The sequence below is a fragment of the Triturus cristatus genome, chromosome 10, assembly GCF_964204655.1.
Source record: "Triturus cristatus chromosome 10, aTriCri1.1, whole genome shotgun sequence".
In the NCBI taxonomy this organism is placed as follows: Eukaryota; Metazoa; Chordata; class Amphibia; order Caudata; family Salamandridae; genus Triturus; species Triturus cristatus.
The window spans coordinates 1,222,241,152-1,222,313,240 of record NC_140593.1 but is presented as its reverse complement, the minus strand read 5'-3'; positions in this window follow the sequence as shown (position 1 = coordinate 1,222,313,240).

Sequence of the window (72,089 nt, the reverse complement as noted above, 5' to 3'; positions counted from 1 at the left end):
CAAAGGCATCAATAGATATGGAAAACTATTGCCCACACCCAGGGCCGGCTTTAGTGCTGGTGGTGCCCGGTGCGACAATCATTTTTGATGCCCACCACGCCCAATGACCTCCTCCTCAGATTCTCTCACTACCACCAGGCAAAAGTGTCCCTCATCTCAATTATTGTTACATTCATTTTTAAATTCAAAATAGGATATCTAAATAGTTTATAATTAACTAATACATATGTACTATTTTTATATATGTTTTACATAAAAATATATGTATTTATTTATATTTTAAACCAATGAAATTTAACATTCCTTACAATATCGTTTGATTTTAATTCACAAGCTCCATTATTTTTCCGGGGGAGTCTGTTGCAATACCGGTGTCTATGTGTTGTCGTGCTGGACTTACTACTGTTATTTTTGTAGCAATTTACAATCAGATTTTCTGAATAAACCAAAAGTAGTAAGATTGCTCAAAGGTGTAAATTAATTAAAAGTGTAAATTCCTTTGGGAATTTGGCCCTAAGATTCTAGATAAGGATCTGACAACCAACTGTATTGAGCCATGGAGGGCATTGATACATCCACACCAATCCGGATTTATGCAAGCTCTAGACATCTTAATCTCTGAAATCTTTACTGCTCTCTAGAATATACTAGAAATGTAGATAAACAGGTGAAGGTATTGTCACTGGATAACGAGAAAGCATTTGATCCAGTGTAGTGGCCATTCCCGTTCACTGTGTTCAAGATGGCTCTGGGTCCTGCGATCAGACGGTCAGACGGGACGCCCGGATATCAGGTTTGATGGGGCCCTGCCGGGGTAGACAATCTTACTTTATGGGGATGACCTGCTTCAGTGCTTTGCATCCTGAATCCTCCATCTCTAAGATTCTTCATATTTCCAGAGTATGGGGTAGGTAGTCTGGGTGTCAGATCAGTGGGTCCAAGGCCATCCCGCTCCCCTTCATGGATTGATCCCATCCTCATGCATTTGCCGACCCTTTCCAGATCACTAAACAAGAATTGAAATACAGGGGGTCATGCATATCCAGAGGCCAGGAGGCTGTTCTGAGTAAAAATCTGAGCCTGATTATATTCAAAGGGGGGCGGGGGGGCACTGGAGGAGGTTCCATCTCTCCTTGCATGGATGCAAACCTTCATTTAAGATGATGTCATCCTAAAGGTAGTTGTCTTGGTGCACACTTCATTATGCCGTGTGCTGCACCCAGAATAAATAGTCCTTGTACACTGTATGCTAGTGCCCACGATGGAGTATTGTCCTCAGATTTTTAGAAGTTCTACTCAACTTCCCATTCAACGCTGGCTAATGAGTGGCAGTTTGCCCCCTAGAGGAACCATCCCTAATGGTAAATTGCTGTACTTTGGGTGGTCATGGCTATGTAGCGGTTCTGCAGGCGCAGGGCGTGAACGAGTCCTTGCTTGGACCTACGAGTGCTGTTGGTCAGGTCTGGAGAACTGCTGTGCAAGGATTGGCTAGGATTGACCAGCTTGTTACTTTTACCTAGGAGGCCCACCGTAGGATTGGCTACTTCTGCCAGATGGAAGGGTCCATCGGTGAGTTTGGCAAAGGAATACATTTGGTATCTCAAGATTATGGGAAGATTATGGGATGTCTTGATCCTGTGGGGCATGAGGCCTTCACTGAATACATAGATTTGGAGTGATTTATAGGAGCAGCATATAGACAATAATTTAAATCACCTAAACAAATAGCACGTGATGAAGGGATAGCAAGATCCGATAGAACTGAGCAATAAATGTACTGATGAACAATGAATATGTTAAACATTCAACAAAAGACAATATGTATTTTATAAGATCAATCATAGACATCAATTGAATTTAGTAATATTTCCTAAATTATACGGTGGCTGCTCCAATGGGAGAAGGTTTAAAAAATGATGCATTAGTTAATTATAAAATATTTAGATACCCTATTTTGAATTGAAAAATGAATGTAACAATAATTTTTATTTAAATATAACTTAATTATAGATAATTCTATACATCAATTTGAATAATTATTAATGAATCATATTTTTTACTTCAGATGGGAATTTACTATTTAATTTAAACTTCGGAAAAATTATTTTATGTTAATTAATTATAGTTACATTAAATAAACATTTCTTTCAAAATTAATCTACTAGTGCTCTGGCATTTTTTTGTTGTGTTCCACTTGGAAAATAAATATATAAAATGAATTTATTAGAAATATTCAGCTGTTCCGTCACTGGTTGGATAAATAAAAAGAAATGATGGAAAGCGTTTGAAAGTGAGTGAGTGAGGTCAACACATTGATGACCATGCCTGAAAACACCCCTGGTGGACAGAAGATGCAGGCCACATTTAGAGGCAGGCAGAAACAGAATATTCCCAGAAAATTGGGAGCTGTTCCATCTACCATCCTTTGAGTTGCCCTACTTAGTTTTGAGGTCTGGCGGGTGCAGTTTTCCACTCCCAACATTAGAACCCCCACTTCCTGTGCCAGACTCAGCACCACGGGGAAGGGTGTCTTACGGGTCAGACCTGGCTACAGCCACCCCTCCGGCGCCATTGCTTCTGGGATCTGTCCTGCTGGGGTCAGACATATAAAGCATGACAGTCTCGAACACAAAAAAAACCAGAGAGGTCTGCCACACTCTGGAGGTCTGCCACACTCTGGAGGTCTGCCACACTCTGGAGGTCTGCCACACTCTGGAGGTCTGCCACACTCTGGAGGTCTGCCACACTCTGGAGGTCTGCCTCACTCTGGAGGTCTGCCTCACTCTGGAGGTCTGCCACACTCTGGAGGTCTGCCTCACTCTGGAGGTCTGCCTCACTCTGGAGGTCTGCCTCCCTCTGGAGGTCTGCCTCACTCTGGAGGTCTGCCACACTCTGGAGGTCTGCCACACTCTGGAGGTCTGCCTCACTCTGGAGGTCTGCCACACTCTGGAGGTCTGCTCATGAAGGGCATAGATTCAGACTGGCTAAGCTCATGTGTCGCCGGTGCTTCACGCAAGGCGATGCAAGGTAAGCCAAAGGTTTAGGTCAGATTGTCAAAACAACACAGTGGAGGTTTTGCATCACTTTTCTTGTCATGTGTGACAGAAGACTTGTGTTGCATCACCTTTGGTTAAACATATTTTATTGTTTACATGGTGAATGCCCCCAGGCAAAGTCTATTTCAAGGGTAATGCAGTGGTATTTACAAATGGATGTTGCATCACATACTGTTATGGGGTGTAGCACAATGCCCCAGAGTTCTATGCATGGTCCTTGCAGGCTCAGAAAGTCATGCAGTGCCATCACTATTAAAAGGTATTGGACCTTATATCTTGCCCAAACTTCTCCAACCACGCAGGTCCCTTTTCTGCCAGTGAGTAAATGCCCGCGTCAACACCAGCTACAGAGGAGGAAACAGAGGAGTTCTGGTCACAGTAGCGGTCCTGTTGCTGTAAGGGAAGTGGCGATCCAGCTCTACACATTGAAGAAGGAGACAATTTTGGCCTTATTGTAGGAGATTGGAATCCAGACCTGGTTGTTCACATGCTATGAAAAGTGTGGCAGTGAGGAAACTCGTAATATGCTTGGTGGGGGCCACAGCGGCCCAGCCAAGCAGATTGCAGCCTCAAGACCGCCACGCCACTGCTAGGGATCTCTGATCCCTGGCGGTTGCGGTGGTCCCAGAGTGGCCCGACCGCCCTGGTCATAATAGGGTGGTCAGAAGACCGCCACTTCTGCGCCCCCGCGAGTTTGGCAATCTATGAACTGCCAGACTCAAAATAAGTCCCTTAGCTTTTAGACATATAATTAAATGTCATCTCTATATTTCAATAATAGTTTCCTCTTATTTGTTTAAATGTACATGTATAATATTTTGTAACAAATATCTTTTTTTAAATATTAGCTAATAAGTTTGACTTATGGTATCATTTCTCAAGAAATTAGTGATAATTTCTATTTAATATAATTCATCCAGAAATAATGTAACAATTATGTTTTTTTGCACAAGTTTTATGCCTTTAACGTAAATGTTTGCTTTCAGGGCATTAATATGTACATTGTTGTGCATTTATTGTATGTGTCCATCATTGTTTTAGGTAATCAAGGATAAGGCCTAGTTGATTCTCTTTTTTCTAATCCCAGAGTGATGGGGAGAAAAAAGTTAATCATTGAAGAAAAGCCATAATATTATGGAGAGGACATTTAGTATATTAATGTCATGCATCATATGTTTGTATCAATCACGAGGGAGAGCCCTTTGCAGTCCACCTATGCTGTGCAAGATGGTTGTGGCGTGTGCTATGCTGCAAAACATGTGCATGCAATCAAACATAAGATGGCACATGGAATTGAGGTGCTAGGAAGTGAAATATTAGATGTTGTTGAATCAGAAGAACTTACGGATTCTACAGAAGGACGTAGACGGAACGAGTAGCATAGGTTTTAAGTTAGTAATATTTTTATGCTGTTTCGGCTTTTAACTTGTTTCGGATTCTATAGATTTAAAATGTGTATATAGGCGCAACAATTTAACAAAATTAATTGTTTTTTAAAGTAAATATTTTGTTATGAGTTGATCTGATTGAAGTTCACAAATTGCTTATTTTATAAATTTAAAAGACTGTCTGTGAATTGTTATGATGCACTGCATTTACCAGGATGCATTGGGGCAAACTGAGTGCTGGGATGGGAGGCAGTGTACTCCCACCCTCTTTTTATTTGGAAAGGCTCCCTTGAGCTAATGAGTGGACGAGTTCTGTCTGATGCACCTGCACTCAGTGAGTGGTGCAGAGACCTGAGAAGACTTTTGGCGGCATTTCAAGCACTCTCAAAATTATGTGTTTCTCTCTACTGAAGAAGGACAGCTATCCTGAAGCACGTCTTTAGAGATGCACAGCACTGGCTGCACCAACAAGGGTGAAAACTAAAGTGTCACTGATTGAAGGGTTATAAATTATGCACTGCATTTACCATGATGCATTGGAGCAAACTGAGTGCTGAGATGCCAGACAGTGTGCTCCCACCCTCTTTTTATATTCAGAATGTCATTAATGTTTTGAAAGTGCATGCAATGGTAACATATGCATGTCTACATGTATAATATCTTACCAAATGTACATTGTTTTTGGGTCCATTCACTGTTGTTCAACTATCTTCAAATCCCTTTGTTTCAACTGATACCATTACACTAATGATCACAAAAGTGTTTTCTTTGTAAGATCTTTATAATAATGTCCACAATTCATACAAATAGTGTTAACAAATTACCTTTGTATGACTTTCTACTTCTCTCAGAAAGTTTAGGCTTATTGTAATACTATATCTGAAGAAAAATGCAGGTCAACATTATCTTAACAAATAGGACAATACATTGTTATATCAATATAATAAATCCAGGACAATAACAAATTGAATTAAAAAAAAGTATTAACAATAAATATACTGAATCTAAAATCTATACACTTAATCGTACAGTAAATCCTATTCTAAACCATTAATAACTATGCCTATGCTACAAAACTACTCATAATAAACCCCCTAAAAACCCACCTCTATGCCTTAATATCTACTAAGATTGTTTCCAAAACACATAAAACTACCTACACATTAAAAAACGAACTAAAATGTTACTACAACATTGGTATCGATAACGCATATAAGCACAATATGCCCGCTCCCTCTAGTACACATAGAAATTGTAAAAATATCTATAACCATATAAAATCTAAATCTATACTAACCGTGGGACTCCACTTGGTAGCCGGCTGAACTCTGACCCACAACTACTCCCACCTTTCACATAAAGAATCATATGATCATTAGAAATAACATACTATGACCGCCCAAGTCAACGCTGTTCCAGCAATCAGGTTTCAACATCCTGAAGATGACATCATCAAATGTTTCCAGACCTCACAAACCACATGTCCTCACACGAGCAAGCTGGACTATGAGAACACTCTATAAGTTGGGATCAGCTAACAACTCACCAGTTATCTGACAAAATACAGAAATCCGCAGCCAAAATCACATTTAAACTTCCAACCCCACACATCACACTGCGTTGCAAGGATCTCTGCTGGCTCCCTATACATAAGCAACCACAGTTCGGAATCCTCACTCTCACCTTCAAAGCACTACACAACATTGAGTCAGCATAGCTCAATAGCCACCTCTCCTTTCCCAAACCATCCAGACACCTCTACTCAGCTGGACTCCTACTTGCACGGGAAACAACCTTTACAACGCAACTATTACATCGCACTACACTTACAACGCAGGCATTACAACGGAACATCCTTTACAACGCATGACACTACAACACATACCATTACAACGCATACCATTACAATGCAGACACTACATCGCATGTCACTACAATGCAGGCATTACAACACATACCATTACAATGCATACCATTGGAGTTAGAATAGTAATTTTTACCCCTATACTATCCAACACTTACCCTACTGTTGCACCCCCTGGAGTTAGAATAGTAATTTTTACCCCTATACTATCCAACACTTACCCTACTGTTGCACCCCCTGGAGTTAGAATAGTAATTTTTACCCCTATACCATCCAACACTTACCCTACTGTTGCACCCCCTGGAGTTAGAATAGTAATTTTTACCCCTATACTATCCAACACTTACCCTACTGATGCACCCCCTGGAGTTAGAATAGTAATTTTTACCCCTATACTATCCAACACTTACCCTACTGTTGCACCCCCTGGAGTTAGAATAGTAATTTTTACCCCTATACTATCCAACACTTACCCTACTGTTGCATCCCCTGGAGTTAGAATAGTAATTTTTACCCCTATTCTATCCAATACTTACCTTAAATGCAATGTAACAGTATGCGATGTAATGGAATGCGTTGTAAAGGTAGTTCTTTAAAATGCGTTGTAGTGTCATGCGATGTAATGGAATGCGTTGTAGTGGATTTTGCGATGTAAAAATTGCGTTGTAAGTGCATGCGTTGTAAATGTATGCGTTGTAACGTCATACATCCACTTGCACACACCACATGCATAAGCCGAACCAGATCCAGAGGTCGGTCCTTCTCCTGCATAGCTCACAATGCACGGAATGACCCGCCAATACACAACAGAGCCTCCTCCCAAATTACTGATTTATGCAAGATGCTGAGGCATGGCTCTTTCGATATTCCTTCCTGCCCGCCCTATGCAAGTCTAGACCCACAGCCTCTCAGAGCCAGGATACCTCCCCGGGTGATAGTTGGCTTTAACATTTCTTATAACCTCACATAACATAAACTAATCTTGGAATTCCTGATTGTTTATTCCTCTTTTGATGTGTACAACATTATTTAGCAGACATACAAAGAACCATAATACACAATGTATTTGTTTGTGCAGGAAGGAGCTGCTTTCAGCACAAACAGTAGCCTTACCATTACCCAGACAAACATGCACTATGGCTCAAGGGTGGCAGTTTTGGGACTACCCATCACAGAGTCCAGGGGTGCATCTAGATAGGCTACCTGAGACATGCTTTAGAAATGTTTCAACCATACACCCATGCGTCGGCGCGGCACTGCTGGTAAATCAGTTTGGAAGCGGCAGTGCCGCAGCGCATATGAGCAATCCTTGTACTGAAGTCTATCTCACAGTCATTTATTTTGCCTGAAAATCAATATGCCACAAATCAATGCTGACGCATCATGCAGTGTTTTTAGAATGTGTGCATGATTGCACAAATCGATACACAAGTGTATGCTCACCTAAATTCTGTGATTGGCAAATACCACTATGGAAAGCCTCCTAATCAAGAATGACAGAGCCGGATCGCTGAAGATGCCCATCTCAGCGTCTTCAAAAGGGTGGTGACCACCTGCAGAAACAGGGAGTAACACATTTTACAACTATGGGCCATATGTATCATTCCAAACGCAGAATTTCGGTGTTTGCAATCGCAATTTGGCTCAGTGGTATGTATTAAAGAAAAACTGCTTCTCAAAATAAGGAATCACAAAAGTTGCGATTCCTTATTTTGCGATTGCATTTAGGGAATCGCAAATTGCTATTCCTTACATGCAATGTAAGAAGCACAAATAAGTGCAATTTGGCCTTAAGGAATCGCAAATTACCACCAACTTCAAGTTGGTGGTAATTTGCGATTTCTCTGAAAAATGACCTTTTTTGCATTTTTCAAAGTGTCATGTGGTGCACATACATCCCCTTAGGGCATGTATGTGTGCCACATGTGCACACATACACATTTCAGGGATGCAACAGGGTGTCCTTTTGACACTCTGGAACCCTTGAAATTGCATTCTCAATTTGCGATTCTCTAATTGAGAATCGCAAATTGAGAATGTCTTCCCATTCATCCCTATGGGCCTCTAGGATATGTAGGATTTGCAAAATTATTTGCAAATCCTACATACGTAGCGTTTTGCGATTCTCAAATTGCGATTCACAAAAAATAGCTATTTAAGAATCGCAAAACCAAACTTTCATACATATGGCCCTATATCTTTTTTTATTGTCAGATTAATATACAATATTGAATATATTACAACAGCACTGAAGAACATGCTATTAGTTTTAACTTACATCACCTACCCAAGCTAATGGCTTCTTTATCTAGGTACAGTTACAATGTAAGTGGAAACACATTCAAACTGTCAAATAGCCCAGTGCTCATATTTATTTGAAATGTTAACTAAACGAGTGGTACAGGTATTTCTACATTTCTACCTTCAAAAACATAAAGTATGCTTTCATGTTTGCAAACAGCATTTGGTATGCTACACAAAGGTGCACGCATATACATTCTTTGATCACATGGAATTTACAGTAAATGTTCAATGTTGATGTTCTTTACATGAGGTGTCTGTTTCTTATTTTCATTCCAAATTTCCTGGAACTGAGTTCTTTTTCAGTGAAGGAACATCTGTACACATGTTTTACACTTACAAAAAGCCTTATTTGCAATGAGGAATCTTATGCTTAATCAAAATTATAATTAAGTATTGGAGTGCAACAAAAAAGATTATTATTTATGCTTTAATTAATGCTTAGTTCTACTCACGTCACATACGGCATCACAATTATTGAATTCGGATGTATGCATTGCATGAAAGAGACTAAGGGCCAGGTGTACGACCGTTTTATGCGACCACAAAGGGGATATCGGTCCCTTTACGAGCGCAAAAAAGCTCAACCCAATGTACTAACCCTATTTTGCGAGTCGCTAACCTATTAGCGACTCGCAAAATATGGTTTGCCAAGGGCGTCGCTTCCTAATAGTGAGTCCAAATCCAATATATGATTGTTTTGGGACCGCAATAGCGGTTGCAAAACACTCACAGTTTACCACCCTTCTCAGAAGGGGAGTAAGCCACTCGCAAACTGGGAAGGGGTCCTAACTGCCAGATCTAACTACAGGAGATAGTGGTAGGAGTAAACTTTAACACCAGACAAGTGCCCTGGACCTCGTGGACAACACTTGGGCCTCAAAACTCACCACACGGGGGTACAGCAGCAAGGTCTAGGCCAGGCACAGTTAGCACTGATGAGCTTGAAAGCAGGAAAAAGGCCTATTGTAACTTGTTGTGCCCCTGTAACTTCAACGGGAGGTAAACCAACAGACCCTTTGAGGCACGTCTGTGGTCCTGGGTACAGGGAGAGCAGGTCCATAACGTCTGGGCTCCTCACAGGTCACAGGCCGTGGGGTCATTCCTCTTTGGATACTTCTACAAGTCTGGGAGTGATCTGAGGAGCACAATGTGAGAGACACATTTGGGGGGGTTGGAGGCAACAATTGCCTACATCCTAAACAATTAGTGCAAATGTACCGGAGGCGAGCATATATGCTTTGGCAGCACTTCCTGCGTGTCCTCATGCAAACAATTCAACAGTGTTCCTCTCTACCCAAAGCAAGAATTGGGTGAGCCTTTATACAACTCTGCAGCTCTCCTCTGTCCACTCAGAGGGATGGTTATGGAAAGGGCCAACCCCTCTTACCCCATTCCCGTGTGGTCACTCTGAACCAGTTCTGTAAGCAGGGACCCTTCCAGTGGGACAGAAGCCACCCTGAGTTGGAGGGCAAAAAATAGAGCATTACTTGGTGTGAGCTACATCTGGCTCTGACGGGGAAGGCGTCTTTGAAGTAAATCAAGTTTCTGGGCTCAGCCCCGAGGCCAAACGGTCAAGAGAAAGGCACCACCTCCCCAGACACAAGGCCCATTGTCCATGTACCGTGAACACTTCACAAATCAACACAGCAAAACCATCCAGCTGTCAGGTGATATTTTAATACCAATAGACCTTCAGAGGTTTTAAGATGGTGAAATAGATTGATAAATGTCCAAATTCATTAATTGTTATAAAAAATGTATTCTACTATTATATATGATTTAACATAAGTAATAAAATAAAAAGTCATTGAATTTTTTAGAGCTAAAATAAACCACAATTTAGGGCCCAATTATGACCTTACAGCAGAGCGGTGGTGCAAACCTCTGCACCACCGCTCTGCCGAAGGTCGCCGCTGCCCACCCGCCAGATTACTACTTATCAGTGGTCTGGCAGGTAGGCGGTGTGGCGGATCCCATTTCGGTCCCCTTTAAAAGGCGGCAATGCCTTTTAAACAGGCACCCCGATGGGAACGCCTCACAAGGTTCCTGCCCGGCACGGACTCGAAAGTCCATGCTGTGCAGGGACCTATGTGCATGCACACAGGGGGGCACATGTTATGCCCACCTCAGTGCATCTACATACGTTTGAGGCAAAGGGGGGCCCTGTAGGGCCCCCTTTGTTTCCTCTCTGTCGAGTTCCACTACCATGAAAAGCCTGGCTGAGAGGAAACTCAAAATATGCTTGGAGGGACCGTGGTGGTCCCGCCAAGCATATTGTGGCCTCTGAGTGATGCTCCTAAGCCAGGGAATGGTGGTTCCCCGGCAGAGCCGGCAGTCCTATTGCGGTCCGACTGCCCGAGTCGTAATCAGGCGGTCAGACAGCTGGTGCGACAGGATCCGCCAAAGCTGTGCCACCATGAGTTTGGCTGTCCTCGTCCGCCAAACCCGTAATAGGGGCCTTAGTGTCATTAAATGCAATAACGCAAACAAGTGTTTCCCTATGGAGCAGCCTTCCAGCAAAGAAAATAGCTGTTTAATCTTTCAATGTAAGGAAAGGACATGAGGAATTACACTTTTACATGTGCCACTCTTTAATACCACAAATGATGCCTTATGTACAATAAGGGCACCTCGGGGGTGAGTAATTAATATATTCAAAAGTATGGTTATACATGGCCAAATGTTTTATTTATAATGGTCAAATCGGCAGCTCAAAAATGTCCAGCCAGGCCAGGGAAAAGGTTTATTGTGTCAATTAAGTAGGTAGCAAAATGGGTGCTGCAGACCAATTTTTACATTTAACTTAGAGGCCCTGGGTAAAATTAGAACAATACATTAGAGAGCTATTGGTAAATTAAATATGCAAATCTGGTGCATACCAAATTCATCATGTGTAAAGGGGGAGCACAAGAAGTAAAGTAAATAGAGTTGTATCAATCAAGGAAAAAGGTTGGCTGGAATAGCACACAAAAGATGGTGATTTCAATCGGAGTCTCATTGAATAATGCCATTTATTATATGATATATTTGGACATGTGAATATTTGTGCTCAAGAACATGATGGGGGACGTTTTAACTTAGATTTTTTTACGATGTTCAAGAGAAGTGTCACATTAACATAACTGCCCTTTTTAAACCCTTCTTTGTGCCATTAATGTTATTTTTATTTTTAAAGAAAACATAGGATTTTAAATATGTTGATGACCAGTAAAACTCACTCCAGGGTGGGTGGAAATAAATGAGCAAAAATGCAGGCAACTAAGGACACAGGAACCAAATAGGTGTGAAAAAAGTGTTTTAATTTTTCAACATGGTATGGATCTGTGTCATTGTTGACACATAACTGAAAAATAATTTTTCAGAAGAGGCAAAATGTTGAAGATAATATATTGTTAAACACAACCATAAGTGCTAAAATCAAATTACATAATGGTTTACATTACCATGATCTAAGAAGCAACCTTTATCGCATCAATATATGGACACAATATGCACCAAAACGCGACTGCAGTTGAAATACATAAAGATGGCATGATGACTGAGGGCCCGATTCACAGAACTAACTTAAGACAAAATCCTAAACTTACTACCATTTTGGTATTCACAGAAGGCCCTTACTCATTTCGGTATTCACAGAAGTTAGGACTCCTGACTTTACTACTCCTAAACTAAGAAAAATCCTAATTTTAAGACATTCGGTATTCACAGAAGCCATTTAGGAGTCCTAAAGTTAGGACTCCTAACTTCTGTGAATACCGAAATGAGTAAGTGCCTTCTGTGAATACCAAAATGGTAGTAAGCTTAGGATTTTGTCTTAAGTTAGCTCTGTGAATCGGGCCCAATAACAGGACAAAGGGAACTAATGAGTAAGAAGGCCTCCTCTGAAGATTCAGCCCTCTCCTCACACTGCGCTTGAGGAGCAGATGCAGGAGGACGCGTGGCCCAGGATGAACCACCAGAGGAAAAAGATGTGGGCTGCACAGTGGATAAAACATTAGTGGGTGCTCTAAAAGCCGCCTGAAAATCTCCGCCAAGGGTCTACTGAGCTTATAATATAGCAACAACGGAGCTGCTATTGACACTCATTGTGGGAATGAAGGAGTCCACTTTGGCCTCCATTCTATGGTAGAAGTATTGGATCGAGGAATTGAGAAGCTCTGGCTGTTTTGCCACATCTTTAGAACCAGAGGTAGAAGGTTGTTGTTGTTCTTTTTTTCCCTCAGGAGTCCTTCAATGTCAACTAGAGACTCCTCAATCTCATGGAGCCAAGAATGCTTCTGTTACAGCGTAAGACAAGGTCTTGTTAGCCTCCGACACCTCTGCTTTCTCCCTTAGTGACACTTTTTTTATCTTTCTTTTCCTTTTCCCAGATGTGCCTTTTGCTTTCAGTAAATGCCTGATGCAGAAGAATAAGTGCCGGCCCACCGAAATAAGTGCCATGCCCCCCCCCCCCAACCTCCGCCCTGGCAACCAATGGCTGAAATTAAGCACTGCTAAGGGCCTGAATTAGATTTTAGCAGATCGGTCACTTCGTCACAACGTGACGGATATCCCGTGCGCCGAAATATAAATCCCATAATATCCTATGGGATTTATATTTGGGCAGACAGGATATTCGTCCTCGTTGTAACGGAGTAACCCCTCCGACAATATCTAAAGCAGACCCGACCTGGGGAAATAGGAAGCAACATGGGGCACATGCAGGGTGCCCGGTATTTGATGGGGGAAACCCACATGCAGTTCCAGGGTAGTCCCCAGAATGTAAGCAGTGGAAGGATACAAGTCATCCAATCAAAAGGATGGTAAGTAGGCCATGCTTAAGGGGAGGGGACAACACAAAAGAAGAATGAAAACTATTGAATAAGAAGCAAGCACATTAGATTGACAAGTAAGCCATCCAATGGTAAGGAATCAGCTGGCAGCCAGCCTACTGTCATTATTTCTAATGTCCACAATTAGTGGCTCGTGAGTCCCCTGCCTTGGCAGCTTTACTGGTGCTGGTGTTGACACTAGAAACACTGACTAGTTATTTATGAACCTGTTCTGCCTGCATCTCTGCAGTCAGAAGATCTTAAAAAACAAAGAAATAACAGAAAAGATGGAGATAGGATGAGAAAAATAGAGGTAAAGAGAAAGGTAGGGCAGAAAGTTCAAATGAAATGTAGGAAATATGAAAAGAAGGAAGAAACTGCGACAAGAAGGAAAGGCTAATAAAATGATGGATGCGAAGGTGAAAGGTTTGAGATGGAAGACTAAAGTGATATTTGCATGGGTGGGTGCGCGTAAGAATGGATTGAAGGCTGAATGTTTGGCTAGATGGATGGAAATTTGAATGGAAGGGTGAAAGGATGAGCGATTGATAAAAGGTGGGTGAAATGATGGATGGATGGATGGGTAAATGGATGCTTGGATGGATGGATGGATAGATGGATGGATGGATGGGTAAATGGATGGATGGATGGATGGATGGATGGATGGATGGATGGATGGATGGATGGATGGGTAAATGGATGCTTGGATGGATGGATGGATGGGTGAATGGATGGATGGAGGGAGGGAGGGATAAATGGATGGATGGATGTATTGTAAAGGAATGATGGGTGGATGAATGGGTGAATGGATGCTTGGATGGATGGATGTAAGGGTGAATGGATGGACGGATGGAGGGATTAATGGGTGGATGGATGGGCGGATGGATGGATGGATTGTGAAGGAATGATGGATGGATGGAAGGGTGAATGGATAGATGGATGTAGGGATAGATGGATGTAGGGATAAATGGGTGGATGGATTGTAAAGGAATGATGCATGGATGGATGGATGGATGGATGGATTGTTGGGATGAATGGGTGAATGGATGGGTGGATGGGTGGATGGATGGGTTGTAAAGGAATGATGGATGGATGGAATAGATGAAAAGATGGATGATGGGGGCATGAAGAGACAGGTTAAATGGATGCTGCATGAAAGGCTTAAAGGATGCAGAAATGAATAGATAGAAGGAGGGATGAGAGGACCTCTTCTAGAGAGGATAGGCCTTACTAGCTTCACTCCCATACATTTGAGGTACCAATCGAATTGGGGGGGCGGGGTATTTTTGTTTGTTTTTTGGCTACCCCTGTGTCCACAATGCATCTTCGACAACAGCTAAAGACTGGCTATAGGCGAGACCTGGAAAGGCATGGCTACAAAAAGGTTTAAAGTTAGTGGCCCGTAGGCCCAGGAGCATGAGGGGGGCGGGGACCCGGAACCTCAGCTACAGCTCTCTTTTACTCCCAGATGACGGTTCCGGGAGCTCTCTTTTAGGCCTGGGCCAAAATTCCATTCCGTTCGCGGAAATTGCGATAATTTGGCATTTTCACGGAAAGCGCGAAAATGTCAAAATTTCTGCATTCCGCAGCTTAGCGATAATTTGTTCCTTGCTCGCGCTGTAAAATAATACATTTTCCCGTGCGCGCGATCGCCTTACCTGAATCCCCGTGTTCGCCGACAAGTTTGCCCGATCCGGTCGCGTTCTCCACGAGATGTTGGATTGTTGGTAGCCATTTGCGCTGTCTCGCGACAGTTCGCGCCCGCATTAACGTCATGCGTCGCGCGATCACGTCTTTCTTCTCGCGATCATGCACCGCGAGACAAGTGAAAACAAGATGGCCGCGCCCGCGAGCAACCGCATGGGTAAGTTGGCGAGCCGCGACCACGCAGAAAATACCGCGAACGGACGGGAAAAAAACTTCTGCATCTTCGCGATATTTAGGCGTGTTTGCGGAGATTTTTAACATTTTCGCGATAATTTGCGAAAGTGAATTTCGCAAATTCCGCCCACCCCTACTCTTTACCTCCTTGCATAGCGGTGTCCGTAGGACTCTTGCTTTAACACTGAAAAATGTCATTTCAAGCCATCCCTTGTGGTGCTGATTACATCGAAATGTATTCTTATTGCACCACAAAGTGCAAGATCTATGAATAAAACCAGCTGCGAGAGAGGAAGCGCTGCGAGCCGAGCGCCCGGCTTATCCTGTGAATATCAACTAAAACAACTAGAGGGAAAGGCCACTCAATGTTACGGTCGGTTCTAAGCAAGTGAGTCGGAGGGGGACAACTGGGGCGCCACAAGTGGGGCACTAGGCGCTAGACTGCCCCCCCCCCCCCCCCCCAAACAGCAAAGAGTGTCCCCACTCTTGGACAGAGGGAGTGGGGGATCCTGTACAGTAACAGCTGCAAAATGTCCCAGAATAAGGAAATACAAAAAATAGCCCCTGCGCAAGCAATGCAAACATGGCCTGTCCATTGATTTAAAGGCAGAAAAGTCAGGTCCCCACACCGGGTCTCATCCTCATCTGTGGCCCGGGCTGAAACGGGGCACTCTAGTAACTTTAGCACGGTCCGCACATCCCTTCCAGGCACCCCCTCCTGGCCTGTAGCAACCTCCACCTTTCTCACAAAACGTCTATTTGTATGTAAATTATTTTATATAGCGCCTGCACTGCTACGTGGCAGTTTCAAGGGGTGTGACTATGCACAAATCGAACAATCCCCTCTCCGATGAGCCATCTCACAGTGGGGGTTCAGCTTCTAGTGGTCAGCCCCGGGTCGGAGAAGCAGCGTTCGCCGGACAGGGGGCTTTGCCACCGAACCCTCTGCCCTCGGCTGCAGGAAGGGCGCGCTCTGGAGACAGTGGGGCACCTGGGCACAGGGAGGGCAGTGGGTCCGGTGCAGGGGTGTGCACCTGTCCTAGTTCATGCACCGTTATTATGGTCAAGGATATGCGGTCAGCCCTCTTTGCACCAAAGATGAGGGGGTGTCCTCCTCCTGGGCAGAGGGCAATGTGTGTGGGCATCGTTGGCAGGGGGCCCGGCTGGCACTGGTTGTGATACAGTCATGGAGCAGAGGGGGGGCTGGTGGCAGCACACAGCTTTGGGGTTCTGAGGAGGGAGAGGGGGCCGCCTCTCTCGGCACATGGGCTGGGCACACTGAGGGCAGCTGCAGCCACGAACGCGTCACTCAGGACGCGTTCCCCTGAACCAGCACTGCATGATGCCAGCGGTGCCACTGGGGCGATAAATGCATTTCTTTTTCACGTAAGAATGCTATGTCATCACCCTTCGTGCCACTGCCTTGAAGGTACCTCGATGCGCGTCAGGGTTTGCCAGGCGCTGGAAGCTACGTGCGTCATGATGGTATGACTGTCACAAGGGGCTGGTGCGGGCACAGACGTCACCAAGGGGAGTGAAATGTTACATGTTGTCTGTCGATGGAGGAGGGGTTTAGCGGCAAGACAAGACAGCTCTTACCTGAGTGCAGGGGTTCTCTCTAAGGGACAGCATGTGGGGTGAGAGGACCAGCCAGGTAATAAGAAATACAGGGGTGACGGGGTCTGTTAAATGGCAAGGCAGTTCTCTCTGATCCCCAAATCCTGGGGGTTCGTGGAATCAGGCTGGGCAGGTGGGCGGGGGGGCACGCCTCCAGCAGTGCACTGCAGGGTGTGTCTTGTATTTGGGGTCTTGGCTCTCTCTGCGCATGTGCAGGGTTGAGTATTCCCCTGTGCACATTTGACTGGAGTGGGGGGGGGGGGGAGGGGGAGTGCCAGGAAACATCACCAAAGCTGCATTGCTCATGACGAGGGGTTCCTGTGAGGGGCTTTGAAGCCCAGTTCTTTGGGGCTCGCCCTCTATGTCTACTCTTCGGACCCTCCTGAAGCTGACAGCAGCCACCATGACGTAGGCTCTTGTATGTTCACCCACGTGATTTCAGGTCACTGGGATGTGATCTTCAGCGCTCTTTTCATTTCGATACGCGCGTGCCCATGGCCTCTGCTTTTTTAGGTCAAAGCCTTCTGTCTGCTTTGATAACATCATCTTGGGGTAATTCTGAAGCTTCCCTGGGACTGCATTCTGCCCATTGCTTCCCATTGGCTTTGTGTTTTGTAACTCACATTTTCTTGCTTTCTATTTGCTGGCTTTATTTGTTTTAGGCTCTTCAGCTTGAGTTCGTCCCTCTCCTGGAGCACAGCCTATTTACTGTATTCTTCCACGGCTCGCTTTCTGTAGACAGGGCTTTAAATGCTGTTCTTGTCATATTTGCTGCATATTAAAAAAAGAGGTCAAATGTCAACCTCTGTCGTTCTAGGAAGCTTAGTGTTTACTTTTCTTTCTTGGATTACAAAGTAAGAGGATTTATGTGACAATCTTGCTGGGCACCCATGTCAGAGAAGAGGCTGTAGGATGTTAGTTTTTCTATCACACAACAAAATTTAAGTGTATGATAATGAAGTGTGCAAATATTTCAGAATATATCAGAATTAGGAAAGCAAAAATGAAGCACATCTTTGGGAATTCTAAACGGTGGTGGAAACAAATATTGTAATGTGCTCATGTCAATACATTGGTGATGCGAAACCGTATGTCTGTGCAAATGTAATGGTCGTTTCAATTGAAAAGGTGTTGCCTCTAATGGCTGTGCGCTCCCACACTATACATACTCCACTCTATACCACTCCACTCTATGACACTGTACTCCACTCTATGCATCTCCACTCTATGACACTATACTCCACTTTACACCAGGCTACTCTACAGCACTCTATGACACTTTACTCCCCTTTACGCTACTCCACCCTACACTACTTCACTCTACGCCACTCCACTCCACTGTATGCCACTCGACTCCACACCACTCTACTCTACTGTGCTCCACGTTATTGTATTCCGCTCAACACCACTCAACTCCAATCTATGCCCCCCCACTCTACGCCACTCTATGCTACTTCACTCTACCAAAAGGAACAAATGATGGATGGAATGCTGAAACAAAGAAAACATTCACCCCCAGTCACAAAGATCTGGGTTCAAACCATCTTCTTTTGCTCACCACACCACCCCAGTTTGAACCCAGCCATATGCAAATCAGTCTTTACCCTGTTCCTCATTAGAACAGCCTGGGCTGAACTTCCAAGCCAGGTCTTCCCTTGCCAGAAGCATCCATCCTGGGACCAGTTTCGGGGCATCACCTCTCATCAGCCAGGCTAGCTTGAATTCAGTGGCAGTGAGCACGGTACCCATGTCTGGGCATACCCTTCCCAATTAGGGTGACAAAAGGAACAAATGATAGACAGAATGCTGAAACAATGCAAACATTCACTCCCAGTCACAAAGATCTGGGTTTAATCCATCATTCTGTTGCCGACGACGCCACCCCAGTTTGAACCCGGCCATATGCAAATCAGTCTTGACCATGTTCCTCATGGGAACCGTCCAGCCCAAACTGCCAAGCCAGGTCCTCACTGGACCGGAAACAAGCATCCTGGGACCAGTTGGGGTTCATCATCCCTCATCAGCCAAGCTAGCTTGAATCCAGTGGCGCAGTGAGCATGGGACTGATGTCTGGGCATACCCTTCCCACTTAGGGCAACAAAAGTAAAAGGAACAAATGATGGATGGAATGCTGAAACAATGCAAACATTCCTCACCAGTCACAAAGATCTGTGTTTAATCCATCGTTCTATTGCTCACCACGCCACCCCAGTTTGAACCCAGCTATATGCAAATTAGTCTTGATCCTGTTCCTCAGGGAAACAGTCCAGCCCGACTGCCAAGCAAGGTCCTCCCTGGACCGTAAACATGCATCCTCATGTCGGTTTCGGGGTATCATACCTCATCAGCCAGGCTAGCTTGAATTCAGTGGCGCAGTGAGCACGGGACCCACGTCTGGGCATATCCTTCCCACTTACAGCGAGAAAAGCAAAAGGAACAAATGATGGACAGAATGCAAACATTCACCCCAGTCACAAAGATTTGGGTTTAATCCATCGTTCTTTTGCTCACCATGCCACCCCTGTTTGAACCCAGCCATATGCAAATCAGTCTTGACCCTGTGCCTCATGGGAACAATCCAGCCCGAACTACCAGGTCAGGTCCTCCCTGGACCGGAAACAAGCATCCTAGGACCGGTTTTGGAGCATCACCCCTCATCAGCCAGGCTAGCTTGAATCCAGTGCAGCAGTGAGCACTGGACCCTCGTCTAGGCATACCCTTCCCACTTAGGGCGACAAAAGCAAAAGGAACAAATGATGGACAGAATGCTGTAACAAAGCAAACTTTCACCCCCAGTCACAAAGATCTGGGTTTAATCCATCATTCTTTTGGTCACCATGCCACACCTGTTTGGACCTAGACATATGCCAATCAGTCTTGACGCTGTTCCTCATGGGAACAGTCCAGCCCGAACTTCCAAGCCAGTTCCACTCTAAGACACTCCATGACACTCTATGCCAGTCCACTTTACGCCACTCTACTTTATGACACTAAAACACTCCACGACACTCCACTCTATGCCACTATACTCCATTCTTCGCCCTTTCACCTCTTGCTACACCACTCCACTCTGACACTTTCCTCTAATCTGTGCTATGCCAAACCACTTTATGGCACTCCATCCTACAAAGCCATGCTCCACTTTATGCTACTCCACTCTACGCTCCTCCTCTCTATGTCATTCCTCTCTATGGCACTCTACTCCACTCTATGCCATTCTATGCAAGTCTATGCTACTCCACTCTAGGCCACTCCACTCCATGCCCCTCCACTCTACGCTCCACTCTACGACACTCTACTCCGCTCCACACCACTCTATGCCATTCTACTACACTACACCACTCCACTTTACGCCACTCCACTCTATGCCACTCCTTTCCATCACTCCACTCCCCTCCCCTCCACTCTATGTCACTCCACTCTATGCCATCCCACTCACTGCCACTCCACTCCCCTCCTGTAGGAAAGTGCCTCTTTTGACATGGTTAGCCCCCACTTTTTAACTGATGTCTAATGTAATTTCGACTGTAAGTGCACTGAGCCCCTGCCAGATCCCCAGTACCAAATCTCTTTCCCCAAAACTGTACCATGATTGGCCCAACTTCAGTGGCCCCTGTAAGTGCATAATCAATGGTACCCCTGCTTCCCAGGGCATGGGGACTGAGGAGGGTCCTCTGGAGATGCAGCACTGGTTGTGCCACCTCAGGGACCCTTACCAAGGCTCTGCACTCTGCCATTGCAGACTGCGTGTCTTGGTGCAGAGAAATCAAGAGTCGACATGGCACACAGCCCTGTGTGCCATGCCTCCCATACACTGCATGGGGTAAAGGTAAGACACACCTACTGCAGGCCTTTAGCCCTAAGGCAGGGTGCACTATATCCTATGTGTAGGCATATCAGCATGAGCAGATATGCCCTACAGTGTCTAGTCCATTCTGAGATGTTGTAAGTGCCCAGGGAAGCTTCAAAGGCAATGCTGTCTTTGAAATCCAACCCATAAACCTCCAGATAGTGGGGGAGGCCAGGCCCCCTTCCCTGCTCCATTTTTGGTGGGAGGAAAGGCGGGAAAATTAGTTAGATTTGGAGGAGGTGCAGGCGATGTGAACCCCTCTCCTGAAATCCCACCATCTTGAGATGGAGTAAAAACCTGCTATCAGGGCTATGGTAGAGCCTCTTCCCACAGGAAGTGGTTACTAAAGGGTGTGGGCACCCTAAAGGTAAGTAGCCCATTGGCTACTACCTGTCTCCCCTTGTAATGCCTCTAAATACAGTACTTAGTTGGCACCCTGAAACCTGGACATCAGATTCGATGGACAAGAGAAGACCAGGACAAAGAAGACCCACTGCTCGAGAACTGAAACTAAAAATTGACATTACTTTTACAAACTGGTCTCGGATTTATTCTTTTTTGGGAGGGGGGTTTATATAGCGCGAACTCTACCCAAAGATATCAGAGCTCTTTACATGAGCAACAGTTGCATTGCAGACGGACATCTTAAATTCATTAGGCCACCTCCTCTTGAATGAGTGTCTCATGTATTGCCTCTGTGTGTCGAACAAATGCTTAGCACTACCATCTGATAAGCCTAACTGCTCGCCCACACTACCACAAAAAGAGAGTTAGTATTATCTACTTTTGCCTCTACCTGCCTTTTGGGGATTTCTCACACTCTCTACATAGTGTAGTTCATTTTAGCACTCTTTACAGATAGGATGTTTCCTACAACTCAACTCTACATCACTCCTATCCACTCCACTCCATGCCATGTCACTCCCCTCTAAGCCACTCAACTCCACTCTACCCCACTCTACTGTACTCTTCACCACGCCACTCCCCTCTACGCCACTCAACTCCACTCTACCCCACTCCACTGTACTCTTCGCCACTCCATGACACTCTACGCCACTCTATGACACTCTACACCACTTAACTCTAGGCCACTCTACATCACTTTATGCCACTTCTCTCTAGGCCACTCCACTCCACTCTATGCCACTTCACTCTACTCTATTCACTCTACTTCACTCTACAACCCTCTACTACATTCCACTGTACTCCATTCTACACATTCTACTCCCCTCTACGCCAAGCCACACCACTCTATGCCTTTCCTCTCTACGCCACACCACCCCACTCGGCACCACCCCACTGTACGACACTCCATTCCATGACGCTTCAACCTACAGCACTCCACTTCACAACACTCTACTCCACAATACTCCACTCTGACACGCCATATCATTCCACGCTACTCCACTCTATGACACTCTACTCCACTCTATGCCACTTCACTCTAGGCTCCTCTAGGCCACTCTACTCCACACTATGCCACTCCAGTCTATGACCCTCCACTCGACGACCCTCCATGACACTCTACAACACTCTACTCTATGCCACTTTACTCCACTCTACAGCACACCACTCTATGACACTTTACTGTACTCTATGCTGTGTCACTCCACTCTGCTTCACTCTATGGCACTCCACTCCTTTCTAATCTCAGACACTTGACCCCACGCAATCCTATGCCACTCTACACTCCTCCATTCTACATCACTCCACTTTATGACACTCTACTCCACTCTACGCCACTCCACACCACTCAACTCCACTCTGTGTCACTCTACAACACTCCACTCTATGACACTCCACTCTACAACACTCCACTCTTCTCCACTCTACTCTGCGCCCATCCACTCTATGCCCCTCTACTCTATGACCCTCTACGACACTCTACTTCATTCTACACCCCTTCACTCCATGCCACTCTTCTCCACGATACTCTATGACCTTCCACTTTATGATACTTTACAACTTTCTACTTTATACCTTGCCACACCACGTTACTCAATGCCACTCCACTCTACTTGACTCCACTCCACTTTAAACCACTCCACAACACCCTACGCCATTCCACTCTATGACATTTGATTCCACTCTATGCCACAACACTCTATGACCCTGTACTCCACCTTATGCCCCTCCACTCTATGCCCCTCCTCTCTGTGCCACTCCACTCTATGCCTCTCCATTCTACGCCACTCAACACCACTTACCTATACTCCATGCCATGCCACTACACACCACTCCACCACACTCTACGCCACTCCATTCTATGCCACTCTATTCTATGACACTCTACACCACTGTATGCCCCTCCATGACACTCTAAACCACTCTATGCCCCTCCATGACACTCTAATACCCTCTTCGCCACAACATTCTTTGCCCCGCTGCTCTATTCTACACACCTCCACTCTATGCCCCTCCACTCTGCACCCCTCCACTCTGAGTCACTCTAATCTACACCACTCCATTCCACTCCACTCTAATCCACAACACTCCACGACACTCCACTCTGTGCAACTCTTCTCTATGTCACTGCACTCCAAACCATTCTCCTCTACCCCACAAACCTTTAGCAATGCTGACCAGCAGCCACGCTACTCTACGCATGCCACGCCACACCACTGTACGCAACTGTTCTCTATGTCACTGCACTCCACGCCATTCTCCTCTACCCCACAAACCTTTAGCAATGCTGACCAGCAGCCACGCTACTCTACGCATGCCACGCCACACCACTGTACGCAACTGTTCTCTATGTCACTGCACTCCACGCCATTCTCCTCTACCCCACAAACCTTTAGCAATGCTGACCAGCAGCCACGCTACTCTACGCATGCCACGCCACACCACTGTACGCAACTGTTCTCTATGTCACTGCACTCCACGCCATTCTCCTCTACCCCACAAACCTTTAGCAATGCTGACCAGCAGCCACGCTACTCTACGCATGCCACGCCACACCACTGTACGCAACTGTTCTCTATGTCACTGCACTCCACGCCATTCTCCTCTACCCCACAAACCTTTAGCAATGCTGACCAGCAGCCACGCTACTCTACGCATGCCACGCCACACCACTGTACGCAACTGTTCTCTATGTCACTGCACTCCACGCCATTCTCCTCTACCCCACAAACCTTTAGCAATGCTGACCAGCAGCCACGCTACTCTACGCATGCCACGCCACACCACTGTACGCAACTGTTCTCTATGTCACTGCACTCCACGCCATTCTCCTCTACCCCACAAACCTTTAGCAATGCTGACCAGCAGCCACGCTGGATGTATATAATGGACAAAACACATTGGCAAAGTCAATAGATCTTGCATAGGCGCGGCCTATTGGCTTTGCCAATGCTTGTGTAATTTTGCATTGCAGGTTGCTCCCATAAGTCACAGATTCTCAGTTCTGTAGCACAAGCAATGTTTGGCTTGGAAGATAAGCATCAGAGGACTCATATCTGCTGAAATGAGGGAAGATCTGAGAATCTGGGTGAGTTTCCTGAATGACTCCAATGACAAACTCCTTTGGCGCAGATCTAGCGCGCAGCTGCGCCCGAGAGCAGCTGCAGCAGGCAGTGCCAGCTTGGGCACAACATCTGGCTGGTTTGATACATCCATCACTGGCCGGTCGCTTGGCATGTCATCTTCACACAGTTGTTCCCAGTTCTTGAAGCCTGACAGATTGGGGGCGAGCACCTTCACGACCACTGTCATATGTTGGACCGAAACTAGGGACCAAAGTGACGCAACGGAGTAATTTGGGGTTTTTTTGCGTAAAAAACATAACACAAAATTCTCAAAATTTTCTAAACAGGATCCTCCAAAAACCAAAATTGCATTTTTCAGCAGACAGATTCTTTGCAGGTAGTTGAAGCTTCACCAATCACAATATTTTCACAATGTTGAGAATCTGGTACCACTGCCACCTCTCATTCCTGAGGCCTCAACAGCTATCAAACAAGCCCTCCACACTCTAGACAGGAAGAAAACATCAAATGGCATCAGGTGAATATCATTTCGCAGTTTACCAGCTCTCTGGAAGCTCATGCTGTTCCATTCTTTGCTGCCCGTCCTACACACACTTTACTCATCACCAGTGCATCAGTTCCAAGGCGCTTTTCAACAGTACAGTTAATAAGTTATATCTGCACATCACAAGGACAGGGGGGAAATTGTCCAATGTTGGCACAAGCACTGAAACTCAAACTTGCAACCCAAATCCGAATGGAGACTGTCCCAGAAAGGCAGCAGCTCTCCACCAGAGCTCCTGTTTACAATTGTAGTAAAGAAAGACAAGGCTGTGTGCTGACACCGGAACACTCAATCTATCTTGCATTTTAACATGATTTAGCTTGATGTGATTTTTTTTAAAGTCATTTTTTATTGTTAATAACCCTACCTATTTGTCTGGAATTAGAGTTTTTTTTAAACTTTTGTTTTCAAATTCGTGCTTTGATATTCTGTGTGGGGGGGGGGGGGTTGACTCACTTCATGTGATTAAAAAATATATTATTGTAAATCGCACTAGTCAAGTAGATACATCATGATATTCCTTCTCAAGATATACACATTGGATGTTTTCCTCGCTTAAACTCCTTTGCAGCCCCTGACAGCCAACGATGCGTTGCCAATTATCCTGGCATTTGTAATGGCCAATAATTCTTGGCTCCTATATTTTATACATTTGCAGAAAATAACATCAGTAATATTTAGAAATATAGTTTGTACAACAGAACAGACATACATTCACCCTATCCAATGTCAGTTTACCTCAATATCCTCTTTTCTCACTCCTCATCTTCCCTGTGTCGATCCGCCATCCCTACTTCTTATCCCTCATCCTTGCTTCTCATCCCTACTTCTCATCCATCATCCCTACTTCTCATCCATGGAGAGAGTGGAGAGGTGTGGTGCAGCGGCCAGGGCAGCTGACTTCAGAGCACAGGATGCACAGTTTGATCCCCTGCTCCGGCGGCAGCTCAGCTCAACACCATGTGACTCTGGGCAATAGCTCACTTAATTTCCACAGCGGCCCCCAGCGCCTTGAGACCCGTAAGGGTGAGTAGTTTGCGCTTTACAAATACGGATTTACAGCCATCAACCCCACATCTCACCCTACTTCCCATTGATCAACCCTACTTCTCACCCATTACCCCTACTTCTCACCAATCATGCCTACTTCTCATCCCTACTTCTCACCCATTATTTCTATTTCTCATCCATTACCCCTACTTCTTATCCATCATCCCTACTTCTCATAAGCCATAGATAATTGTTATTTCTCATTCTCATGCATCATCTGCCATCCCTACTTCTCAACAATCATCCATCATCCTTATTTCTCATAACTACTTCTCATACCTCATCCATCATCCCTACCTCTCATTCCTCATTCAAACCAACACACTTTAATTGTTGTAAAGCACACCTTCACATTGATTGGTTGGCAACAGCCAATCAGAGTTAAGAAAGAGAACTTCATTCTATTGGTCTTGCCCTTGAATAAACAGCCTTCTCATTGGTGTACCGGAATGTTTGCTTCCAGTGAATCCAAGGATGTACAGCATTTTATTATTGGTTTTAAGTAAGTCCTTTTCTATTTACACAGGCCTCTGCAGAGAGGTCTGATGGTTTGGGGAAGACAAGGGGCCTCCCAAGACATAAATCAACACTTGGAGACAGGCCTGTACAGGTCATCAATCTTTTCAGGTTTCAGTTTAATATTAAGCCTGGGCAGAGTTCATGGAGTTCCATTATGCGGAACTCCGCGAAGTGACAAAAAACTCTTCCGTGCTACCTGGAGTTCCACACGATGTGGAGTGCGTTAGGTCGGGCTGTTTGCACTGATTTTTAGTGCCGCGTGTTTGTTTCGCATTATAAAATCAGAGAGACCGGCATCTCGTGCAGCGCAAGAGGACGCTGCTTCTTTTTGCCGCTCGAGTAGAAGTTCTATTCGAGTGACAGCTTCCTCAACGTGAATGGAAAGTTTTTCAACTTGAGTGGTAGCAACCATCCACGACTGCCCGCGTTGAGAAACCTTGCTGGGAGGTGGGCTGGAGTAAGATTTTCCTAGTTCACACGAGCGAGGAGTTTTTCAGAACTCCGTGCACTCTGTGGAGTGGGAAAAACTCTGCTAACTCCGCGAACGGAGCAGAGTTTACCACCCAGGCCTATTTAATATGCAACAAAGAAAATGTTTAAAATCAACTCTTGGAGACAGGGTAATATAGTTCATCAGAAACCTTTTACGGTTTCAGTTTTATTTGTAACAAAGAAAATGTTTTGGTCTGGGGCTGCCTTTAGCTCAGAGACCTGTTTTCTTTCTTACTTTGCAGTTTGCAGATGTCAGGCCTGGTTGGGCTCCAGATGTGTAGGGAACCAGGAAGAGGAAGGTCTGGACAGAGTTGTTAGCTATAAATACTGAAACCAGAAGAGGTTTCTGATGAACTGTATAGCCCTCTCCAAGTGTTGATTTATGGCCCAAGCTGAGGCCCCTCTCTTCCACAGAACATCAAAGCTGTCTATAAAGGCCTGTACCAAAAGAAAAGCACTTACTTAGATCAGATGAAATGCTGTACAGCCTTGGATTACCTTGAAGCAGACACACAAACACATTTCTTCTCCTCTGTCCTCAACCAGCTGCTTTTTTACAGTGGTTAGACCAATAGAATGCAGCCCTCTCTCTTAACTCAGATTGGTTGTTGCCAATCAATCAAACAATTAAGGGTTGAGAAAGCACAACTACTCACCCGCGAGGGTCTCAAGGTGCTGGGGGGAGGTTGGGAGCAGATCCGTCTAACTGCTGGGGTGATTCGAAGAGCCAGGTCTTGAGGTCCTTCCTGACAGTCTGAGATGGAGGGGTAGGGTGTTCCAGGTCTTGGCAGTGAGGAAGGAGAAGGACTTTCCTCTGGTTCTGGTCTTGTGGATTCGTGGGATGGTGGCCAGGGTGAGCTGGGTGGAGCAGAGGTGTCTTTTGGGTGAGTGAAAGGAGAGGTGTCTGTTCAGGTATGCTGGTCCTGCATTGTGGAGGCTCGTGTAAGCGTGGGTGAGGATTTTGAAGGTTATTCTTCTGTCTGCCATGAGTCAGTAGAGTTCACAGAGGTGTTGAGTAATGTGGCTGTGCCAGGGGAGGTCGAGGACCAGTCTGGCTGCGGTGTTCTGGACATTCTGGAGATTGCAGAGGTTTTTCTGGGTAACGCCGGCGTAAAGAGCGTTGCTGTAGTCGAGTTTGCTGTTGATGTGTACGTGGGTGATGGTCTTTCTGGATTCAGTGGGGATCCATCTAAGGGTATTTCGCAGCAGGAAGAGACTAATTAAACAAGCCGAGGATGCTGAGTTGATCTGGCGGTCCAGAGTGAGCAATGCGTCTAGTATGATGCCGAGGTTTTGTGCGTAGTCCGTCGGGGTGTGGGAAGTTCCTAGTGCAGAGGGCTACCAGGTATTGTTCCATGCGGAGGGGGTGGATCCCAGGATGAGGACTTCTGTCTTGTCTGAGTTGAGTTTTAGGCAGCTGTTCTTCATCGAGGTGGCAACGGCTTTCATCTCTTCTTGAAAGTTGTGGCTGGTGACGTTGGGTTCGTTGGTGAGGGAGAAGATCAGCTGTGTGTCGTAGGCATAGGAGACAATGTTGAGTCCTTGGTTCCTGACGATGGTTGCAAGGGGGGCCATGTAGACGTTGAAGTGGGTGGGGCTGAAAGAGTTAGTGTGATGGAGTGCTTCACAACATTGAAAGTGTGTTGGTATGACTAAGGGACGAGGAATGAGTAGTAGGGCTGATGGATGAGAAGTAGGGATTAGAACTAGGGATAATGAATGATGCGTGAGAAGTACGGATGAGAAATAAGGATGATGTTTGAAGGACAAGAAGAAGTGATGATGGACAAGAAGTAGGGACTATGGATGACGGATGAGCGGTAGGGATGATGAGTGAGTAGTCTGGATGAGAAGTAGGGATGAGAAGGAAGAATGATGGATGAGAAGTTGGGATGATGGATGAGAAGTCGGGATGAGAATTAGAGATTATGGGTGTGAAGTAGAGATGAGAAGCAGGGATGAAAAGTAAAGCTGAGAAGTAAGATGATGGATGAGAAGTAGGGATGAAAAGTCGGAATGATGGATAAAAATAGGGATGAGAAGTAGGGGTGATGGATTAGAAACTGAAATGAAGGATGATCAGCAGGCAGTGATGAATGAGGATGTTCTAAAATGCACAGTTGCCCATTGTAGTGGCCCCACCGGTTTTATCGCAGGTCGCTGATGTACCCCACTAAAAATCATTTCTAGAGGTCTGTGTCATCATCAAAAATGATGGGGTTCCCCACCTGCATGTGATAAGCCCCTACGTCTCCCATAGCTCACAAATATTCTTTGGCCTTGGGCTGAAGGGAGGTCCCTGAAGTGCTGGTATTCCCCTGAAGTTTTGGGGCCATCCTGTGCCACAGGGGTTGCATGGATCTGCATTACATTACTGTTACAGAAGTGCCTACTTGTGATTCAGACACTGTGGGGCTCATTTACAAGCCCCTTGCACCGCTGGTGCATCACTTTTTATCACTTAAAAAGTGATGCACCGGCGGCGCAAGGGACTTGTAAATAAACCCCTGTGTTACTCCATCGCCACAGGGGGGACGTCTCTCCTAGGTCTTGTTTTTCCTGTTTACCTTGGCAGTGGCCTCCTCTTCCCTCTGGTCTCCGTCATGGCCAGAGGGCAGGTGTTTGGCGACGTGGAGTAACCCTCCGCTCTTACTCCTGTGTTTGTTTTGGCGGCTGAATGGGACGGACAACTTCTGATGCCCCGGCCTGGGGGCATTTATTCTGCTCTCACAAAGGCCTGGGGGACAAGGAGGGCAGGCAGTTCATCCCTGTGTCCCAGTGTAAGAAGTGTGGCTCACTGGTTAGAGTAGGCAGACCTGGAAGCAGAGGTCAGTCCGGGACCAGGGTTCAATTCCCGGCTCGGCTGGGTCTTGAGTCCATACATTGTCCATGGACTCGATAATTCTCGCTCCAGTGCATACTTGATTCATGGGTTCACACTCTGCGACTCTGGGCAATAGCTTGCTTAATCTCCACAATGGCCCCTCGCGGCGGGATGCCTGGCTTTCACCTTGTCAATGCCCTGCTGGGTTATCTCACAGGGGAATACCAGGACGGGTTCCCTAAGCAAGCGCTTAGAGACCGGTTGGTGATTTGCGCTATATAAATATCTGCACATTTACATTTACATTTACATTTACAACACCGTGCCAGGGACATGGCCTCTGTGTACATGTGTGGGCCCAAAACACTGCTCTGAGGCTGTGCCAGCCCCTGGACAGCTGCTGCTCTCATTCAATCCAGGCTCCATTGGCAAAGCCTGGCTTTTGATAATATTTAACAGACAAGTGACCTAGAAGACACGCCTTGTTATCGCGCGCGATTGCTTAAACTATTTGCTTCCTTCAACCTACCCACCAAAAATGTACTCCATCCTGTCCGTTTCCATGGCGACAAGATAGAATCTGTTGTTGTAATAACAAGGACATAAATAACTTATTGAGCATTTTGTCTTAGTGAATCTTTGAAAAACAAGCTTGTTTTGTGGCGGTGTATCTGAACCTGATTGTTCCAGGAAACTGAGTGTTACACAGGTGTTGGAGCTGCACATGTGCATGTGCTTTAGAGCATACAATATGGCACCGCACATGTGTGTGTGCATCAGAGCATACAATGTGGTACCGCACAGGTGCATCAGAGCATACAATGTGGTACCGCACATGTGCATGTGCATCAGAGGGTACAATGTGGTACCGCACATGTGCATGTGCCTCAGAGCGTACAATGTGGTACCACACATGTGCATGTGCATCATAGAGTACAATGTGGTACCGCACATGTGCATGAGAGTGCACAATGTGGTACCGCACATGTGCATGTGCATCAGAGGGTACAATGTGGTACCGCACATGTGCATGTGCATCAGAGTGTACAATGTGGTACAGCACATGTGCATGAGAGCGAACAAAGTGGTACCGCACATGTGCATGTGCATCAGAATGTACAATGTGGTACTGCACACGTGCATGAGAGCATACAATGTGGTACCGCACATGTGCATGTGCATCAGAGGGTACAATGTGGTACCGCACATGTGCATGTGCATTAGAGGGTACAATGTAGTATCACACATGTGCATGAGAGCATACAATGTGGTACCACACATGTGCATGTGCATCAGAGCATACAATGTGGTACAGCACATGTGCATCAGATCATACAATGTGGTACCGCACATGTGCATGTGCATCAGAGGGTACAATGTGGTACCGCACATGTGCATGTGCATCAGAGCGTACAATGTGGTACCACACATGTGCATGTGCATCAGAACATACAATGTAGTACCGCATATGTGCATCAGAGCGTACAATGTGGTACTGCATATGTGCATGTGCATCAGAGGGTACAAGTTGGTACCGCACATGTGCATGTGCATCAGAACGTACAATGAGGCACTGCACATGTGCATCAGAACATACAATGTGGTATCACACATGTGCATGTGCATCAGAGCGTACAGTGTGGTACCGCACTTGTGCATGAGAACGTACAATGTGGTACCGCAAATGTGTGTGTGCATCAGAGCGCACAATGTGGTAATGTACATGTGCATCAGAGCGTACAATGTAGTACCGCACAGGTGTGTGTGCATCAGAGTGAAAAATGCGGTGCCGCACACGTGCATCAGCGCAAATAATATTGCACCGCAGATGTTCATGAAGCCACACATTTGCATGTGAATCACTCTGTACGATGTGGAGCTGTCCATGTGCGTGTACATAAGTCTCTACAATTTGGAGCCACATTTATGTGTGTGTATCAGTATGTACAATGTGGAGCTGCTCATATGTCTGTGGAGCCACCCATGAGTGTGTCCATCACAGTGTACAATGTGGAACCGTACATGTGCATATGCATCAGTGCAAAAAATGTGGTGCTGCACATATTCGTGAAGCCACACACGTGCTTGTGCATCTCTCTGTACAATGTGAAGCTGCCTATGTGCATGTACATCAGAGCGTACAATGTGAAGCTGCCCATGTTCGTGAAGCCGCACATCTGCTTGTGCATCAGTGTGTACAGTGCGGAGTCACATATGTCTGTGTGTGCATCAGTGTGTACAATGAGGCACCGCACGTGTGCATGTGCATCAGTGTACAATGTGGTACCGCAGATGTGCATCAGAGGGTACTATTTGATACCGCACATGTGCATGTGCATCAGAACATACAATGTGGTACCAAACAATGGCATGTGCATCAGAACATACAATGTGGTACCGCACATGTGCATGTGCATCAGAGCGTACAATGTGGTACTGCTTACGTGCATGTGCATCAGAGAGTACAATTTGGTACCGCACAAGTGCATGTGCATCAGAACGTACAATGTGGTACTGCACATGTGCATCAGAACATAAAATGTGGTACCATACATGTGCATCAGCGTGTACAGTGTGGTACAGCACATGTGCATGAGAACGTACAATGTGGTCCCGCAAATGTGTGTGTGCATCAGAGACCACATTGTGGTACCACACATGTGTGTGTGCATCAGAGCATACAATATGGTACTGATTATGTGCATGAGAGTGTACAATGTGGTACCGCACATGTGGGTGTGCATCAGAGCATACAATATGGTAACATACATGTGCGTGTGCATCAGAGCGCACAATGTGGTAATGCATATGTGCATCAGAGCGTACAGTGTTGTACCGCACAGGTGCGTGTGCATTAGAGCGAACAATATGGCACCGCACATGTTCATGAAGTCACAAATTTGCATGTGAATCACTCTGTACGATGTGGAGCTGTCCATGTGCGTGTACATAAGTCTGTACACTTTGGAGCCACATATATGTGTGTGTATCAGTATGTACAATGTGGAGCTGCTCATATGTCTGTGGAGCCACCCATATGCGTGTCACAGTGTACAATGTGGAACCGCACATGTGCATATGCATCAGAGCGAACAATGTGGCGCCGCACATGTTTGTGAAGCCACACACATGCTTGTGCATCTCTCTGTACAATGTGAAGCTGCCCATGTGCATGTACATCAAAGTGTAAAATGTGGAGCTGCCCATGGTTGTGAATCCGCACATTTTCATGAAAGTGTACATCTGCTTGTGCATCAGTGTGTACAATGCGGAGTTGCATATGTGTATGTGCATCAGTGTGTACAAGGAGGCACCGCACGTGTGTGAGGCCGCACATGTACGTGTTCAATTGAGTGTACCACGTAGAGCTGCATATGCGTGTGTACATCAGAGTGTACAATGAGGAGCTGCATATTTGTGACATCATCAGTGTACAATGTAAAGCCGCAGATGTGTGTGTACACCAGAGTGTACAATGTAAAGCTGCACATGTGTGTGTTCATCTGTGTACAATGCTGAGCTGAATATGTGTGTGTACATCAGAGTGTACAATGTGGAGCCGCACAAGTGCATGTGCCTCATTATACAAAGTAGAGCCACATATGTATGTATGCATCAGAGTGTACAATGTGGAGCAGCATATCTTTGTGTGCATTAGCGTGTACAATGTGGTGCTGCATGTCTGAGGAGCCGCACGTGTATGTGAATCAGAGTGTACAATGTAGAGCAACATAAGTGTGTGTACATCTGAGTGTACCATGTGTAGCTGCATATGTGCATTCATTTGTACAATGTGGAGCCGCATATGTACTGCGGAGTACCCCAAGGATCTTCACTCAGCCCCACGCTCTTCAACATCTACATGGCCCCCCTCGCCGCCATCGTAAGACAGCATGGACTCAGCATAGTGTCATATGCCAACGACACCCAGCTCATCCTCTCCCTCATGAAGAACCCCGAAGACGCCAGACTCTGCTTCCAGGAGGGAATGAAGGACGTTGCAGCCTGGATGAACGACAACTGCTTTAAGCTCAACTCGGAGAAGACAGAGGTCCTCGTTCTCAAACTCTCCACCACTGCTTGGGACAAAACCTGGTGGCCCTCCACCCTCAGGAGCCCACCCACCCCATCAGACAACGCACGGAACCTCGGCATCATCCTTGATTGCTCCCTCAGCATGATCCGCCAGATCAACTCCGTCGCCTCCACCAGCTTCAACTGCCTTTGCATCCTCCACAAGACCTTCAAATGGTTCCCCCCGCCAGCAGAAAGACCGTCACCCACGCACTCATAACCAGCAGACTCGACTACGGCAACGCCCTCTACTCTAGAATCAACAGAACTCTCCTGCACAAGCTCCAAACCATCCAGAACACCGCAGCCAGACTCATGCTCAGAGCCCCTAAGCACAATGTGGAGCCGCATTTGTAACGTGCATCAGTGTGTACAATGTGGAGCCGCATATATACACGTGCATCTGTTTGTACAATGTGGAGCCGCATATGTGCATCAGCGTGTACAATGTGGAGCCTCATATGTGCACGTGCATTAGTGTGTACAATGTGGAGCCGCATATGTACACGTGCATCAGTGTGTACAATGCGGAGCCGCATATGTGCATGTGCATCAGTGTGTACAATGTGGAGCCACATATGTGCATGTGCATCAGTGTGTACAATGCGGAGCCTCATATGTGCACATGCATCAGTGCGTACAATGTGGAGCCTCATATGTGCATGTGCATCAGTGTGTACAATGTGGAGCCTCATATGTGCATGTGCATCAGTGTGTACAATGTGGAGCTGCGTATGTACACGTGCATCTGTTTGTACAATGTGGAGCTGCGTATGTGCACGTGCATCAGTGTGTACAATATGGAGTGTAGGAGAGTCGGATCTGCTTCTTATAGTTACCCCCACTTTTTGTTGATGTTTCACTGTTTTTCGACTTTAGTCTTCCTGGTCCCTGCTAACCAAGTCCCCTGCCTAGCTGCTTCCTCTCTAAAATGATTGCATGTACTTTAGGTACACCCCAGATTGGTTTCTGGGGTACCCTTATAAGTCCCTAGTATATGGTATAATATGTACCCAGGGCATAGGTACCCCAGGGCCCTACCAGGGGCTGCAGCATGTATTATACCACCCCTGGGAAGCCATTTAAAATGACACAACAGGTCTGCTACAGCAGCCTGTGTAAGGTGGTGTATGCACCCCTTACTGAGATATAGGTTCCCTATATCTATCCATATCACTGCACATTTAAACCTATCAGTCACCCCTATGGCAGGCATTATCAATCCTGAAGGCATGGTGCTGGGTTTTATGTGAGAGGGTGTCCATGCATGAGCAGAGACCCTCTGCAGCCTTCAGAACCTTTATTTCTGGGTTGTTTATGATGCAGCCAGACCATATATTCTTAAGTGCGTTATAACCTTGCGGTAAAATCTAACTTTGGAATAGCTGCATGGAAATAAGCCGTGTTTGGTGTCAAACACCTTGGAATCATACCTCCACACTAGTAACTGGTGTGGGAGGTATGATTCCACCCTACTAGAGGGAGAAACATGACTGCACCGGTATACCCGGTACCAGCTTAAAAGAACCCTGGCATCACAAAATGGATACTGCAGCCACAGACACGAGTCTGCCCTCCTACTGCTGGACGACGGCAGGGGAGGCCTGGACAATAGGTTTCCTGTTACAGGGAGGTGTGACCACCTCCCAGACAGGCTTTAGTGTACTGGGGCTGGGTGGGTGCACTCCAAGAGTGCTTTGAAGTCTGCACTGGGGGCACATTTTGTGTCCCTGTGCATAGTCCAGCTCAAACCAGTTGCTGGGGCTACCAGCCCCTGCTCTGGCACGAAACTGGACAAATGAAATGGGTGTAGCCACCCCTCTTTCCTGACCTTCCCATAGGTGCGTCCCCAGAGTTTGTCCCACCCCTTCCTTGGGTATAACGTAGGAACCCCTGGCTACAGGACTTTAGATCTTACCTGGACAAAACTCTGCAACAGAAACCAGAACTTCGACGATCTTCATTGAACTAGATGACTGAAGAATATCCCTTGGAGTAAAGGAGTTACTCCCCTGCTTGGAGGACACCAAAGACGCATCGGTCCGGTTTGCATCTCCCAAGCTCCTGAGGACTCCGAAGAATATTGCTACACAGGAGGTGGGTTCCCGTGGTCTTTGAGGTTGATCTGTGTACTCAGCAAGTCTGATGCCTGTATTCCTCGTGGAGACCGTGCAACCTGAACTCCTGGACACCGCGACCATTTGCAGCAGCATATGTCCGGAGGCTGTGCTTTGGGCTACTTGTAGTCCCAACCCCGAGCAGTGATTCCACCGAAGATTACTGGCCTACACTCATCAAGTGAAACGTGGGCTGGTATTTAGTTTCCTTCGCGATCCCTTTTCAGTCAACTTGTGGGTCCCTGAGAAGGGTACTTTAACTTTCAGTGGGCTTACCTAGTTGCTCCAGACATGCCCTGACTCTCCATTGCTTGGGGAATCCCCAGGACCTTGCTGGTCCACACCGAAGCATCTTTACTCTTCCTGCATGGGTTGCTGTTGGCAAGGCTTGTTGTGTTCAATCCGAGCACCGATGCCGCAGCACTCGACATCCTTAGTGGGACAGTTCGAATCCAGCTCCTGGTCATCATCGAAGCCTCCTGGTCCTCGTGACTGCAGAGTCAAGCTTCACCTCTTCGCACCTAAAACACCCGACATCGGTGGGCATTTGTCTATCGTGCCCCTGGTCACTGGCAAGTGACCCAGACTCTGTCCCCTCTGCTTTCAGGTTCTTCCTATCTTCGATCCAGGCTTGGATCACCCCGGACACTTCTCCTTTCCACGGCAGCAGCACTTTGCAGCACATCGCCACTGAAATCAACGACGATTCTCAACACCATTTGACACCTATGCACCCGGCTTCCCTGGGTGAGGTAACACGAGTACTCTGGTGCTCCCATGGGTACTGGCCCTAGAACCCTCTTAGTCTAAAGGGGTTTGCTCAAAGTCCTCTCCTAAGTGTCCTTATTCTTTAAAATTCCAACCGTGACTTTCTTATTGAAATGTATGGGGCTCGTGGCTGTTTTCTCACACTGCACACGTCCCCCGTGGGTCTCCCGTGTCACTACCTTGGGTGGTTCTGTTGAAAATTGAAACAGCGATGTGATTAAGCATTAACTAAAGACATGAATTCCCCTTTAGGACCGAGTTTCTTCCCTTATGTTGACTAATGTTTGGACTCCATTTTGTATTGTCATGTCTCCACGTGCTTTGCACGAGAAGAGTCCTACCTTTCCGTTAGTTGCTCTCGTTATCTGCCTAGTAACAGTCTATAAATAGCTCTTTTGTCCGTCTGGCGCATGTCCAGACTTGACCACATCTGTTATCAGTTAGTCCTCGCTTGACCATGTTTTCGCGGGCTCAGAGATGTGTTAACTCCGCCCACATATTGATTCTGTATCGAAAATGTCCATAAAAGGTAATGCTTTTCGCCTCATGTTGTATCCACCCACTTATGAGCCCCTCTGTTGTGTATAAAAGGGGACCGTGTACGCAAGTTCTTTGTGCTACTCTATGCAATACTGAAGAGTGTTGTATAGGTTGTAGGACCACCCTTAAGGGTTAATAAACTTTGTCTTTGTACTTTGCAGTTTCCGTGCCAACTTCCTTGTAGCTTCCATTACAGGAGAGCGAACCCTTGTATCCTGCGGGCCTAGCTGGGGCCTGTACTCATCAATTGGCACCCGTCACGTGGGGCTCATCGGCGACTCGGATGCTCGAAGGACTGGTCGTGACGAAGGTGAGGAATTTGGCCGGGGATGTGATCACTGCCAGAGGCATTTAAGTCCTGGCATCCCGAGGTTTTCTTCCTTCCCTTCCGAACTGACCATCTGGGTGGCGCCGGTCCTCGACTGAGATCTCTTCTGTCGGTTTTGCCGTGACAGCCGTTTGGGCGAATTTTGGAGCTTGGCAGTTGGAATCTGGACACTCTTGATTGGTAAGAACCGTTGTACGGTACTTGCTCCGAGTTTTTGAAGCCTGGGTTGGCTATTTGAGTTTGATTTGTGATGACCGGTCATATCTTGTATTGATTACTGTGAGAATATATGCGTTGCAACACATATAGGCAGGTAATGTGGAGATATTTCTCCGGAGCTGTGTAAATTTGAACGGCGCACAGTTTAAGTGCCATTTTTTTTTTGATAATACTGCATATTTTGCATTATTTTTGAACATGCCTGCTTTTAGCGCACTCCGTAAGTGGTGCTGCTGCTTTGGAAACCGGTTAAACCTCGAGGAATCTGCTCCAGCTCCCCCAGAGGGGACTCCTAATAGGGATATGTATGTGAAGCATGGTCTTTCTTCTATAATGTACAGCACAGTATGGAGGAAATACACCAAAAAGGATCCTGAGTTGCGCTGGCCTTTGTATGGATCATTTGATATGCGTAAGATTGAGTATGTGGAACAGTGTATGTGTAAACGGCGTGCTTGTCAAGATATGTTTGAGTGTGTGCGATTATGGGTGAAGGAAGTGCGTGAGCGAGAAAAACGTGAGAAAGCGCTGTTTGATAAAGAGCAACGGAAGAATGATCATGTGCGAGCACAGGGAGCGAAGCGGCGGGAGGAAAGAGAACAGACGGAGAGACAAGAGAAAGAGCGTAGGCTGCAAGTATTGGGTCAATATGCTGTTCGGCAGCCTCTTTATCCTGTCCTTACTAATCTTGATGATGATTTTTTCCTATTAGATCGTTCCCCGCCACCTTATGTAGGTGCGTCTGCTCCGGCAGTTCAGGATTCTGGATCGGGTAAAGATAAGATAGACACGCGATCCATGTTATCTCTTGAGCGCTCGGGTGAGCTTCGGAAACTCTCTTATCGTGCAGTCTCAAATAAGATATCTTCTGCAGAGTTATTACCGATTCTGGAAGGATGGCAGGATAGGGAAAAGTTGTATTTTGCTGCCATTTTCTCTGATGAAGTGGTTACTGCCTTTCGAAAATATTCTGATGTTTTTAAGCCACAGGAGATAGTGTCGGATTCTAGAGCACTACGTAATGGTACTTTCTCTCCCTCTCAGGTGCCTGATGCAGTCCGACGGCTGTTTGCGCTACGGGATGAGATGCTTCAACTGCGGGACAAAGCGCGCCGGAACAAAGAGGAGGAGAGTTTGACCTTGCAGGCGGACGACCAGCAGCCGTCTTCCTCCCAGTCAGATAAGGGCGAATTAGTGCATGCTAAACCAATGCGAGAGGCGGCACCTTTGTATGTTCCTCCTAAAGGCGCAGGAAACAGTTCAGATATATCTTCCCCCGATGCTAGGGGATATTTTGTGTATAATTGGGTTTATACTCCCTGGCATAGGGCTGATGTTATGGCATTAAAGAATGCATTGCCTGACCCTCGCAAGAATCCAGCGGCCTTTTACGAAGAAGTCGAAGGGGCCTTGAATTCTTGTACTATGACCTTAGCAGATATAGATCTGTTCTTTGGGCTTATCTTACCACCGGATATGTGGCGATCTGTGCGGAAGGTGGATGATCAAGCCGCTTTTCGGGCTAAGTGGTTTGAGATTGAGGATGAGGATAGGGAGAGGAAACCCGCGCAAAAACCGCCTCAGATTATCTTAGATCTCCCCGCTGCTATTTTGACCAAGTTGAAAACCATTATTCCCCCTAAAAAGATTGACTGGAACATGTTAGCCTCGTGTAAACAGAAGGTTGATGAATCAGTTGCAGATTTCTTTACGCGCTTTGAGGAGACATTTCATGATTTTAGTGGTCAGTCACTTACGGATGATACGGGTCGACACCTTTTTGCTGATAAATATGTGGCGAATTTATTACCGGAAGTAGCAGCTAGTTTAAAGGCGAGTGAAAGTTCTTGGTCCACCGCGTCTCCGACATCCCTCCTGACTATAGCTCAGTATTATGAGCGTCAGGAACAAGAAGCGAAGGGGCAGGAGGAGAAGAAATCGAAAGATTTAAAAACAAAGGTGATGTTAGCGCAAGTGTATGGTCCGCCTCGTCGGGGTGTCGATAGAAGTAGGGGAGGATTCTATGGCCCCCCTTCGGGTCGGTCAGATGTTAATCGAAATCAATGTGCGTATTGTAAACAGTTGGGTCATTGGGCCAGAGATTGTCCGGTGTTGTATGCATCTCGTCAGGGGCGTAATCAAGGTGCACCGAGAGGTAGAGGGGGTTTCTCGAATTTCAGAGGGAATTCTAATGATCGTGCTCGTTCTGAACCTAACGTACAGCAGCGAGATAGACCCAATGTATTTGATCGGCAGCACCAGTATCAAATGTCAGGAACTGACCGCTCTGGGTATCATGATTCGCAGCATGCATAGGAATGCGTTGGATGGGGGTTAGAATCAGTTGAAGTGCCGGTTGATCAGAAGGGTCCTTATGTTTCAGCAAAGGTTTTGGGTTCTACTGATCGGTTCCCAGTGGATACAGGAGCCACCCGCAGTGCGCTGTCTAAACAATTGGTTCCGAGGGCTCCCCCATCTGGCTTAATGGTTACATCGGTAGGGTTTGATGGTACACTCTCTCGAAGCCCTCTTTCCCGACCCCTTGCATTCCATGTTGATCCCTTTTCTGCACCCTGCCCGTTTCTGCTTGCCCCGAATACGCCTGACAACATTATGGGTCTTGATATGCTCAAGCACTTCAGGGCTACGATCCGCTGCTCCCCTGCTGGAGTGCGTGTGATCTTGAACGATAATCACCCTATGCCTGAACGTATGTGTGTGGTTGCAGAGGATACTGTGTTAGCTTCTCTCCCTCGTACTTTGTGGGCCACTTCGGATACTGATGTGGGACAGATGGTGATTCCGCCTGTCCATATTAGTGTCCAGGAGGGTGCGGTGTTACCGCGCCTCCCTCAGTATCGTATTTCCCAGGAGGGGGAGGAGGCCCTTATACAGATTGTACAGGATTTGATTAAGGTGGGAGTAGTGGAGGAAGTTCCCTACAACGTCTGCAACAGTCCTATTTTACCCATCTTGAAGAAAGATACGGATGCCAAAGTTTATCGGTTCATCATTGATTTGAGGGAAGTGAACAAGATCGTGATACCTCAGTATCCAGTGGTTTCTGATATCACGACGTTACTTACTCTGGTCCCGCCTACGGCGACCACGTTTTCAGTTATTGATTTGAAAAATGCCTTCTTTTCGATCCCTATTCATCTTGATAGCCGATACCTTTTTGGTTTCACTCTGAATAATAGGTCTTATCGATTTTGTAGAGTCCCTCAGGGCTACACAGAAAGCCCTAGCATTTACAGTCAAGCATTGAAAAGGCAATTGGATTCCTTTGTTCTGCCCGAGGGTGTCGCCCTTATACAATATGTCGATGACATCTTGTTGGCGGCTGACACTCCCGACCTGTGTGAGAAGAGTACGTTATCCTTGCTTTCCTTTTTGGCATCTCACAATCACAAAGTGTCGAGGAAGAAATTGCAATTCTGTAGACCAAAGGTGACTTATTTGGGTCACCTTTTGTCTAAGAAGGGGCGTGCACTCACACCAGATCGTATTCAAGCAATTTTGGACACACCAGTGCCTTCCACACAGAAGGACGTGCGTGCATTTTTGGGTCTTGTTTCTTTTTGTAGGCAATGGATATTAGGGTTCTCACACATAGCTAAGCCGTTATTAGCCTTTTTGACAAAAGACACACCTATTCCTCTTCCCTGGTCAAATGAGTGTGAAATTGCCTTCCAGCAATTGCGACAGGCCCTTTGTTCAGCACCAGTGTTAGGGACCCCTGATTATACAAAACCCTTTTCACTGTATGTGCATGAGAAAGATGGGTGTGCATTATCAGTTTTAGTGCAGATGCACGGCGACAAGCAACGCCCTTGTGCATATTTTTCGGCTGTACTTGATCCTGTTGCCCGGGCATTGCCTGGTTGTTTTCGCTCGGTTGCGGCGACAGCTGTGTCAATACGCCAAAGCGAGGGAATTGTGTTATCTCACAAACTGTTGGTATTAGTCCCCCATGCTGTTGATGCCCTGCTTAATCAGACAAAGACGCAGCATTTGACCAGTGCCCGGTTAACGGGATATGAGTTGACACTTTTGGCTCCTCATATTACGTTAAAGAGGTGTGTAACGTTAAATCCGGCCACATTGTTGCCGTTCCCGGAAACTCAGTCTGAAGCACAAAAAGCACACGATTGTATTCTGGTGACTGAGGAACAGACAAAGGGTCGTATTGATCTCCAGGATACGCCCTTTTCAGATGTGGATGGAGAACTGTGGGTGGACGGATCATGCCTGAAGCTACCAGATGGTACGACTTCAGCAGCGTATGCAATTACCACACTGGAAACAATAGTGGAGACAGCACGCATACCACAGAAATCAGCTCAAGCAGCGGAACTGATAGCATTAACACGAGCATGTGAGCTCAGTACAGGATTGTGTGTGAATGTTTATACAGATAGCCGCTATGCCTTCGGAGTAGCGCACTATTTCGGCCTACTCTGGAAGGAGAGAGGGTTTCTAACGTCACATGGAGCACAGATAATGCATGGCGAGTTAGTTCACAACCTTTTGACTGCGTTAACATATCCAAAGAAGATTGCTATAATTAAATGTAGTGCCCATAAGAAAGTGATTGATAAAGTTGGGGAAGGGAATGCTTTGGCAGACCGGGTGGCACGGGAGACTGCGATGCAGCCTGGTGCTACTGCCATGTACGTAGTGAAGTCGCAGGTAGAAAGATGGCACGATGCAAGGAGAGAAGTGCTGGAAATACAGAGGACCGCTTCCGATAAGGAACGGGAGCAATGGTCTAATGATGGAGAATTGGATGATGAGGGTTGTTGGAGAAATAAGCAGATGGATAGATGGAAGTTACCCACAGCTTTTGTACAACCTATGGTTCAGATGGCACATGGGCTAGCCCATGTTGGAGCTTCCGCAATTGTAAAATTGCTTACTGAAGTCTGGGAGCATCCAGAGATTGCTAGCATGGCAAAAAGGGTAGTGCAGACCTGTATGATTTGCCTGAGGTATAACCCAGGAAAGGGTACTCGAACTCCAGCAGGAGGATTTGCGACACCTACTGCACCCTTTGAGGTTTTACAGATGGATTACATCCAGCTTGAACGCTGTAACAATTTGAAGTATGTCTTAGTGGTGGTTTGTGCCTTCAGCAAATGGGTTGAGGCATACCCTACGAAAGACAATACTGCAATGACTACAGCCAAGATGCTATTGAAGGAGTTCTTCCCCCGATACGGGGTTTGCAGATTGTTGTGGAGTGATAACGGACCTCACTTTATAGCGGACGTTATAAAGTATGTCCTGAAGGGTCTAGGCATTACCCAAAAGTTCCATGCAGTATTTCACCCCCAGTCTGCGGGACTGGTTGAGAAGTATAATGGTACACTGAAGCTCAAGATCGCTAAAATCCAAGCTTCGACTTCTTTGACTTGGCCAGATGCTCTACCGCTGGCATTATTGTCAATTAGATCGATACCACATTCTCGAACCGGTCTCACACCTTACGAGATCGTTTTTGGACGCCCAATGAATATTTGGGGTCCACCAAGGCCTAAATCTGTGTATGATGTACCTTGTGTAATGATGAATGATTATCTGGCACAGTTAACGGATAATTTGGTTTCTATTCATCAACAGGTCCGAGAGGCGCTCCCTGATCGGTCCACAGGCGAAGGTCATACTCTCCGACCTGGAGACTATGTTATGCTGAAGATTTTTGAAAGGACGAACAGTTTGGAGCTGAGATGGGTTGGTCCTGAGCAAGTTTTACTTGCAACGAGGACGGCTGTGCGGGTTTCCAATCGAAAGAATTGGATCCATTCCCTGCACTGTCGCAAAGTGCCGCCCGGATTGGTGGAGCCTGCTGTATTGACCGACCATCGAGAAATTCTGACTGCAGAGAAAGGCCGTGCTGTGGAACCGAACGACACTGAGGAGCTCTTTCCGGACCAAGCGATTCCTGGAAGAAGAAGATATCACCTCAGACCAAGGAAGTGACTGCTGTATCCAAGGTTGTCAGAACGGCCCTTAGGTTAGTGAAACGGAGAGCCGATGTGGCAAGGGGGGGGATCAGCCCTGCATTAGTGTAGTGACACCCGTCTTGGCCCGCTGGTGAAGAAATCAACCGCTGCCTAAGGGGAAGAGTTCTGACAACCTTTTTAGTTTCAGGAAGATATTGATTTTTCATTCTAAAAATGGAGAAGAGGAAGATTCTTTGCACAACAGGTTTTATTATTACAGTAGCTATTGTTGGGATAACCACATGGTTTGTTGAGGATGTGACTCCTGCTCGAGAGTTGCTTGTTTTGACTACCCCAGTGCCTGAGGAGCACTACTTTTATACCCTTCCGTATCAAGAATTGAAGCATCGTCAGTCTTATTTGAATAACACTTTCATCCAGATGTTGCATCATACCCATGTTGCCACTAATGCTACGAACTGTTGGATATGTGGCATGATGCCAGCTCATCAGAAGAAAGGAGGAACTCCGTTCATACCTCTTCCTTTTTCTCATAATGGCTCTTGTAGAGCATGGTACACTTTGCTTTTTGCCACACGGAAACCTACAGTGGGACGATTACTCTTCAGACTTAATAGGGAATGTCATCAAGATAAAGATGGTTATCCACAAGCGAATGGGACAATTTGGGAATGGTAAGAGTATCGACCAGACAATGAATCGATTCCCTATATTTTCACGAACACTAGAGACACTGTGGGGAAGAACCGATTCGTGATTCAAGTGGCACAAGCTCAAGCGGACCTGTGCGTCCAGAGTGTGGGTTATATTCCTGTTGGTGTTAGTGACTGTATTACTACCTTGAACATTGACGGGTTGAATAATAGTACCTTCTTAGCATCCCATAATACTTACTTCGTATGTGGGAATAAAGGTTATTATCGTTTGCCAGCCGGTTGGTCTGGAGTATGTTATGTAGCATTCCTATTACCTCCTGTATTCTTGGCACCTGCATCTTATCATAAAGATTTGAAGTTGTTGAATAATGTCACTGTAAAGAGGTATAAACGTACTCTATCTATTGATGATGTCGACCAAACTGATACTAGTTTGCAACAGTATATTGATTTTAACCTAGGATTGTTTCTCTTTGTCGGAGCTGCCCTAAATAGTAGGAAAGTTCGAAGATTAACAAGAGTTGTAGAGGCTGTGACAAATCAAACCGCTGCTGCTCTTGGGAATCTTACGGAAGAATTACAAATTACTAGGATTGTTGCATTACAGAATCGTATGGTGTTAGATGTTATGTTAGCTGACCGAGGTGGAGCATGTAAAATTATTGGAAGTAGTTGTTGTGTGTTTATTCCTGACCACTCGCCATCTGTTTATAATGCTATCAACAAACTACACAAAATTGCAGCTGAAATTCATACAGAAAATGGCACCTGGACCTTTTCTGGATGGTTTTGGGCATTGATCACTGCATGGGGATGGAAGGTTTTAACTGGTCTCTGTATTATCGTAGCAATTCTGTTTTCTTGTTGCATTTGTATCCAATGTGGTCCTTTACTCTGTTCCCTATGTGTGTCATTCTGTATTCCTGATAAGAAAGCTATTGCCAATGTCACTTATCAGAAACATTTAACTAAAGAAATAGAAGAAATGATGAAAATTGACATATATGATGATTATTCTAATAGACCGGATGTCTTCAGTAAATGCTGAAAGGGTCGTCTGTTGAAAATTGAAACAGCGATGTGATTAAGCATTCACTAAAGACATGAATTCCCCTTTAAGACCGAGTTTCTTCCCTTATGTTGACTAATGTTTGGACTCCATTTTGTATTGTCATGTCTCCACGTGCTTTGCACGAGAAGAGTCCTACCTTTCCGTTAGTTGCTCTCGTTATCTGCCTAGTAACAGTCTATAAATAGCTCTTTTGTCCGTCTGGCGCATGTCCAGACTTGACCACATCTGTTATCAGTTAGTCCTCGCTTGACCATGTTTTCGCGGGCTCAGAGATGTGTTAACTCCGCCCACATATTGATTCTGTATCGAAAATGTCCATAAAAGGTAATGCTTTTCGCCTCATGTTGTATCCACCCACTTATGAGCCCCTCTGTTGTGTATAAAAGGGGACCGTGTACGCAAGTTCTTTGTGCTACTCTATGCAATACTGAAGAGTGTTGTATAGGTTGTAGGACCACCCTTAAGGGTTAATAAACTTTGTCTTTGTACTTTGCAGTTTCCGTGCCAACTTCCTTGTAGCTTCCATTACAGGAGAGCGAACCCTTGTATCCTGCGGGCCTAGCTGGGGCCTGTACTCATCAGTTCCTTGGGGTCCCATCAAATCTACATGCTCTAGGCACTGTGTTTAGTCAAGTCATGGTTCTTATACCACTTTCTTAATATATATGGTTTGGTCTCCCCCTCGGGCCCATTGTATATTGTGCTATTTACTGTCGTTTAATAACTGTGTAATTGTGTGCCCTGCTCTCTAACTTCATACAGAGGTTAGTAGAGAGTGTTTAGAAATAAATACATATATTTTACATATATACCTGGTGTGGTTCTCCTTTCATTTAGTCATTCAGGATGTTATAATCTGGTAAAGTAAGCTGCTTTACACTCCTTCAAGACTTAGCCTGAAGGCTGCTCTCCATAGCTACCACTAGGATAGCTTTCAATAAAGATTGTCTTAAACCTAATCATCAATAAGGGTTGTTTGGACTGGTACAAGGTGCCCACTATGACTAATGGACAGTATACACCAGGCCAACTTCTCACATTGGTTTTGCAGCGGTTGGAATTCAAGCTTGCTATTGCTTTACCAGATAATCTCATTGAGTGACTAGCTGAAAACCACTATAGGTACATAGGTACATATAAATCAAGTTTAGAATAACAGTAAGTTCTACTGAACTTAGAGTTGTGTGTCAAGGGCTTAGCACACCCTTTCTACAACTCAAGAGAGTTTAGTAGTTCCCACTAGGTTAGGTAGGTGCAACACCTCACAACACTAGTATATCTTCAAGAGCAGAAGTCAGTGGCTCCTTGCTGAACAGGCATGACCACCTCTCATTTCATGAATTAAGAAATATGTGTTCATCTAAAAAATTGAAGACAGGGAAAACCCTAACACGCAACACCTCATAGAGGCCTTGCTTTTAGATAACCTCAGACAGACCCCAGGGTCTGATGAGGCAGGCAGGTTGGGTGGGGCAGCAGAAGAGGACAGGTGTGGACGTGAAAAAATCCAGGACTCTGACGCTGGCCAGGAGGATCAAGAGGATTCTAACCTGGAAAATCCAATCCATCCTGAAGGTGAGGATGAGGAAGAGAACATTAATAGACCTCTCTTTACCCCACCTGGAAGGGTTAACAGTGTGCCAAGAAGATCTAGATCTCCTTCTCTGGACTCTAATCATTCTGGTACATCTGTAGGGACCGCTGTTTCAAATAGGACCACTACCTCTCATAGGAGGGAGACCTCTATGAAAGGAGGTGCAGACTGCTTGACTTTGAGAGAGCAAAGCTCAGAATCAAGAAAGAGCAGCTGGCCCTAGACAGAGAATCCCTGGAGCTCCACAGAGCTTCGAAAAGATTGGGGCCAGAGCCCCATGGTGGCAGCAACAGTGTCCCTAGAGGTAGAGAACATACTCATGACCATAGGAACCTGAACAAGATTGTCCCTCCCTCCCAGAGTGGGGATGATATCCACAAATGGATAACTGCACTTGAGAGGGCATGTAAAGTACAGAGGGTCCATCAGGAGCAGTGGGCAGCAATCTTGTGACTCTCCTTTGCAGACAAAGGTAGAGACAAGCTCCTCACTGTTAGAGAAGAGGATGCTGACAATTACATGGTCTTGAAAAGTGCTCTGATTGATGGGATTGGCCTAACCACTGAACAGTACATGTTGAAGTTCAGAGATTCCTAAAAGGCACAGACTCAAAACTGGGTTGACTTTGTACATTGTGCTACTAAGGCTATGGAAGGCTGGTTACTTGGCAGTAAAGTGTGTGGTTTTAAAATAGTGTACAACTTAATTATGAGGGAGCAGATCCTTAATAAAATCAGCTGTTGCATCAGAACCAGAGTGAGGCAGAAGGTTCAGAACCAAGGTGGTGACTCCAAGAAGCAGGATTCCAAAAACTCTGATAAGGGTGGGGAAAAGGGTAAAGACCAGAAGTCTTCTCAAGGGCCCCAAACATCTGCATCTGGCGGGGAGTATGTGGTATTCTTAGTGTTAGTGTGTTCTTAGTAAGCCTAGAATATAGAACTTAGAATATGGTAAGGTTGCCTAGAGATGTTTAGAACACTGAATGATGAGCAGAGGATATTCAAATAGGGAGAGAAGCTGTTACTCTTGATGCTGTTGGATGAGGTTTCTTCATTTGCTTGTACCTAATAAAACCTCAATGAACTACTTCTGATCTTCGTGTACTTGATGAAGAGGCTACACATTTACATTTTGGCGACAAGGATGGCGACATTGACTGTCAAAGGTGTAAAAATATATCAAGATGACATATTAATATATGGTAAAGATGTCTTGGAACATGATACTAGGGTAACAGATGTTTTACAGAAATTGCAATCAGCTGGTTTAACACTTCGTGGAGACAAAAGTAACTTTAATGTAAAAGAAATAGGATATCTAGGACATTTGGTCTCACAAGATGGTATCAAACCAAAACCTTCTCTAGTGAACTCCATCTTAAATCTAAGATCCCCTTCTAACAAAGACGAGCTTGTAAAATTCTTTGGCATGGCTGAATTTTACCATAAATTTGTACCAAATTTTGCTGAAAAAACTGTCTCACTCCGTACCCTTATGAAGAAAGGTAATTAATTCTTATGGTGTAACAAATGTGAAGAAGAATTCAATTGTATCAAAAATGATTTACATAATGCTCATAGTTTAGACAGTTTTGATCCTTCTAAAATGTCGTTTCTCTTAACTGATGCCAGTGCAACCGGCATTGGAGCTGTATTGAAACAAAAAGTAAATGGAAAAGATAACACTATACTTTTCATTTCCAGACCATTAAGAGGGGCAGAATTACAGTCCTCTGTAATTGAGAAAGAGGCTTTAGCAGTTTTTTGGGCTATACGGAAATTAAGGAAATTTTTGTGGGGGAAGGAGTTTAAGGTTTTCACAGATCATAAACCCCTTAAGGAAGTTTACTCCAAAAAGGGTATAGATTTTGTTTCACACAGAATTAGAAAATGGGTTGTGGCTCTACAAGAGTTTGAGTTCGAAATTTTCCATGTTCCAGGCTCAAACAACATCCTTGCAGACTGCCTTTCGAGACTGGGAGATAAGAACGATGAAGAGGTCAATGATACTGACCTGTTTGGTGGAGAGAGTTTTGATGAAGAAATCAATGTATGTTTAGTTAGTGAGGGAATGATCACAGAAGATGAATGGAGAGAAAATCTTACTAAAGATTCCATTTTACAAAAAGTAATTCATATGGTCAACAATGGTTGGTGTCACAAAAATGTGTGTGATGAAACCGTGAGAGGTTTCTTTCATGTACAAGATGAAATGGCTGTTTTGGATAACCTTCTCTTACGTGGCAGTAAACTAGTTCCTCCTAACCCTTTAAGAGATAAACTGGTGAGTAATGCACACTCTTCACACATGGGAACTGCGAAAACAAAGGAAAGGCTAAGAGAAGCATCCTGGTGGCCTGCTATGGACACGTATGTAGAAAGGGCAGTACGTGATTGTGTTGATTGTTGCAACTCTGACAAATCATTAAAATGCAGGACTCAACCTATGGTTATTAGGCAGCAGGCTGCTGGACCTTGGTCTGACATCTCCATTGATATCTTAGGACCAATAAAATTAAAATCACAAGATCAATACATTATAGTATGCATTGACTTGTATTCTAGATGGCCAGAATTCAAAATTGTTAATTCTATTGAATCTGGTATTGTAATTACATTTTTAAGTGAACTATTTGAACATGAAGGGTATCCAAAGACAATCCTGTCAGATAATGGAGTACAATTCATATCTAATAGCATGCAATCTTTCCTAAAAGAGAGGGGAATTACACACAAGAGAGCTGCGCTCTATCATCCGCAATGTAATGGTGTTGTGGAGAGGTTCATAAAAGTAATTAAAGAAACAATTCAGCAAGCTCGGTCTTGTGGTGACTCTTGGGAACTTGCAATAAAAAAAAGTAAGGGAATATAGGTTTTCACCTCACTCTTCCACAGGTGTCAGTCCCTTTCGTTTGTTTAAAGGGAGAATAGAAAATGTTTCTTTGCTTCCGTGTTGGGTTAGTGACAAAAGATTTTTGGCAGGTAACAACACTGATCCCATACCTGACTGGAAAGAAAAGGAAAAGAAGAAAATGTTTGAACGTAAATCTCGCTATGATGTGAGAAAAGCTGTTAAGAAAACGATTGTACATGTAGGTGATTGGGTAAAGATAAAATCTCCAAGGAAATCTAGTTGTAATTCTAAATTTAGTAAACCTTTTCAAATTATTAAATTATTTAATAACGCCGTTAAAACCAGTGATCACAAAATCTGGAATCTTAGCAGGATTGCTGTTTTGCCTTCCAACATCTCTAAAGAAGGACATACATATCACAAGTAAATTTGATGAAGAAATTGTGTCTAACTCTGTTGTACCGAAAGATGTTGTTTGTGATAGACCAAAGCGTGTAAAAAAGATTCCTCTTCGTGTACATGATTGTGTATCTTAGTTTTTCTGTATCTTTTATTACTTTGTATTCTTTAATGTGTTTAATCGGGGGGAGTTGATGTGGTATTCTTAGTGTTAGTGTGTTCTTAGTAAGCCTAGAATATAGAACTTAGAATATGGTAAGGTTGCCTAGAGATGTTTAGAACACTGAATGATGAGCAGAGGATATTCAAATAGGGAGAGAAGCTGTTACTCTTGATGCTGTTGGATGAGGTTTCTTCATTTGCTTGTACCTAATAAAACCTCAATGAACTACTTCTGATCTTCGTGTACTTAATGAAGAGGCTACACCTTCACAGAGTCACAATCAAACAAGGGAAAAGGGAAGAAGAAACCATGGTGTCAAATCTGTATAGAGAAGACCCATTGGACAAGTGATTGTACCAAGTCCAGGGACTCAACTCCAGCCACCATTGCCCCTAAGGCAACAGTTCCCCTTAGTTCAGCTCAGAGTGGTGGTACTCAGAATAAGGGTGTAGTAGGGTTAACCCTGGGTTCTGAGGTGGACTCTGGCCTGGTCAGAGTTCCAACTCAGGCTGCGCTTGTCTGTGATGGAGGCATGAATATGTCCTCCTTTGTGAGTCCCAGTAATCTGGGCAAATACAGACAGCAGCCTTTAATCAATGGAAAAGAAGGCCTTAGCATTCAGGGACACAGGAGCAAGTGTCACAATGGTGACAAAAGATCTTGTGACTCCTGAGCAAATCATACTTGGTGAGATGTACCAAGTGACCAATGCTAGCAACGTCAGGACAGACCATTCCTTGGCAGCTGTTAATTTCTCCTGGGGAGGGGTAACTGGTTCTAAGAAGCTTGTGGTAGTACAGACCTCCCAGTTGAATGCTTGCTTGGCAATGATTTGGAAACTTCAGCTGGGGCTGAAGTGGAGCTCAGGACACATGCAGAAATGTTGGGAATCCCTGCACATGTGTTTGCTGTGACCAGGTCACAGGCCAAAATGTCAAAAACTAAACAGGCCCTGGATCCTGGAAGAATGGACCAGGTGCCTCCCAAGAAAAGGAGCAGTAGGGGTAAGGCAGTGTCTTCCCCCCGACTCAGAAAGCAGATCAGTCTCGACTCTATTCGCCCCACTTTTCCACCAGTGCCATCCCCCGCTGCACTTCAGACAAGAGTGTCATCTTATTCTAGACTCTAAAATGTGATTGGCAGATTACATGCAGTACTTTTCAACAGACAGGTGAACCCTCCAGATGCTTTTTGATTATTCAGACGTGTGAACAATATACTGGAAGCAGCATACCAAGAGGTGCAGAATGCACTCATATTATCAGTTGTCTGAAGCTCCTCCGCAGGTGCCTTAACCCCCCATGCCAGTTTAACAATAGATGCACCATGGAGAGGATAGAGCTGGTAAGATATCCCAGGGGTCAACATTGCTCTTTTGGGTAACTGGGGGCAGCCATGAGGACCACGGTTCATACCTTCCTGCTGCTAACTCCGCCGCTCAGTCTTCCATGGTGAATGGAAAAAGCACACTGAGTTGGGTACTTGTAAGGCCACTGGAATTATGTGGCAGGGCTGGACCAAATTATGCGGCACATTACATACATGTGTGTTGTAAAGCGCATGTTCACCCAATGGTACAGTTTACTAAATTATGCTACAAGGAAAGACAAAATATTTGTCACAATGCAGCATATTTTGTGATAGTATTACTTCCTTAAAATGTCTTTTTTTTACACAAATGAACACTGTCTGGGGAAAAGATTCCCCAATTTAGAACGAGTTTAACACCCATATAGAGCAACAAGCAACTTAAAAGGGAACAGCCAACCTTTGCAAAAGGACGTTCCACTGCAAGGCAAATATCTAGCCATGTTTTTGAAACTTTAGATCTGTTTGAGCTAGAAATACATTTTTTGCTAAAATCTGCATGTTGTGCAGCAGATGATGTACTCTGTGGTGAATGCGGCAAATCCATAACTATGCAGAAAATACCACAACCCAAAATGACATAATTTCAGAAGCCCTAAGTACCTGTGATTTCCTTTAACATATCAACTAAGCTACATGACTCTGGCAACAAGTGGTAATAAGGAACACAAATATATGTGAGTGTTAGTGTGTCTATTTGAGTACTATATATATAAATGTGTGCGTGTGCGTATTTCCACTGAAAAAAAGGAAAGCTTAAAGGGATGTTATATTACGTGAAAATGACAGCTAAAACATGCTGTTTTAAATGGACAAGACCACTGAAATTCACCAGTTACAGTTATTGAAAGGAACCATAACTCAAGTCCTAAAATAACTATAACTCGCGCCCCTTCAGGCCCAGTGTTTTCATCAATTATGTAATTTCAGATGTTGCTGTGATGTCATCACTGATGTCATAAATCATTTCATGAGTAACATAATAGGTGAGGTAACTAGCAGTGCATGGGAAGGACGCGGGTTGAAGTTACTTATCGGACCCCCCACAAGGTGTATAGGGCCTGGGTTTCTCTACCCTGTCACTTTATATTGTTTTTTCTTTCATTTTCAGGACAGGGGACTTCAACATTTTCATTCATGTTGCAGCCAGCCAAAAAGAACCCCAGCTCCCATGGGACCTTCACTCCCCCAGCAGTGAGGTGGCCCAAGGGGAAAAAGCCACCCTGGCCAATCAGAACATTCCATTTTTAGGCCTTGCCTAGGCAGCGCATGCGCTTCCTCTTCGAGACTGCTGTATCTACTCTGTGGGGTAAGTGCACGCCCAGGTGCACGCCCATTTCTGCCATTGGCTCTTGGTTGTGTCTCTCCTAAATGCGTGTTTTGTACTGGTCACTTGGTTGTATTTGTCCCTCCTTTTGTTGCTTGGCTTCCTCCCATGCAGACTGCCCCTGTGATATGTACGCTTACTCTATTCTTAATGTATCTGTTTATCAGCATACTATTTTTTTTCGGTTTGGCTCGTTTTCAGCTTCAGCACGGCGACACAGACGCTCCTGTCAAAATGGAATGCAAGTTCGGCATCCCGCCGCCACGGCGCTCACTCCTCCCAGCAGCACTCCAGGCCTGTTTGAGTTTCAAGTGATAGTTTCACAGTTACGAAGGAGTAAATTGTTCCTTAAGCGTCCAAACACAATTCAAACTTGCTATTTTGGGAAGCTAGTCTTTCTTTTCGCATTGGGGAGGGATCGTTCACGTTTTTGTTGCAGTTTAGGATGTGGGAGTTATTTAAAGACACGGGGAACTGACGGTGGCAATATTTTTCAGGATTCTGCAGTTTTGCTTCATACAGTGTCAGTTTAGGGATCTCGATTTGCACATATACTTGGCCGTTTCATTGTGTGTGCTTTTAAATGGAATTAAAAGGAAAATGGGGCGTAAACCGTGGAGCCCTTCCAAGGGTAGAATATGCACGTGAAAGATGTTTCTGTTGTGCTGACCATGTCTAATCCTTTGGAACACCACACTTACCATATATTGGCAACTGTTGTACCGAGGACTCTGGCGGGGTGGAACACTATTTCATTTATTACTGGTTGAAATGTATGGTTAACCCCCCCTCCCCTCATCCCGATGTCTCAACCCAGGCTGATGCAGCTTCCAGGACACACACACCACCCCCACCCCTCCTCCTCGCGCTGCTGTGGGCTCCATGGCCAGTGTCTAGCGTCTTATCTCAGCCTCGCCGGAGTATTTCACAGGTCTTTAAAAAACCATTTACATCCATAGGAAATGGTTACTGAGGCTTTGTAATACATGTGGGGGGACCCGCAGCAGTGGTTCATGTTTTGTAGAGGCACAAACCTTTTAAGAGTTTGCATCATTCATGAGGCATGTTCATGTTGTTTATTTACGTTTTGCGTGTCTCTGCAGTCCTAATTCACCCCTGCTGCTGCTGCTTCGTCGCCTGTGTTGGTTTCCCCCGGACCTCCTCCCAGCTGTTATGGCCGGTACTACCTACACCCCCTCCTGCCTCCTCCCTTAACCAGACCCAGACAGTGACATGAGAGGAGTTTTGGATGTGGGGGGCGTAAAACCCCCCTGGCCGTATTTATTAAACAAAATTAATAAACATTATTAATATATACAATATTTACAAAAGTTACACAGAAAATGATGCATTACAATGATTACAATTGATAAGTACAGATGTCAGATGGCTAACCTTAACATAACTCTAATACAAAGGTTTCCTGTCAGAATCTAACATATCTTTAATAATCATCACAGCATTTACTTTTCTGCGTATCCTATTTGGGCCTACAGCAAGGTCACTAACTGGTGTCAGATCCTTATCAATTTACCCACGCTCTACAGCCGGAGTGTGCATGCGCAGAGGGCCTGTTTACCGTGAGGGTACTTATCCCACCCGGTTACCCCCGTACGCTCTATATATTATCTCCATAAAAGGGGCCCTTGCAGTTCTGCACCGTTTACTAGCGCCGTTGTGCACGTGCAGAGTGGCCAACCAGCCTAGAGAAAGTGTGACTCCCCCTCCCCCGCACCCAACTGCCCCTGGAGTTCTAGGAGAGACCACTTGTCCCTCCCACTTGGGCGACCCCATTCAAGAATGGCGCCGCCCTCTAAGGACCTTAAATTTACTGATCACCAATCATGACCTTACCGCCCCAAGGCAGCATAGTTAACCGACTATCTGGCTCCCCCCCCTGCACTCACTAGGAGGTCATGCCCTGCTTCTGAAGCCACCAAACCAAGCTAGGAGATTCTCTAGGAACACTTCGTTGCCCACCCTTGACAAGTGGACACCGTCTTTTAAGAAGCACGGCTCTTCCCTGATGCACCCGTGGGCGATGGTCTGCAGATGAGGAGCCCTGAAGAGCCTCTCTATTTTATTATTTATTCTCCGTACAAAGTGATTCAGTGCTCTTACAGATTCCCCTCCCCTCCATTGGAATCGTGGTATAATCTGAGACCACCCGATAGTGCATCCCTAGCATGTCTTGGCTAACCAACCTACTTCTGAGATTATGGTTTCCACTAACCCCCTTCTTCCCAAACTTGCCAGATCGTTCTCTCCCAGGTGCAGAATAATAATTTCCTGTAAGAAAAAAGTTAGACAAATGCCTCACATACGAATGGCCCATAATCCAAACGACATGCGATCCTTTATCTGGCGATGATAGTCCTTGAGTTGCCTGATGTTGCTGTTGTGGCGTTTCCAGTTTCCCCCCTGCGTGACAGGTTTGAGAAACTGTAAATGAAAGCAGAGAAGGACACATACATCAGCGTATTGCAAAATATCCCACTCACAACATATGCAGCCGCACATAGCGCTTATAACAATTGGATTACCACCTCCCAATCCTTTGGACGTAGTTGCTAGGTAACACCCCTAGCCGTTGCTTCAGTGGCAGCCACTATCCTAAAAGAATGAGTACCAAAACAACTTGGGTTCAAACCTGCCCTCTGGATTGCCATGTCCAGGACCCTCTGAAACTGAAACCGTGTGAGTGGAATACCATCAGCATGTACTAGTAAAGCCCCCCCTTTGTTACTGGGTCTACACTGTAGGTAAGTTTCCACATGTGAGAGGGGGCAGCAAGGATTACCCTGTGCCCGATGCAGTAGTACCCCGTCCCCACGTGCTTCTTGATCCGTCTTGGACTTCCTAATTGATATCAATAGAGCATCCCCTTGAACCTTCACGGGGTCAAACTGCAGGCCGCCGTGTCTATCTTGTTTATTTTGGGCCACCAATTCCCCAATCCTGAAAGCACCATAAAAGGCCAATGAAAAGGCGGCGGTGAACAACAGCACTTCCCCTGAGGTGGTGCAGATAGGGATGTCAACAGCTCCACCCCGATTGGCTGTCTCGTATCTGGGGCAGACCCTTGGAGGCGCTGCCAACCTTTCAATGCCTTCCTAACTGTAAAGCTGTTGGTGGGATCCCCTCTATCTCTAGTCTGGGCAAAGAAAGAGATTGCCGCTACGTGCCGCTTGGCTGCTGCCGCTGAACGCCCCTCCCTTTTCAGAGATCCCAGGTAGTGAAGGAGTGCTCCCGTGTCATGCCACTTCTCAGCCCACTCCCTTACCAAAAATGAACAATGTGCCCAAAACGCCCCTTCATATGCTTTCCTGGTCCTGGGTGCTAGGCTAGCTGCCACGAGGTCCGGTAGTTGGGGGCACCAATCTGCCAAAGGAGTTCTGGGAAGGGGGTGGCATACGCCGCCGCAGCCGGGAGGTGTGCCCTGAAAACCTGCATCTTTAAGCGAGAAAGTGCATCAGCAGCATGGTTCAATACCCCTGGCACATGTTTAGCTCTAAATTGCATATTTAGCTTCATGCATAAAAGGACAATTTCTTTCAATAGACGGAGAATCATTTTACACCGTGCAGCTTGTTGGTTGATGCATTCGACCACAGTCATGTTGTCTGACCAGAACACCACTGATTGATTACGCAGTTGTTCTGGCCATACCGTTAATGCCACCCAGATGGGGAACAGTTCGAGGAAACCAATGTTACCCATCAAGCCAGTCTCCACCCACCATGCTTGCCACCGCTGTGCCACCCACTCGGTACCGAGTATGGCACCAAATCCCTCACTATCCATAGCGTCAGTCATTAAGCCTAACTCCGCAGAAGTAGTGGGCGGACCGGGCCACACTACCCTGCCATTGAAGTCCTGCAGGAATGCCATCCAAATCCGCATGTTCTGCCTAACCTCAGCTGACAGCCTGGTGTGGTGGTGTCTCTCCCTGAGACCAGCCATGGCCTGTGAGATGGATTGGGAAAATGGCCTTGCCATAGATATGACCCTCAGAGCAAAATTCAACTGTCCTACTGTCTGTTGTAACTGGTGCAATGTGACCTTCTCCCTAGCCAAGTATTGCTGTAATGCTGCACTTAACTTGGTGATCTTGTCCGCAGGCAACCTGAAACACCCCTGAATGGAATCTAACTCAATCCCTAGGAACTCTATCATTGTTGCTGGTCCAACCATCTTTCCCGAGGCCAAGGGAACCCCAAAAGCCCACATGAGCACGCAAAAATCCTGCAGCGCCCACCACACTCCCGGGAGCCCGGTGACCCCAAGATAAGAAGTCATCAAGGTAGTGCATGACAAATTGATGCCCTGTCACCTGTCTAAAAATCCATTCCAAAAATGAACTGAATTTTTCAAAATATATGCAGGACACCGAGCAGCCCATTGGCATACACACGTCCATGTAGAATTTCCCCTGAAACTGAAAGTCAAGCAGGTGAAAATCAGAAGGGTGGTCTGGCAACAAGCGAAAAGCGGATTCTGTGTCTGATTTAGCCAGCAGGGCTCCCGGGCCCAAACCCCTGAGCATCTCTACTGCTTGATCAAAGGAAGAGTACTTCACACTGCAAATCTCATCATTGATTGCGTCATTTAATGAACTTCCCTTGGGCGCTGACAGGTTATGGATGAGTCTGAATTCACCCTCTTCTTTCTTGGGGACCACCCCCAAAGGGGAACAGACAAAATTCTCCACAGGGATGGAGTCAAATGGGCCAGCTACTCTGCCTAGGCGCAATCCTTTGTCAATTTTTGTTGCTGCCACACCGGGGTTGGCCCGCACCGAGAGTTGATTCTTGCACTCTGGTGTTCCCACGTAATCAGGTGCTGGTATCCTAAAACCGCACCTGAAACCATCTAGTAGGATTTTTGCGGTGGAATGGCAAGGATATTTGTTGAGCCAGGGTGTCAGAGCCGTTACATCAATGGGTGACCGTGCCGTGTGAGGTGCATTTGCCTCACTCCTGCTTCTTCTTACCCTTATCCCTTGATTTCTTGAGACATTTTGACTCGGGGTGAGACGGGTTGGCACAGATGGAACACGCATGTTTGAACCTACACATGCCTTGGGGTCTAGTGCATGTACGTCTATTGAAGTCCCAACATGTCCCCTTCCTTCCTCCACCGCCATTTGTATTATGGGCGGAATCCGTGTTTGTGACTGAAAGGACTGTAAGGACTTGGGGGGACTGATTCTTGGCACTGTTTTGGGTTCCCCCGCCAAATTGATCTAACCATGCGATCGTGTCAATGCGGTCCCAAGATAGGGATGGGTCAGATGCCTTAGTTCTCCTGAAACTTTTGTCATGCTCCATCCATCTCTGCCTGTATATTAGGGAAACGCTCGGCCATAACTGCCATGAATATGGAAATACCTCTGATCCAATTAATCAAGTTTTCCTCCACCCTGTACTTCAGAAGTTCATTTGCCCATTCCCTGGGGAGCATCCAGTCTTTGTTCTTCCTGGCATCCTCCCTATCCTTTTCACAAATAAGCAAGGAGAGCATATTAACATAAGCCCCAGACCAAATCCTGTCCTTTACTTCTTGTGTGACATGCCTCGCCAAATGCTCCAGCTCTGTGCGGGACTCCCCTACATCCAACATTGGCAATGCCAGCTGCTTACCTACTGGAGCGGCCCCAGCTGACTTTGTCTGCTTCTCCTTTGTCAGGCTGCTCCCAGGTAACCCCTTGCTGGTTTCAAGTGGGTTGACACCACCCGCTGGAATGACAGGGGAAGATGCACCCAGGCCCTCCACCGTTTTTTCCACTGGTGCACCATGAAACTGAGCAACTATTCGCTTTGCCTCTGCGAGTGCATCATTCCCGATGTCTTTAGCCCCCACTGTTGATGAGAGGATCCCTGCTTTCCCCAAACATGGAAGGATTGCTGCTAAATGGGAAACTATATCCTGTGGGATATTATTACCCCCCGAAGGCTGATGGACAGGCACCGGGACCCCTGGTACCGGTGGGACACCCCCTACAGGTACCACCCCTGTGGGCGCGGGTTCCTCCCTGGGCTGGGGAGGTGGCACAGGAGCAACTGGTGTAACAGGTGGGAATGGCACTGGGGCAGCTGGCACAGGGGCAACCGGTGTAACAGGTGGGACTGGTACTGGGGCAGGTGGCACAGGGGCAACCAGTGTAACAGGTGGGACTGGTACTGGGGCAGGTGGGACATCCCCCAGAGGTACAGGTCCCACAGGTGGGGCTTCCCCTAAAGGAACACGGGACACGGGCACGGGCGTACCTGGTTCATTCTGCCCCCTCTTCTTTGCCCTAATCCTTTTGGGGAGAGGAGGAAATGCCGCCCTGGGGGGGACCATGGTATGCCTAGCCCTCTCTTCTGTCCCCTCCAGCCCATCTACCCTCTCCCTGAGATCAGCGAGACCATGCCCTAACTCGTCCACCTTCTTCATCATTGCCTCCATCAGCTTCTCCACATGAGAGCGTTGATCACCCCTCTTTGCTTTCCCGGCCAGTATTGTCAAAAACCAACTGCAGGAGTTACTGGTAATGTGTAGGCTATTACCCCACGTACATACAAATGGCCTCTTACAACAAGCCCAATGCAAACCGTGTGATAGCCTTACTCAGTCACTCCCACGTACCGCAATGACTTGGACCACAGTCCAGGCCCTTACCTGACCACGCTGGAGGTACATGACCGGCCGTAAGCATCCACGCAACCAGAGCCCACCACCAGCTAATTCAGTGGGTCAGGTAAGTAAACTCGAACCTGTGCGGCTCCCGGAAGCGCTGGAATGCGGGCATGTCTGTGTCCCTAAAACGATCCTGTGAGCTGCAAACCGTCCGCACCAAAACCTTGTGGGCCTCCCGAAATACGTAGGTCTGGAGTCACCGCTTCTTGTCAACTGTAACAGACTTAAGATAATCAAGTGATGACTCCGAATGAGGCTGAGCAAACACGTTCTCTTTGAGTTCCTGCCGCCTAGATTTAAACCGTGAAAAACAAAGACAATCAATTGGACCCCAAAATATGTTGCTGGCACCCCTCAGTCAATCCAATGCAACTGGTGGCAAAGAAACAATTCAACAGAGCTCCCCCTAGTGTGTCATAACACAACCTAAACGTAATTGCCAGAAGAAGTCAGAACAGAAACATTGGGGATTGAGCACTTAAACCTTGAGAACAAGAGGCTCAGACTCTAACCATTGGGCAACAGAGACTCTCCCTAGCGTGCAGCACGCGCTGACACAGTGCAGCCACCGAAACTGATAAGGCACACACGCGTTCCTTTAAACGCGCTAGAAACTGCCTTTAGCGGGTAAAACGCGGTGAGCGCTACCCCCCGCTGAAGCGCTTGCAAAATATCCTTTAAATTCAGTATGCGGTGAGCACTACCTGCCCAATGCGCCACCGCTGCTGATACGCGCTAGAAACTGCCTTTAGCGGGTAAAACGCGATGAGCACTACCCCCGCTGAAGCGCTTGCAAAATATCTGTTAAATTAAGTACGCAGTGAGTGCTACTCGCCCAATGCGCCACCGCTGCCGATACGCGCTAGAAACTGCCTTTAGCGGGTAAAACGCGATGAGCACTACTCCCCGCTGAAGCGCTGGCTAAATATCCTTTAAATTCAGTATGCGGTGAGCGCTACCTGCCCAATGCGCCACCGCTGCCGATACCGTGTTCACTTGGGTCAACGCTTTGTTAAACCCTGGCAGTCCGCGTAGTCAGCTGGTACTGGGGCAGACGCTCTCCGATGCCGCTCTGCCGTAACTCCTTGAGGAAAGCCTGTAAAACAAAGATCACAGGATGTTGTGAAGCCTCAATTTCGAGGCCGCCCGACTCTTCGCTGCCACGTACAAGATGATGCACCGATCGATCTCAGAGATCCTTGGTCTCTCGAGCTTCAGCACCTGGAAAAGAAAAGAAAAGTCAAATTACAGCCTCCTAGCGAGGCTGGTGTGGCAGGCTGAGGAGCGAGGAGCGAAGAGACAGACTCCTGCGCTCCCCAACCTTTTATCATGGTTTTCATGCCAGACCGGTTCTAACCAGCCTGGCGTTAGCCCATCGTGTGACCCGGAAGTGATTCCAATCACTTCCGGGTCACACCCCCGGGCCCGGGACCAATCATTGTGGAGGCGCGCCTGTGGCGTCACCAAGGTGCGCGACAGGCGTGCCTCCAGGTCAGGTGGGGCCGGCACGACCGCCATACTTTTGGCGTGGCTGATGCTGGCCCCGCAGTTCTTTTCTGTTTGCTTTCCCACACCCTGCCACACCACCCCACCCTCGTCCAGCTTTCATTACCACCAACATCCCTCCCTCCTCTCTCGTGTTGCTTGATACAGCTGGCACCGTAACAATCACCGTAACGACATCGGGAGGATAAAATGCATTTTCAGCATTCTTTGATTGAAATATCTGCAGCCACACCAACCCGTTAATTGTTTCTACCTTTAATGAAAGCACATTTTAAAGATGAAAGCATCAAGCAGAAGATAATGAAAGGTATCCTTTGTAAGAAACGGAGGCGAGGTGATTGAACGGATGAGCGCTTGGACCAAGTCTCGCAACACAAGCATCTTTCTCCAGCACAGGCAGACACATTGTGTTGTGCTTTAAGGCATTTCTGCCGAGTATACCTATTGCCAGATCCATTTGCATAATTGCACTGTTACTATCCACATAATTCCACTGCACACCATACCACATAATTCCACTACAAAAATCCACTCCACGCCACACAATTCCTCAACTAATAATTCCAGTACAGCCCACATAATTCCACTACACACTCCATATCACATGGGTAAAAGACATTGGGGCATATCAACAACAACCGGCGATAATTATCGCTCAGCGCTCTTAGCGTGAGGATAATTATCGCCGGCTAGCGTGAATTTTTATCGCTGAGATAGCGTGCTATTAGCAACGCTTATCTCAATAGCGATAAAAATCTACACGCTAACAGGCTAACGTGAGATTATCGCTGGAAACACAGCGATAATCACACGTTACCTTGTTGATAGGGACAGGCAAACTTAGCCATGATATCCTCCTTCCATAGGATATCATGGCTAAGTCTGAAAATTAGCAGACGTAAAAAAGCAGCGTTAAGCGCGGTTAGCGCTGCTTTTTTTGTCTCTAACAGGGTTAGCGACATTCTTGATAATAGGAGAAATGTCGCTTAGCGACATTTCTCCTATTATTTTACTCTGGAACGCCCCCTTTGCATCTCATTAGAGATGCAAGGGGAAGCGTAGAGTAAAAGGGTGCTAACATGCAAATTTGCGTGTTAGCACCCTGTTGTTGATAGGGTGCTAGTTTTATCTCTGCTTTTTTGGCTTTTAAAGCCAAAAAAGCAGAGATAAAGCCCTTGTTGATATGCCCCTTAGTCACTTACAACGCCAATAGCTCTAACTCAACCATTTGTAAGACCTATTGCATTTCCAATGCTTGTTTTAAGTTGTGCTGGTGGTACTCTAGCCAGAGTCCCTCAAACCCAATCATCCAGACATACAAACATTTTAAGATGCCAAATGTCGCAAAAACTACTGAACGGATTTTCACCAAACCACAAAAAGCACGCTTTCTGGAGCAAGATCCAGCTTCCCGTCAAATCTGGTCATTCCGCTCAGCAGTTATAATTAGGCTTTTTAATGATTTAAAATGTAGGGGCATATTTACAAGCCCCTTGCGCCGCCGGTAAATCACTTTTTCACATTTAAAAGTGACGCACCGGCGGCACAAGGGGCTTGTAAATAAGCCCCTTAATATTGAAATTCAGTTAACTGAACTAACTATAATTTGTGCCCCACCAAGCAAACTTATGACCTCATGTTTTGCATCACTCGTGATGTGTTAAATGTGTCTATGATGACATTACTCATGGCATTCAAAATGGCATAACTGCTGCAGAAGTGGCAATAATCCCCCTGTCAAACCTGGCAGCGCTCTGGGCATAGTTCCAAGGCGGGGAGCTCTTCCACATGGCCCTGCCATCCTGATAATTGTTTTATTTATACCTGCTGTAATGGCGGGTCTGGTCGATGCCTGTCATTTTAGAAGACAGAAAGCAGAGGCAGGGCACATGGGAGGGTGGCACAGACTGTGCCAGGCTGTCTTTCTGTCACGTCTCTGGAATTAGACCCGCAGACCTCGCTCACCTAAGTTAATTTTAAAATAATTATAACTCGACAGGAGTCATCGCTCTCTCTGTACCAGGACCCTTGAAAGGCAGCAGGCAGGTGTTGCAGCCAGAGGTGGGGAGGCAAGAAAACAGCCTGGTCCAGAGACCCGAAGGCAAAGAGTGGGCCGCAGAGGGGACCTGGAGATGGGGGCACTGCAACTCTTACGACGTGCATCTGTCTCGTGAGGGGCTACATATTCTTGGCCTAACCGCTAGGGGTCGACCTCGAATCTGGGGAACCGGGTTCGAGTCTCGGCAATGACGCTGAACATCTTGTGATTCTGGGCAATTACTTACTGTCCTCATGTAACGCAACTGGTGCTATTTAAAGCGCTCTGATACCCGATACCTTCGGGTCAAATTTGCGCTGTATAAAACGCAGTAAAAAAAAAGAAACAGCTCCCACCTCCCCCCCACCCCCCCCCCCCCCCTCACAAATACTGAACACCTCTGGCTTGTCCCCCAGCAGCTATCCTGAACAGAGCATCGTTTATTTAAGTTATCCGGTGACGGTGAGTGCTATTACAACAAACATAAACGTTCTTCACCCTCATAGTACCATATTTGACAGGAAGTTAACCTCTGACTGTTCTTATTTTACACAGCTTGTTCTGGACTCACCGGATCCCACTTCGAGGCACTTGAGACAATGTTAGAATATCCCAGACATGTTCCTGCGTATTTGATACGGACGCGCCCTGGTCCAGCTTCAAGCCGAGGTCCATAAAGGCCAGTCGTGGTTCCCAGAAAAGCTTCATCAATGGACACATCCAGGCTGAGCCCGGGAAAGACATTGGAACCAGCGAACACTCGCCAAGTGCACTCTAGGCGCTACAATCAGCTGGACTATTAAGAATCCTTCCAAGCATGGGTTACTGAGGGAGTGTAGTCAATAAAATAATCTTTCCCTGCCTATAAGGCGATGCCAGCCCACCCGCAGCTTACCGGCAGCCCCCCTTGTACTGTAAACTAAGCAGTGGTACAGCCTCCTTGCCTACTCCACCCACGAAACCAATGTTTTATATCCCTTCCACCGCCCTGTGGCCTGATGGCCCTCACCCAATGGCACTTGTCCACCCTACCCCTCTCTACCCCTCTCTACCCCTCTCTACCCTTCTCTTTGAGCTCTCACCAGTCACTCATGAGGATTACATCTTGATGTCCTTCAAAAAACCCTCTGGTAATGGGATGTTTGTCATCCAAAGGTGGTTTGCCTGCATTTCTCTGCACTGTTATCTTTCACCACCAGACCCACCAATGCCCCCTCTCTGTGGGACCCAGAGCTGGAAGATGCCACAACCACCCCTATGGTACAGACACTACTTCAAGCTACCCACCTGTCTCCAGCTCATCCTGTGTTGTGAAGGTTCTTGACACAGCAGCGGGCCATCAGCTTCCATCACTCCTCGAATCAAGTGCCCCTCTCAGTGACTTTCAGGGGGGTTTAGTCTCCGAGAGGCACCGGATCAGCAGTTCTAGATGTCAGGGCAGGACTGATCAATGCCTGAGACCAGGGCACACTCTGCATCTTGACTATATCAGACCTCTCCGCCACATCTCAACACCATCAACCACAAGGTGCTCCTCCACAGCCCGCCTCGTTTAACTGGTGTCGTGTCACAGCGCTATTGTAGTGTTCCTTCCTCCGCTCTATTTTTTTTTAAAGCACTACAAACATCCTTGTGGGAGCTCCAGAGTTCCATTCGTCTCACACACACAAACTGAGATCAGATGACCATACCTGCGGTCCACTAGTGACATTTAACTTCTAGGCGCTTGGTTCACCTTGTACCACATATTGTGGAGGTAAAGGTAAGTTAAACATGCCAATTAAGAGAATGTCAATTAAATCATGTTTAAAGGGGGAACACAGGTACTTAACACAGCTTAGCAGGGTTAAAGTGCACAGACGTGTTATGCCAGCAAAAATATAGACTCAGCAAAAGGCAAAAATTACAGGGTGACCTCACAGAAGAAGGAAGGAGTGAGCAGCATTTGCGGATCCATGGGGGACCCACCTTGGAGTACGTGTGACTACATGGGTTCCTGAGCCCTTCCTCCTTGGGGCACAGATGGCCCACAGTTAGGGTACCTATGGACTTAGCAGAGTGCGGGACGACAAAGGTCAGCCCGACTTAAAAGTGGCACTCACAGGGTTGTATGCCACAAATTGATCCTGTGTTCCGTCCTGAGGAATGCCACAGGCTCTTGTGAGCCAAGAGGCAGAAACATGTTGACGGCCTAAGGTGGAGTTGCAGTACGGCTTCCCCTAGTCTCCACGGGGGGTTTTAACACCAAGTGACATCTCTTTCAAGTTAAAGGTAGTTTTGATGCATCACCTTGGTTTTTGATTCTTCACCTCGCAGGTTCAATAGATAGAAGGGCCCCCTTTACTGTAAAGTGCTGGCCCGCTCGTCATCAAGCCTGGTTTTTGAAGAGTGAGGGGAGTCCAACGATGAAGCGTGACACCTGGTGCTGTGTAACAACATCCTGTCACAATTTGTTGTGTGTCCATAGATTGGCTTGAGATGGACAATCGCTCATAGAGGAGTAGGTAGACATTTCCTCAGGTGACTTTCCAGCCCACCCTGGAGACCCCATCGCCTCCTGTTCCCTACCTTGGTACATTTCTGTGGCTTCTGTTGTTTGAGGACCACACAGAAAGGCAGGTTTCCCACAACAACAACAACCTATGGTGCTACTCAGTAGTGTGAGTCTGTCTCTAGTTCTGGATGAAGGCCGCACAGGAAGAGCTGCGTCAGGAATGAGGTGCGCTCGCTGAGCTGTGTTTCGGCTCCAGCACTGGAACATCGAGGACTGCTGCAGGTCTGCACAGGATACATAGGCTGAACATGGAGTGTTTCAGGTCAGGAATGAGATACATTTTCCGAGTGGTATTCAGTCTCCAGTCATGGAACAGCAGACAGTGCTGCAGGTCAGGAATGGGGTGCTTTGAAAGCGGGGTGCAGCAAGCGGTGATGGAGGTGAAATGTTGGCAACTTGTGCATCCTTCAGTGCAGAATTCCCAGGTGCTGCTTAGGGTCAGTTTGGAATGCATAAAGAGGTGTGTACGCTGTGTGTGTGGTTTTGCTGTATGTCTGTGTGCATGTGTGAGTGTTGTGTCTGCACACATCTCTGTGCTGTGTGTGTCTGTGTGTGTGTGCTGTTTCTGTATACATCTCTGTGTGCTGTGTGTGTGCTGTGTCTGTATACATCTCTGTGTGCTGTGTGTGTGCTGTGTCTGTATACAGCTCTGTGTGCTGTGTGTCTGTATACATCTCTGTATGCTGTGTGTGTGCTGCGTCTGTACACATCTCTGTGTGCTGTGTGTGTGCTGTGTGTTGTGTGTGTGCTGTGTCTGTATACATCTCTGTGTGCTGTGTGTGTGCTGTGTCTGTATACAGCTCTGTGTGCTGTGTGTCTGTATACATCTCTGTGTGTGTGCTTTGTCTGTATAGTGTATACATCTCTGTGTGCTGTGTCTGTATACATCTTTATGTGCTGTGTGTGTGCTGTGTCAGTATACATCTATGTGTGCTGTGTGTTGTGTGTGCTGTGTCTGTATGCATCTCTGTGTGCTGTGTGTGTGCTGTGTATGTATACAGCTCTGTGTGCTGTGTGCGTGCTGTGTCTGTATACATCTCTGTGTGCTGTGTGTGTGCTGTCTGTGCGTGTAGGTCTTAGTACTGAAACAGGACGTGCCCAGCTGTGGATGATTGAGGTGCCTTGGCAGAGCTGTTTGGGGGGGGGGGGGGCTGGGGGGGGGGGGGGTGCAGCTGGAGGAGGTAGTGCACATCTGAGTGCAACCACCTCGGTTGTGATGCCAGGACAGACTGAGGCATCATTTGCCTCTGGGTTACGAAGCCGTGTGAGGAGAGGGAGCACTCAGTGCCCTCTTGCCACATGCCCAGGATCACAGTGTGCCAGCAGCCTTCAAGCAGCCGGGCTCAGCTCGTGGCGGAGAACCAGCAGGACGGGGGGGGGGGGGCATTAAAGACCCTTCTCCAGGGGATCATTTCTAGGAGCCCTGATAGAGCAGTCTTCTGCCAGATCTCCAACTTGTCCTATTCTCTGACCACCAATCGGAGCTCTGGGCCCATCACCAACCTCTGGCACCGTCCATCATCAACTCGGCATTCAAGGAAACACCCCGAAAGTACCTCCTCGTGCCTCAAAGGCAGAGAAAGGCCGATACAATGCCACTGGTCACCTCATCTTCTCATGGTGCCGCTGCAGCGTTCCACATGGCGCAAGCATTTCTCCACTCCTGCCCAACCTTTCGCTCACCCCTTACAAGACCTGATCATGTCATTCATTCTAACATGTCACAGCTCTGCGGATGACACACGGATTACCCTAAAACTGCAAAACCCTAAGAACATATGACGATCCCGACACGACAGGGGATGGCGCCGTTTACGAATGCATGGTGACAGCCAGCTTCAACGCATGCGCACATGGCACGGCATCTACGTGTCACTTAACAATATCTCAATCGCTCCCAGTGCCGGTGGTTCCCACCGCATCCCTGGGGGGTGCACGAGGGCAGAGGTGAAGACGTGCCCCCTGCACACAAATTGAGCCTTCGCAGAGGCCGCGCCGCACTCTGAGTTATTCTATTCCAGGATCGCAGCTTTGCAAGTGCAGGTCACACCGGACTCTCTGCGACAGGTGCATAAACCCACCGGTTTCTGTCACTGGGATTGACGGTGCGGATTACACACATGGGTCGCAGCAGGCGCATTGATCATGTGAGCTACTTTACCAGTATTGAAAACTGAGGCCTGCCGGACACTGCGCAGAACATACCTTAGCCCGGCCACATGGCAGCAGATTTAAGTTAAGATAGCTCAGTGGGTTAATGTTCCCTCTGAACATTGCAGTCAACTTGAATTTGGCGATCAATTTTACATCTCTTTCATCCTTTCAAGATTCACAAAATGAGTCCCCCGGTATTGTGTAATAATGGCCTTCCCCTGTATAGCACAAGTACGTGTGTAAGATGCACGCTGAGTGTGAAGATGTTTGCTTGCAGAGGCACTTGTCATGTGGAAACTGCCTGAGGTGCAGATGTTCCTGCAGATAGGTTTATCACCCCCCCCCCCCCCTCATGAGCACGATCCACCCGGCCACCCCGCCTCTATCTGCCCTCACCTCGCGCCCCGGGGAAGGGAGGGGCAGGCGCATGGAGACGCTGCGCTGTGAGGGGTGGACAAGTGGTCCCTGGTGTACAAAGTCCCCCAGTGCCCCCCCCCCCCCTCCTCCCACCCAGCCAGAGGCAGCAGGCTGAGGCGAGCAGTGGGCGCTTGAGATGAGAGGGGCCCGTTTTTATACAGCGCTGCTCCTAACATCTGAAGGCTGAAGGGTCTGAGAAGCATTTGCTCTCATTTTAAAAGAGACCCTCCCTCACCTCACTGGCCCCGCATAGTGCCAATATCGGCAACTTCCCCCACCCACAATCAGAGCATGCATGCATAAATAAATACACAAGACAACTTTTTGTTCTGGGAAAATATTGCTGCAGGTTTATTCCATACAAAGTATGCAATGTGGTGGGTTAACTTACGGGCGATCCAAGGGCGGGCAGCTGTACCAACCTATGCTGCCCCGCCCGCCTGATGAGAACCACTATGGATTACCCAGTCAGCGCTACTCCTTTTGGTGATCCTCCCCCGGATCACGTGACACATTGGTCCAATATTACTCACGCCCTTTTCAGGGCGGAGCATAGCAGGGCAAACCCCCGGTTGGTCCGGCCCCCCAACCGCCCGAAGGACTAACGGGGCGCCAGAATTTTTAGAACAGGGTATTCAAAAATTAGGAAGTAGTGGCGCTCTGCAGATAAACGTTGGTACAGTAAGTTACAATATCTGTATGGTGCAAAACAGGGAGGGGAGACCCCTAAACCCCTCAAATTGTAAAGGCCAAATAAAATTGACCTAAAGCTGAGCAAAAGACCAGTCCTGTGCACACATACAATTCATTAAATCAAAAATTGATATAGGTAAGTACAATGCAACAAAGAAAACATCCATGTATGAATTGGAAATTCCGTTTAATATGGATATGCTTATTAAACGGAATTTCCAATTCATACATGGATGTTTTCTTTGTTGCATTGTACTTACCTATATCAATTTTTGATTTAATGAATTGTATGTGTGCACAGGACTGGTCTTTTGACTAACGGGGCGCCGTTGCGGTTTTCCAGGAACCTGCCCTGAGGCTCCTGGTCTTTGGCTCTGGCACCCCTATTGTGCCGTGCAGAGGTACCCTTACTGTACCCGTCTGCCGCAGAGGTACCCTTACTGTACCCGTTTGCTTCCAGATCACCCTGTAACTCTGCCACAGCTCTGGAGGCAGCCCCCGTCGCCGCCAGAGCCCCCCCCACCAACACAGCTATATTCTCACCTGCAACCTGCGATTTCAAGGCCTCCTGCAAATCCAAGGGAAACAGGACCATTCCCACAGTTTACAAGTGGACCCCATGTCTATCACAATAGCCCTTGGCGTTAGCCTGGATCAGCTGGTGTCTGATGAAACCAAAGTCCCTTTGGCCTGTGAACTTGTGCATCGAACTATTCACCCTCCTGCGGGAAAGTTCCACTACCTCACATGACTCAGCCCCGTGCCAACTCTGGGCAGGACGATATCAGACACCATGGCTCACATTGCCCCATCTCTTAGCTGATCTCACCTAGCTGCCGTCCTACTAGCACCGTATGTGCCTGAACACCTGCGTGCCCCATCTATGGGACAGCCGCCCACTTGTTAGGTGAACGCACCTACTTTGGCTATTAGGGCGAGAAGGTCTATACTTAGCATTTGCCCAGTCCCTGTGCTTGCTAAATCATGACGCACAGGAGTGTTCATAACTAGAAGTGTGTGCAATGAGCAAGGGAGTCCTTATGCACTCACCATGCATCCCTTATTCCTTATGGGAATTTCGCCCGCTCAGCTCCCTTTGAGGTGAAACCCCCTAGGCATACCAGCTTAGTAAATCTATCTGATATAATATAGTGTGCGCTGCCCACCCTGTGCTGCCCCAGAAGTGGAAGGGGGGTTTATGCTTCCCACCCTGTGCTGCCCCAGAAGTGGAAGGGGGGTTCATGCTGCCCACCCTGTGCTGCCTCAGAAGTGGAAAGTTCCTTGCTCCGTTACTTTTTTATTTTTTGTTGAATACTGGTTGTGCCAAATTTTCTTTTTACCTAGTAGCCTTTTTCGCTTCACACCTAGTGTGCTGCTGTCCTAATAAATGAGCAAACAAAGTTGTCTGGCAGCGTCCCCACCCGGCGAGGCTAATATAGCTAACTGGGGGGGGCATTTGAGCTTAACTGCAGCAACATGTCACCTAACCTTGGTTCTGGGGTGCACTTACTTCGCCCCGTTGACCAGACAATTGCACAGACCCCTTTGAGTGCTAAACCCTGGTGAACACCTTAATGGTGTCAAATCTGGTTTGAAACAATATATGTATTGTGCCCACTATTGGCGACACTTCACCCTTTCGTGAAGTGACAACTTACGTAGCGCACCCAGCTTGCTTAACTGCCGTTGGATCACAGATGCACAGTACGTGCTTACCATCTCTGACCCTGGATGCTTAAACACGCAAAAGTGTCGGAATCCAAGATTCCCAGTTGCATGTTTAGCTGCAGTACACCTTCAGCGGATCCGCTGGGAGATACCACCAACCCGCATTGGTCACGAGAACCCTAAGAAGCACACTATTTTCACATGGGCGTGCCTCTAAATGAGAATGGCTCTACACCGCCGTAAGGCCAGAGACACACATATCTTAAACATATTTACTGGTTTTGCCACTTGGTACCCGTCTGGTTTGTGATACGGAACCTCCTCCCCAGCATAAGCTGACAGTCTTGCGTTTGCGTCGCACCACCTGTGTCCCTTGGATCACCCTCCATCCTCTTTTGCAATAGTCATACTGCTAAGTGGGCAATCGATTCAACATCCCTCCTTTCCTGTCAGACCGTTGCCTGTTCAGTTTTATCTGTGGTGACTGCACCCAGGCTTCCCAGGCAGCTGCATTGCCGGCAATGTGGGCAGTTGACCTTGGGGGGGAGGAGGGGGGGGGGGGGTAGTCTCACGCTTACAACTTGCCACTACAGCGATTATTTAGATTAAATGATATTGTGTATCTAAATGAACTATGACCAGGTAATTGAAACTCTCACGTGTGTGGTTGTTGTGAACAGAGAGTTGGGTGGCCAGGATGAGTTGGGGAACCTCCCCCCTACCAGCCTCTGCTGTAGTTTGTGGTGTAGGCTGAAATGTGCCTATGGAACCTCAGAATTTAAAGCTTGAAGCCAAATAGCGCTGTACGGGGACCCAGACATCCGGCAGATGGAGGGCCCCGTGCCTAAACTAGGCCCCTACATGCTTTTGCATTGCAGGCCAGCGTGATACACCTTGTTCTGGAGCCCCCCAAAGGAACAGCACGGTGTGGCTGGTGGCAAAGAGGACGTCAGGAGGGCCATGGGAGGTAAATATACCCTCCCCCACCTCGGCGCACCAGATGTGACGCCCTTGGCGCGCCACGGCTAGCGGACTCCCAGCAGGAGCCCCAACCACTAGAGAGGGGTGGGTTAGTGCCCAAATAGCACTAAAGGGCCACCCTTACAGGTGGCCCCTGCGGGGGCCGCGGGCAGCCGCATTGCCTGGACTTTCAATGCCTCTGGGATGAAAGGATGATCCCAAGCGCCACAGCCGGAAAATGATAAATTTTTGATGAAAATTCAGCTAAACTGCTGGGTCCGAG